Below are 72,089 nucleotides of genomic sequence, written 5' to 3'. Positions count from 1 at the left end.
CACATTATGTTTCTGATATTAACACGCATGTCAAATTTGAAATAAAATGAAAAATCTGGGCGCTGGTGCCTCGAGCCTATAATCCTTGCTACTCCAGAGGCTGAGATCTGAGGTTCGTGGTTCAAAGCCAGCTTAGGCTGGAAAGTCTATGAGAATCTTATTCCCAATAAAAACCATTAGAAAACCGGAAGTGGCTCTGAGACTCAAGTGATAAAGCACTCGCCTTGAGCTGAAGAGTAGGGACAGCACCCAAGCCCAGAGTTCAAGCCCCACGACCAACAAAAAAATATTAAAAACAGGCATTCACAATCTTTTTATAACATCACAATGACAATGTGATCTCATAATGCTATCTTGTCATTGTAGTTTTGTCATGTCAAAAGTAGTTGATGCTGTCATAATGAAAATGTTATGTCACTCTGGTGATGTCACAAAGGGTTCATGATGTTAAATTGGCATGTCTGATATCAATTGTCAGTTCATAATGAGGGTATAGTTCCACAAAGGGACTGTGTTGTCACAAAGGGCATGTGTTTTTTCAAAGGTGATAAGAGGTCCTAATAGGTTTGCAGTGTCACAATGTGATAGTGATGTCAAATGGCAATGAAAGCCCACAATGGTTTTGTGATGACACATTGGTGATGATATCAAATAGTTTTGTGAAGTCACAACGCATAATCACATGTCCAGTTTCACATGGCCAATGAGGATATGAGTTCACAGAAGAAGACACGTATAAATGGCCATGAATTTTCTAAAATGCTATGAAGACATACTAGGTTTTTGAAAACACAATGGGATAGTGATATCACGATGGCAATGTGATGTTGCAATATGATGACTTAATAATGTTTTGATATCATAATTTGTGATGCTACACTGATGAGTTCACAAGAAGTGTGTGATGTCACAATGGGTTGGTGATATCAAAATGACACATGTGATTTCAATTTTCATTAACTCAATAAGTACATGAGCTCACAAAGGGACTCTGATGTCTCCTAAGGCATGTATTTTCACAAAAGTGATGAAGTCCTAACAGGTGTGTGTTGTCAGAATGTGACAAAATGCTCATAACATCTATCAGTGTGATGTCACCATGATCTAGATGTCACACTGGATTCGAGTATCACATTTCATACCTGGATTGGGCTTGAGAGGATTGGAATTTCACAGTGGGTTAGTATTATCACTATGGAAATGTGGGGTCACAAAGGGATTGTGCTGTCACAATGGCTATTAGATCACAATGTGTTTCTAGTATAATAGGTTTGTGCTGTCACAATTGGTTGGAAATGTCACAATGGCATGCCAGATCTCAAATGTCATTAATTCACAATGAAGATATGAGTTCACAAAGAGACTGTGTTGTCTCTAAAGTCATGTGTTTCACAAATATGATGAAGTCCTAACAGATTTGTGAGTTCATAATGTGCCACTATGATCTTGATGTCTATCAATGTGATGTCACAATGTTCATGATGTCACAATGTTCATGATGTCAGAGTCAATTTCTGATATCATATGTCATACCTGAATTATTATGTTTCAAAACAGATTATAAGCTTACTAAAAGCCAAAATATCCTAATGGCAGCATTTCACACAAGTTATGACTAAGTTATGACCTCCTCATCAGTATGGCATCACGAATTGTGACATCAGAACATTATTATAACGTGATGTTGAGACATCACATTGTCATTGTGAAATCACTGTCCCGTTGGGTTTTCACATATTGTGACCTCACACTATGAAGCTTCTTCTATCAAATGGTATCCTCATATTGAATTATGAGTAATTGAAATTGGATCATTCTGATATTACAAACAAACTGTGACATCACAAAGCCATTCTGACCTCATCACCACGGTGACATCAATACCCAAAGGGACATCTCATTCCATTGTGACATTATGGATCACATTGTGCCATTCCAAAACTATTATGACTTATAACCACCTTTGAAAACACACATGGCCTCTGTGACATCACAGAACCTTTTTTGTATCCATAACTTCATGGGGAACTAATGACAACTGACATCAGACATACCAAGGAAACATAACAAATCCTTTCTGACATCATAATTGTGACATCATGTTGCCATTATGACACCAGCAGCTCATTTTGACATGTAAAACTACAATGACATCATAGCATTGCCACATCACATTGTTATTCTGATGTCATAGACACGTTGTGTTTGCCTATTATGTTATTGATTCTATTTTTAATGTGGCATGTTGGTTATCAGAAACCAATTGTGTGTTCATGACCATTTTGATATCATGATGTCTTAGTTCCATCACATTGCTATTGTGATGTCACGTTGCCAAATTAATGTCACAAAGGGATTTTGATCTGACAATGGTTGTGAAATCAGAATGAGTTTCTGATATCAACTCACATGCCACATTTCAAATAAAATGAAATCACAGATTAGGCATTCATAATGTGACTATGATATCACAATGACATAATGGCAAATGTTATAATGTCATTGCCATTTTGTGATGTCACCATAAGCTAAAGATGTCATAACAACAATGTGATGTTACACCATTATGACATCACACAGGGTTTAAAATGTTACAATGGTTATGAGATCACAATGTGTTACTGATATCAACTGACATGCCACATTTTAAATAGAATGAAATCACAGGATATACATTCACAATGTGTCTAAGAAAGCAAAATGGCAATGCGATGTCATAATGCTATGAGGTCACTGTAGCTTGTTGATGTCACAATGTGCTGATGGTGTCATAATGATTGATATCACACTGGTGATGATGGCACAAATGGTTTGTGATGTCACAGTGGTATGTCAGATCTTAATTGCTATTAGTTTACAGTGAGGACATGAGAATGAAGTCACCATGACATATACAAATGAACTGTGATGACACAAACGCCATGTTTTTTGTCAAAAGTGCTAAAGTTCCTAAAAGGCTTTGGTTGTGAAAATGTTAATGATATAAAAATGGGTTAATGATGTCAAAATTAGTTTGTAATATCACATATTATTTCAAATTTCAATTGCTACAAGTTCCCAATGATACAAGTTCACAGAAGGAGCTTGATGTCCCAAAGGCCATTCAGTGTGATGTCACTATGCTCATGATGTCAAAGTATATTTCTAATATTTCATGTCATTCCTGAAATAATTTGAGGTCGAAAATAGATTGAGCTATCAATGGGCCTAACATAACACAGTGGCAACATGTCACAAAACTTTTGAGGACAGGACATGTTTAAGTTGTCACAGTTGTTTAGAGATATCACAATTTCAATGTTACATCACAAAGGGATTGTGATGTCACAATGGTTATGAAGTCAAAATGTGTTTTTGATATGAATCCACATGCCACATTTGAAATGTAATGAAATCACATAATAGGCATTCATAATGTATATATGATGTCACAATGACAATGTGATGTCATAGTGGTATGATGTCATTACAGATTTGTGATGTCACTATGAGCTGATTTTGTCACAATGACAATGTGATGTCACACCTATGATTATATTGTAAATGCTTTGTGATATTTCTTTGGCATATCTGATCTCAATTGACATTTCACAATGAGGATATGGGTACACAAAGGGACTGTCATGTCACAAAGGCCGTGTGTTTTTTCAAAGGTGCTAAAGATGTCATAATGGGTTTGGGAGGTCTCAAGGTGATTGTAATGTCACAACAGCAATGTGATATCATAACGGCTTTGTGATGTCACCTTGGTGATGAGGTCACAATGGACAGGACCAGTTTGTGATGTCACAACAGGTTACTATCACAATGGCTTTGAGGTCACAATGGATTTCTGAAATCCACCAATATTGCTCACTTGAAATAGAATGAAATCACAGAATAGGCATTCACAATATGTCTATAATGTCACTATGACATATGATGTCATAATACTATGATATGTAAGTTTAGTGATGTTAAAATGGCATGTCTCATCTTACTAGTCATTAGATTACCATGAGGATCCCAAAGGTTGCTATTGTGCTGAGTCCATTACACAGGATTCTTTGTGCTATTTTTTAAAATCGTTCTGAGTCCTTGCAAGGTTGGTATCCCCAAAAATCACACACACACACACACACACACACACACACAAACATACAGAGACACCGTGCACCAGCTTGGTGTGTGGGGTGGATGGAGAAGAGTCCTCCGTTGGGCTGAGCGGAGATTCGATTCCCCCCCCCCCCCGGGCAGCTGCTGGGGTTGGGGGGAAGCCCTGACCTGAGGTGAGGCTGCTTCTGCCATGGCCTGGTAGACTTAGGGCAGAGTCAGGACAGCACAAAGCCAGGGATGGGGGCGTGGCTGAGGGAGGGAGGAGGCGTGACCCAGGGGAGGACAGGGCGTGGCTGAGGGGGCACATATCTGCTGCAGCCAGGGGCACACATGGACTGCAGCACTTGTGCAACAGGGGCCGGGCAGCCCTGGAGAAAAGTGGGGGCAGAGAGAGAGCAGAGAGAAGAGCAGGCACATGCATCAGGGATGGCGGCCTCAAAACCTCTGCTGCTGTGGGAGCATTGGTCTGGGCCAGGAGTACAGAGCACAGAAAGCCAGCACATCAGGCACATCCCTCACACCATTGCTGCACGCTGCACACAGAACCACAGCCTTACAGATTCTCCCAGCAGCACAAGTGAGTGGCCGATCGCAGGTCAGCACCTTGCGACCTCCCCTTATCACTCTCACTCCCCCCCCCTGCAAATCCCGCCTTCCCTCTTGTGTCCCAACGACGCCTCCCCAGCACCAGGCAGGCCAGCCCTGACTCTGCCACAAATGCGCCCGAGGAGTGGGGAGTTGGGGAGTGGGTGTTGACTCTGGGAACTCACCCCCATCCCTAGTGGCCAGTATCCCTGGAAATGGGGAGATGCAGGAATGGGTGAGAAGGGGTCACCACTGAGCCCCTGGCTGGAGCAGTGGGAGCCACACAGTCCCACATCTGCACCCTTCCTCTCCCTGGTGGGAACCTGGTGGCTTTAGTCAGAGGTGGGGAACATCACCTCTGCACCTGCCTTATTGGGTCTTTTCCTTTTTTTCTGGGAGTGGGGGATGTTGGACCCAGAAGATAGGCCTCCCTTGCTATGTGAGCCCTTGTCCTCTGTGCTCAGTCACCCTTTCATCTGAGGAGGGTCCCAGAAAAGCCCACTAGGGAGGTGAGGGCACTGGGGGTCAGATAGTAGGTGAATATATGGGAGGAACACACGCCCTCAGACACACATATACCCGGCCTATCCCCCACCCCAGGTGTCAACATTACTCACAGGGTGATCACATTTCCCAGCTCTGCCAGCATCTGCCGGTGTTCCCTGTCCATCTGGTCTCCTTGTCCTCCCCAAGAATCTGCCCAGTTGCCCAGAAGTATCTAGGCTGGAAGTAGGAGTCTGTGCATGTATGTAGCCTTTAGGACCCCATCCATCTCCTCAACACCGCCCCCACCCTGGGACAGACACCCCCCTTGGAACCCCATGACCCACTACTTGTTTCAGTCCTGCTCTGAGGACCCACCTGTCTGGGGATTACTTCACCCAGCATCCTGGCATAGGGTTTTGGTGAATGGGGAGTTAAGGCTGGTTGTTCCCAAGGGGAAGGGTCTGGCCCTGGAGAAGGGGAGAGGCAGGGTCGTGCTGTGTCATTAGAGTGGTGCTCCCCTTGTGTGGGAGTCCTTGGTTCTGACAAGGGAACGGAGAATGGGAACCCGCGTGCTCCGATGAGGAATCAACAAACTTAGGAGAGGTACTACTCTGAGTCTGTGTGTGTGTGTGTGTGTGTGTGTGTGTGTGTGTGTGTGAGAGAGAGAGAGAGAGAGAGAGAGACAGAGAGAGACAGAGAGAGACAGAGAGAGAAAGAGAGAGAGAGAGAGAGAGAATCTTTCTCCTTGTACAGCCTGACTGTCCTCAGGTGAGTGATCAGTTGGCAAATTGCAGGTGCTGCATGGAAGTGTCATCTGTCACCATTCTGGAGGTGTGTGTGTGTGTGTGTGTGTGTGTGTGTGTGTGTTGGGAGAGCAGGGAGATGAGAACAATGAAAATATATTTAAGTCACCATGTCTAAAAACAGCAAAAACATTTTATTTCTCTGTGTGTGTGTGTATTTGTTGTTGTTGTTCTTCATCAATACCAAGTACAAGCCCAACCACACTTTTTGTTTTCTCCTTCACAGTTTCATTGCTCCCTTATGGAAGATTTCAGTAGACATTACTTTCCTCCCCTTTCCACCTCTCTCTTCCTCCTTTCCTGTAGCCCACAGTAGCTGCTGGGCCAGAGTGGGCCTCCTCTAGAAGAACTGTGTGAACCCTGGACTGGAGTGGACACCTGTCCTTCTATCCCCAGCCAGAAGTTTCATGAGACGAATGAGATCACAGCCACATTCTTCAAGCCAGACACTCTGCTCTTGTGTGTTTAGTTGGAGGTAATTCAAGGGTTTGGAATGTGTTTGCCCAACATAATTAGGGAACGAGATGAGGGAAATGGTAAGGCAGGGGTTGTGAAGCTATGAGGTTTTGGGGACTGGCGTATGATGTGGCATGACAGATGGTTCACCATGACAGTGGATGAGAGGGGAACCATATCTAGGGCATTAACGTCTCTGTGGGCATTCTGGCACAGGGTTGTGGGCCCCCACTGGTGGTGAGGACACCCTGCTGGGGCAGTGCTCAGTGTCAATCCTCCCTGGAGTCTTGCAGAATCCAGTCTGTGTCCCGCCTGGGCTGTTTCCAGCTGGGCAGTGGTAGGCAAGTCCATTTCCCCTGCTGGAGCCTGCTCAGTATCAGGAGGTGGCAGTTAGCTAGGGCTGGCTGAATGCCAGTTTCTGTAACCTGTTATAGGCAGTCTGGAAGGAAAAGGGGACCACTGATTTTGGAACCCTTTAAGTTTGATTGGGACAAATTAAATACCACATTTTCCAGGGTTTTTTTTAATTTAAGCTGGCAATTTCCACTAATACCTGGGATTATGGATCAAATTAGATGGATGATTTCAGCCATCAAACAATGATGTTCAAAGCGGCACAGGCAGAGTTCCCAAGCCAGATTGTCATCTGCTTTGAACGTTGTGCCTTGACTGCCTTTCTCTGGCAGCTGTTGCATCTCTCTAGGGTGATGACCCCAATCGAGGACATTATGGGGAACAGACATTGTGACCTCACCATCCCCAGCCTGCCAGCAATGAGCAGAGATGATTCCCAGCACCTGTACTGGACTCTGGGAGATTCAGAGAACCCAGGCTACCTCAAGAATCCTTCATCTGCAACATGAAATTTAGGGGCCACATGTGGTGGACAATCCTGGCTGGCCCCAGGGGGAGGACAGGAGTCCCCTTGAGCCAGCCATTCAGCTCACAACAAACTCATTCACACCTCCATGGTGAATTGAGTGTCACAGAGCTGGTCAGCTGCTGGACAGAGATCGTTGAGAAGACAGGCATCCCAGAGGCCCTGGAATGTAGCGAGTACATAGTGGCTCACACCCTCAGAGCCAAAACAGTTAAGTGTTGTGGCACCAGGAGTGGGTAAGAGGGAGGAGGGAGAACTGTGGGAGAGCTACATCAGGCTTTCTCCCCACTCCCCCACAGAGGATTCTTACCTGAATCAGATGGGATTTTCTGTAGTATTGTCATAGACAGATGCTCATTTATTTAACCAACAAACCATTACAGTGTGCACGAGGCTCTGGGGGGTCATAGACAACAAAAAGTTCCAGGACTGGTTCCACAGCCCATGAAGAAACCTTGGATTGATCTGGATGCCAGTGCTTCAAGCCTGTCATCCTAGTTACTTAGGAGGCTGAGATCAGAGGATTGAGGCTTTTGGCCGGGCAGGAAAGCCTGTAAGACTCTTGTCTTCAATTAACTACCAAAAACAAAACACCAGAAATGGATGTGTGGCTCAAGCCATAGACTGCTAGCCTTGAGTAAAAAGGCTTAGGGACAGCACCTAGGCTCCGAGTACAAGGCCCAGAACTGACACAAAGAAAGTAAAGAGAGAAAGGAGGGAAGGACAGAGGGAGATAAAAAGGAAAGGAAGGAAGAAGGGAGAACATGCAAGCCATGGTTTGGAGTCTCTGGATCAAGGGAGCCAATTATTCACAATCTATGTGGGGACAGTTTCAGAGCCTAAAGCCAGTATGGAGGACCAAGCCACTGACCCCTCAGAAACTTCATGCTATCCAGGAGCTATGTGGTCACTGACAATATAGGGAACCAGCCTCGGGTAGAACCTAGGGCTCAGAGTGGGTCACCAGGTTTCAATTATGCCCAGCCTCATTGAGTTTATTTTCTGGTCAGATAAAACGAAAGTTTCCAAGGGCTAGGGAGGTATTGGAGTGAGAGAGTTTCAAGGGGGGGATCAAAGTATAAGTAGGAATTTGAAGAGGGAGAATGATCCTGGGTCATGTGTGTCAGGCCTTTGGAGCCATGACCTCACCTGACAACATAGACTACCAGCCTTTGATCCAGCCACACTGCTTTTAAAAGCCCTGGCACCTTGGGTTCATCATTGACAACCTGGCTGCCGTCCACTGCAGGATGCCTGTGCAGTACACCCTTAGGGACTAGGACTTTCCAGGGCTCAATCTGACGATATCACTCCCGGTGTTCATTCCTTCACCAAAGACTGAGGTAAGCATGCCACTGACACAGGACAGCCTGGGAATGAGGGCAGGAAGTGCGTCTCTTGGCTGGCTCACTCTTTAGTATAGATGGCAGATCTTGGATTCCGAGAAGGCAGGCTGAAGGTGGGGCAGAGCTGGGTAGAGGCTGGTGGAAAAATCAGAGGCACTGTGGTCTGAGCAGGGTTGTTTCTTTGATAATACTCACAACATAGGAAAATTTCTGGGATATAGCAGCCCTTTTCACCTCCCAAAGAGGGAACTAGATCCCCCCAGTCTCTATCCCTTGACCAGGAATCCCTTTGGTTCCCATATCATGTGGTGGATAACTAGATCTTACCTCACTGCCTAGTTTTCAGGCAGGACAGCGAGAGATCCTGAGTGATAAGGTCAGGGGATCTTCAGTATGAGATTGTACTTGAATGTCCCAACTTGGTGCATGGTCAGTCCCATCTAAGACTGCCATGGTGTAGGACATAGAATCTAGAGAATCAGAGCTGGATGGGGTCTGTTCTGGGAGTCCTGAGTATTATGGGTTAGCTTTGAGCTCCCATGTGCACACTTGCTTCCCTATCTTGGGTGGGTCTTTGCTAGAAAAAGCTTGAAACTAGTGCATGGATCTTATCTTCTTTGCTCCAAGATAGCACTCTACCATTTGAATCACAGCTCCACTTCCAGCTTTTTGGGATGTTTAATTGGAGATAAAGAGTTCTCACGGGCCTTGCTGCTAAGTGGCATCCAACTGCAGTCCTCAGATTTCAGTCTCCTGGGGGGAGAGGATGACAGGAATGGAAGTTTGTTTGGCTGGGTGCCAGTAGCTCATGGCTGTTATCCTAGGTACTCAGGACGTGAGATCTGAGGATCACGGGTCAAAGCTAGCCTGATCAGGAAAGACCCTCAGACTCTTACCTAAAAGGAATTGCCAGAAAACCAGAAGTTGTGCTGTGGCTCAAGCAATTGAGTGCTTGCCTTAAGCTGAAATGCTCAGGGACAGCACCCAGGCCCAGAGTTCAAGCCCCACAACATAAAAAAGAAAGTAAGTAAGACATCTTTGCCTGCAAATGATGGTGGAGGTGTGGGGGTGTGGGGAGGGTGCTGTGTTTGGGAGACCAAGTGCTGGCCTCACTGTAAAGATATTTGTAAGAACTCCCCAAGTTTGCCCCAGTTTGAAGCCACAGCTTCAAGAGGACGTGTCCTGTGACAGGCAGGGAGTGGGAGAAGGGGTGCAGGTGTGATTGTTTTGTCTTTATTTTCTCCATTGAAGGATAGATTTGGATGCTGGGTATCAAAATCTGAAGTGAAGGGTTGCAAAAAGTTTGCGGACTGACGAGATGGGTTTCCTCTGTGTATATGAAGGTGGCTGAAACCAGAAGCCACCCGTGGCTCACAACTCTCATCCTAGCTACTCAGAAGGCTGAGATGTGAGGACCGTGGTTACAAGTCAACTTGGGCAGAATAGTCTGTGAGACTTGATGATAGACCACTAGAGAACAGGAAGTGTTGCTTTGGCTCAAGTGGGAGAGTACTCACCTTCAGCTGAATTGCTGAGGGACAGCACCTTGGCCCAGAGTTCAAACACCTTGACCAACAACAAAAAAAGAGGTGACTAAGTTTTCCACATAGCAATGTGCATGATAAGAAGTGCCATACTGGTCTATGAGACATTCCAGATATATGTGCGGCTCAATGTTTTGTCTACAGTGGGTCTGATGTTGGTACTGCCACCTTCTAGTGGGTGGGATCTGATCCTAATTGAGGGAGTTCATGTTTCTGTTCTCAGGGACTGCGGAATCCTTGGGCTATCATGTGTGTGTGTGTGTGTGTGTGTGTGTGTGTGTGTGTGTGTGTGTGTGTGTCTGTCTGTCTGTCTGTCTGTCTGTCTGTCTGACTGTCTGTGTCTGTGATTGTGTGTGTTTGGAGGTAGAAGAACTGGGCCTTGAACTCAAGGCCTAGGTGCTGTCCCTGAGATATCTTGCTCAAAGCTAGAGCTCTGACACTTGAGCCACAGCTCCACCTGTGGCTATTTGGTGGTTCAGTGTAGATAGGAGCTTCACAAACTATCCTGAGTGGCTGGCTTTGAACAGTGATCCTCAGATCTCAGCCTCCTGAATAGCTAGGATGACAGACAGGAGCCACCCGTGATGGCTCTGTGTGTGTGTGTGTGTGTGTGTAGAAGTTGGTTGTTACAAGGAGTGCTGGACCCTTTGGTAACTTCTAACCGCCGTCATTGGGGGGGGTGCATGGACTTTGTGGCTGAGGTCTGGGGGCTTGGAAGGGTGAGACGTTTGAAGGGGACTCAGCACCTTTAAATTATAAGAACAAGGGATCTTTGTGATCTGGAATTGTCTACTCTCTTGGGCCTGGTTGGTGGCAGAGGGAGCACGGGAGGACCTGGGGGTGGGGCCCTTAGGGGTTGGCTCCCCAGGGGGACAGAGAGCGTGGTTAGCACTTATTAAGGCTGTGAGCCCTGTTAGTATGGACCTTATTGGCATGGGTCAGACTCTGGGTCATCTCATCATGACGTCTGATGGGCAAGGCCAACCCTACTTTAAATCTTGACCTGTGATCTTCAGATCTCAGCATCCTGAGTAGGTAGCAGTATAGACATGAGCCTCTGGCACCAGGCCTCAGATTCTTTTTGGTATATTAAGGTTTGAACTCAAGAGCTTAGGATTTCCAATCAGGTCTTGTTCCATGGGAGCCAAGCCTTTCTGTCTTGGGCATTTCTGAGATAGAGACTCCATATATGTTCAGGCTTGGCTGGATCATGGTACTCCTGTGACAGGCAGGTGTCACCATGCCTGGTCCTCTGTAGTTGGGCTGGTAGATATGTAGCACCATGCTCAGTCATCGGTTTAGATTACTGTCCCAAACTCTTAGTCCACAGCAGCGGATTTTTGACCACAGTTGAAGCTCTGGGTTCAGCCTGGAACCATTGGTCCTCAGTCTCCTCACAGGACAGTTGTGAGGAAACAAGGGATCAATACAAGGGGAAATCTGGGGCAGGGCCAGGCATAGAGGCAACGGTCATCAAATAAGTTTCTTGGCAATTCTGTGAGCATATAACAAGAAGATACCTGGAAAGGACTCAGAAGGGCCCTGTTATTTATCATGCTACAGGTATGGGATTATGAAACAAAACATGGCTCTCTTTCATCCTTACCCTATCCTCATGAGGAAGGGGGTCCTTCACTGTTCAGCTTTGCAGCTGGGGCAAATGAGGCACGGAAAAGCTGGGTGACCTACTCATGACCCCCAGGAGACAGGAAGCTTGGCCTGACTTCTCGGCCATGCTCCCTAGGACAATGGGTGCTATTCAGTCCATTTCTTGTGGTGGGAAGTCCACTTATTGTCAGTCGTGGGGCTTGAACTCTGGGCCTGGGTACTGTCCACAAGCTGCTCAGATCAAGTTTAGGGCTCTACCACTTGAGCAATAACATCACTTCTGGTTTTCTGGTGGTTCTTTGGAGATAAGCATCTTACAGACATTCCTGCCTCAGCTGGCTATGAACCATGATCCTCATATCTCAATGTGTAGTTACCATTGTAGGCCTGTGCCACCGGCAGCCTGCTTGAGTATAATTCTCTCCCTCTCTCTCTCTCTCTCTCTCTCTCTCTCTCTCTCTCTCTTTCTCTCTCTGTCTCTGTCTCTCTCTCAGTAACTTGTTGAATTTGTCTTTTAGGAGTTGGCTCAGCGTTCCCATGTGGCTGGGACACAAGGTGACCCTCTCATTCTGGAGGTAGGCTGGGTGTCAGGATCATTCCCACTTGGACTGTGGAACTAGCTCCCTTAGGTAAGCCCCTCTGTGCCCGGGGTAGACCGTGATGGTTACTCATTGTCAGTCTGTCTGGTGAGTCTTTCCCCACTACCCTCTGCTAAGACAGTTAAAGGAAAGTAGATGAGGAGGCATCGCATTGTCCAAATGCACAGCACTATCCTGAGCCTCTGATCCTCACTGCCACCTATCTGGCTAGACCCTGATTATAAGAAACTGAATTCACTCTATGTCTACTTCACATTGCTGCAGTGTGTCATTTCAGGGAGTAGAGTCAGTGTGCAGAGGAAAGACCCCAGGTTCGACACCTCCTGGGGGACATTTGTTCTGTGACAGCGCGAAGTCATTGCTGTGGATAAGGAGGAAGCCGGCATCAGATTGAGCCAGAACAATGCTCGAAGGTAGGTAGGCGGTTGAAGAATCAAACCCACACAGGTCTGCTTCCAACTCACAAAAAGGAGGATGCAGTGCAGGTAGTCCAGTCCTGGATCTAGGGGACCATGAATGGATGGTGGCAGTCAGGTACTGTGGAGCACATGGGCAGCAAAGATGGCGCTGGGAGAGAGTAGTGTGGGCAGAGCCCAATTGACCTGCCAATCAGTGCCTAACCAGCCTGTGAAGGCTCAGGTGAATGATAGGGTGTGACCTTGACAGTAATTGGTTCCTCTTCCTCCCTTACCATGCCACCCGCCCTTTTTGTCTTTAAAAGGGGCTGCTCTTTGTTAATAAACGAGTTTTTTACCTGCTGGATTTGGCTCCCCGCTGTGTCTGATTGTCTCCCGAGCTGAGGGAGGCTGGGGAACAGGCGAGCACCTCACTTACCTTTCCTTTCCTCGGACCCCGTCCATCTTTTGTGCTGAGGAAGACCCAACAAGGTGCCAGTGGTTGTCGCCTGTCATCTGGCCTATTCGGGAGGCTGAGTTCTGATGGTCGTGACTCAGAGCCAGCCCAGGCAGGAAGGTCTGTGAGATTCTTATCTCCCATAAACGACCTCCTTCACCCCACCCTGAAAAAAAAGCCAGTTTTGGTGCTGTGGATCAAGTTATAGAGCCTCAGCCTTGAGTAAAAGAAGCACAGGGATGAAACTGAGTCCCTGAATCCAAGACCTGGGACTCACAAAAAAAAAAAAAAAATGAATAGTGGACACTTGTTATCTTACTACCAAAAAGGATGGATACCTTCTTTTCTCTGGTACTTGTAGCCAAAGGTAAGGGGTTTCCCTTGATGTTCCTCTAAATCTCTCCTTCTCTCTATTATCTCTCCTGGCTTCAGTTGCAGGATAGAATTCAGATCATCCCACTTGATGTGACCTTAAGTACCCTCCACTACCCGCCTATCTTGGGGTGGGGATCCTGGATGTACTCACCTCTGGGTGAAAGAAGCACCGAGAGATGGGGGTAGGTATCCCTGAAACTCATACACACACACACACACACACACACACACACACACACACACACACACACACACACACACACACACTCACCTAGGCCAACTCTGACTAGCCTTTTCCAAAGATACTTTATCTCCTTGGGTTAACTGACCTAGGTGAGGAACATGATCCTCTATAAATGACTATTTTAACAAGGGCTTGCTAGTTGACACGAGATAAACAGAAGCTCAAAGGAAAGGTTCTGGAGCCTGTCTGGCTCAGGCTCACACTTGACATCCTGGCTCCTCAGTAGGCAGAGATCTGAAGATCAAAGATCAAAGCCAGCCATAAGCTGGCAAGGTGATAAGACACTTCTATGCATGGAACCACCAAAAATCCAGACGTGGAGCTGTGGTTCAAGTGATAGAGTAGCACCCTTGAGCATGAAAACTCAGAGAGACAGCTCCCAGATCTTCAGTTCAAACCCACACAAGAAATGGCCCCATTTGTTGTCCACGTGATCACACCAGACTGTGAGCCACTAAGGAGCTGGGCCATTCTCAGGAACTGAGATCGAGCCCCAGGGAGGCCAAAATAGTCCTCAATGATCATTGAAACATGGGATGTATATTCACATCCGTGTGTGGACTGCAAGAAAGAAAGACACCCCTTGCTTGCCAGAGATGGTGAAGGAGTGGGTTTGCTATTGTTGGGACACCAAGTTCTGGCCTCAGTTTACAGCCATTTCTAAGAATTCCCCACGTTTGCCCAAGTGTAAAGTTACAGCAGGCTGGGCGTTGTCTTACCAAGAACTCCAGAGGTTGTGGCCTATCTTAGGCAGGGAGTGGGAGAATGGGAGTAGGGTTGGAGGGTAGTGTCGATTATATTCTCTCCAACCAAGGAAGAATGGCTTTGGATACTAGTTTCAAAGTCTGAAAGAGAAGGGTTGCATGTGCTTTATGGCCTGACAATTTGGATTTCCCCTGGTTGTAAGAAGGTGGCTGAAACCGGGCACTGCCAGTGTCTCACAACTGTCATCCTAGCTACTCAGGAGGCTGAGATCTGAGGATCACAGTTCAAAGCCAGCTTGGATAGGAAAGTCTGTGAGACGTTAACTCAAGGGAAGCACCAGAAAACTGGAATTGGTGCTGTGGCTCTAGTGGTAGAGCGCATACCTTCAACTGAAGAGCTGAGGGATAGCACGCAGGCACACAGTTCAAACCCCATGACTGACATCCAAAATGCTGTGGCTGAGTTTTCTTCATAGTGGGGTGTACAGTAGGAAATGCCATGCTGTTTTATGAGCCATTCCAGATGTGTGAGAGGCTCTGAGTTTTGTCAACATTTGGTCTGAGGATGGTAGTGCCATCTTCTTGGAGTTTGGGATGTTCAGTTGCTCAGGGACTGCTGAGTCCTTGGGCTACCCGTGTGTGTGTGTGTGTGTGTGTGTGTGTGTGTGTGTGTGTGAGTGTGTGTGTGTGTATGTGTGTGTGTTTCTATGTGTGTGTATTTTTCCCTGATCATTCTCTACCCACTTCCTGGGTGCTTGTCTACCTCTGCCTGACCTTGGATGGCCTTGTCTTTAGTCCCCTATCATGGTCTACAATGAGTCCCAAATTGCCAGAGACCTGCATATTCCAACTTTTCCTTGGGACACTAGTCTGGCTGTCCATATCTTTGTCCTTATCCAGGGGATTCTAGGTCCTCAGGGCCGGCTGGCATATGTTCTCTCCTGCCTCTGGGAGCCAGGGTGACTCATGCTGTGTCCTGTCTTTTTCTCAGCTGGGACCCTGGCTGCATTTCCCACTCCCAGCAGGCTGGCGGTGGTGTGGGGGAAGGGTGGTTGCCAGTGGCTCTGGCCAACTCGACCTTGATAGCTGACTGAAGGCTCCCCAAACAAGGATAATCTGGGGCTACATGAGAGGTGAGGCCAAGGTGGCTTGGATGTATTGTTCGATGCCTAGGAAATGTCAACATACCTTATTGTAGGCAAATCTATCTTCTGGCAACAGCTGGCCCTCTCAGGTCCTTCTAGACAATTCTAGATTCCCAGAATACAGAGGCATATACTTTAGATTCCAGGCCCAGGGGACTTGGGGATGAGAGACTGGGATAGCCAGTACCTCAATGTTCTGGGGCATTAGTTTTGCCCTGGATGAGCTGAGCTACAATTGGGGGGCAGTCCTGAGTCATAGTCACAGTAAACTCTCAAGCCAGATCAAGTGGTTTCTCCCTAAGTACTTCTTGGGCTGAGGGGTTTGGGACATGGCAGTAAGTTCTATGGAACCTGCCCCTCGATCTCAACATGGGGCTACAGGATCAAGTGAAGGACACTAGGGTTGCTCTTTGGTAGTCGGCCCATGATTCCAGACCTTCATCTGCCCCCCTTCCCCAAGCACTGATGAGGAAAGCAGGGCACTGAGCCCTCGGACTCCTGGGATAGTGACTGCTACAAGCAGCAGCCAGTTGGCTGTGGACTCCTGAGCCTACAAAACTTTCATGAGCCCAACTCAACACCTGCCCAAGGTCTGAATGACAAATTTGCACTCTTGTGATACTCATGTGATGGGCTCAGCTCATCCAGGGCAAAACTAATGCCCCAGAACATTGAGGTACTGGCTATCCCAGTCTCTCATTATCTGGTGTGACATCTTACAGCTCTTGCCCCTCCTGGCCCAGAACTGTGGTCTGAGATAGTGATTTACTGCTCTGATCCACATTGCACTCATGACAGATGCCATTCTGATGATCTTCATGCCCCACGGCTGGATACTTCTCTGCTACTGTGTCCTGCTCTGTAGGCAATGGCCTCCAAACAGGCTGCTATCAAGACTTGTAGGACACCTAGACATTAGGAGACCCTCAGGGACCCACTGGAAAGAACTCTGCCTAGAGCTAGAGAGTAAGGTCTAAGCAAGCCAGGTGTTGGTCATGGGGCTTGAACTTTGGGCCTGGGCACTGTCCCCCAGCTCTTCACCTTACCACTTGAGCCACAGAGCAACTTCTGGTTTTCTGTAGGTTCCTTGGAGATCTGAGTCTCTCAGACTTTACTGCCTGGGCTGGCTTTGAAACGTGATCCTCACATCTCAGCCTCCTGAGGAGCTAGGAGGACAGGCTGAACCACCTGTGCCTGGTGATCTGGCACTAGGAGCTCCTGAAAGCTTTTCTTTAATTTTCCTGTGCTAGTATTGGGGTTTGAACTCAGGGTCTTGGCTCTGGTCTCTTTTTTCCTTCAAGGTGACCACTTTACCATTTGTGCCACAGCTCCATTTCTGGATTTTGGTAGTTAATCGGCAAGAAGACTCTCATTAACTTTCCTCTCCAGAGCTGGCATGACCCTCGATCTCTATCTCAGTCTCCTGAATAGCTAGGATTTACAGGGGTTGAGCCACTGATGGCATTGGGCTAGAAGCTTTTCTAAAGCAAGAGTTCTTCCCTGCGTTTGCCCTGACTCCTCCATGCAAAGGAGGCCTGAGGGTCAGGAGCTGGGAAAACAGGTTTCCAACCACAGGAAATGGCTTTGGGTCCCTGGCGAAAAGCCAAGCTAAGCTTCCCCCTGGCCACCATTCTAGGACCCCACCCTCTTCCCTATGACTCAAGTCATCATTGACCCAGCCTTAAATTTCCTGCCAGAATTTTCTGAAGCCAAAAAACCTTCATACCACTCACAACACCTGATCTAAAGCACATCTCAGGACCTTTGTCCATGCTATACCTTCTGCCTGAGGCTCTCTGTCTTGTACCCACATATTAGAACTACTGTGGAATTTTGGCACTGGCTATATCACTTCCTGGAGCAAATCTTTCCTTCCCTTCTCCATCTTTTTTTTCATATTGAGTTGCTAGAGATGGAACTTGTGCAGGCTGACTGGCAAATGCTCTATATTGGTTTGTGTGTGTTTGTGTGTGTGTGTGTTTGTGTGTGTGTGTGTGTGTTTCTGTGTTTGTGTGTGTGTGTGTGTGTGTGTGTGTGTGTGTGTGTGTGTGTGTGTGTGTGTGTGCCAGTCCTGGGGTTTGAATTCAGGGCCTGGATGCTATCCTATCCCTGAGGTTTTGTGCTCCGTGCTAGCAATCTTCTACTTGAACCACAGCTCTACTTCTGGCTTATGGGGTGTTTAACTGGAGAAAAGTGTCTCATATTGACTTTCCTGCTTGCAGTTGGAATCTTTAGATCTCATCCTCCTGAGTAGATTACAGGGGTGAGCCTCCAGCACCTCCTCTCTATCCTACCTCTTACTATAACTTCGGCCCTCCTCTGAGTTCCAGAATAATATATCTCACCAGGCTCAAATTTTTTTGCCAGACTTGGGCTTGAACTCAAAGCTCATACTTAGGAGGGACTCTAAATATGTGAAGACTGGGACAAATGCTTCCATTCAATTATGTATCATGTTTCAACAGTTAATAAAATGTTAATTAAAATGGGTCAATGCTCTAAATTATTCTGTATAATTTTATAATAGATGTGCAAAATATAATATTATGTGTATAATAATACTAAATACCGTAATGAATAAATGAATCAAAGAAAAATACAATACAAAATCAATAATAAAATTCATAATATGAAATTAACATGCATATATATGTATATATCATATATTACACATGTATAGAAATATTTCTTCCATTGCAGGGCCTTCATTCAGGCCCTGGGAACACTATCCTGAATTTCTTTTCCTCAAGGACAATGAGCTTCGCATTCACCCATGTTGCAAAAGAGTTACCTGGACGGTAAGTTCAAAAACTAGCAATGGCAGAAATACTAGCCCCAGTTCCAAGAGAGTAACTTAATTTTTTTTATGGAAGCAGTTATGTTTATTCAGTCCCATACTGGACATTAAAAAAAGCAGCTTAGAGTTTTGTACATCTATTCAAACGTCCTTCCCTTACCTCCAAAGTGCTTCTCTGAGAACTACATTGTTTCTCTTTTTTTGTATGTTTTTTATTGTAAAAATGTTCTACAGAGGGGTTACAGTTCCAGGAGCAAGGTAATGAGTACATTTCTTATTGAGCATTGTTTAGTACTCCTGTGTTTTTCCCCTACCATCCCTTCCCTCCCATCTCCACAACTACCTCCCCCTGCCGAGGTCAGTGACTCAGTTTTTCATTTTTGGTTGGCACGGGGTTTGAACTCAAGTAATGGCAACTCTTCGCTCACATTGCTACAGATTTACCAAGACCCTGAGTTCAAATCCCAGGCTAGAAAAGAAAACTGGCAGAAATTCCAAACCAGAGAGCTTTATTTTTCTAATTTAGTTAAATAATTATTTTCTATATATATTGGTTTTTTTTTTTTTTGACCAAGCATGGGGTTTGAACACAGGTCATGGAAATTCTACTTCAGCTTGGATCTCCCTTTGCTGGTGTGCAGTCTCTGGTCCCATAGCCCATCCTCGGATCCTGGGCCCAGAGGGCTTTCAGGAAGAAAAAATCATTGGAAAGCACAAAAAGTGGTGACCTGCAGAGAGCTGGGTTTTACGATTTTTTTCTTTGGACAGTGACCATCCTGTGTCTGAATGACAAAGCTGCAATATGGACTTGAGCTGCCATTGCTGGTGGCTGGTGGGCTATCAGTGAAGCCATAGTCCAACCTGTCAACATAGGCCCTGGGTTCAAATCGCATTCCTGACATCAATCGCAGGAGAATACAAGAGACTCATTCCTAAGCATAGGAATACTGATTGAAAGAGTATTTTATACATCGGTCTACGCTAAAATTGGATGCAATAATCCTAGAATGCTGATTGAGCTTAATTAATAGTTTATTAAGCATGAAAAGAATAATATTTCTTCAATTGGGTTATAATAAATGCCTAAGAGTTGGTAGGAACATAGTAGGTGTCATTCTATCATAGACGACTATGGAACTCTTTACCTATATATATATATATATATATGTATATATATATATATATATATGTATATATATACATATATATATGTATATATATACATATATATATATATATATATACATATATATATATTTGTATACCTCTGTCTGCCTATCCATGTATCACTGTTTTGGCCAAACCTGGGGGTCGATCTCAGAGTCTGGGGACCACCTGACATCTTCATTGGCTAGAGGCTGCCATGCTCAAACTCACCCAATCATGAATTGGGCCTGCTAGGCACTAACTTCAGATCCTGGCACTGCCAGGCATGATGGAGAACACATTTTACATCTGGGATGTTATGTGACAGGATGTAAACAATGTAATAAATGGTATAGATGTCATCAGAGTCAATAAAATAAATTCTAAATAAATGAATGAAACCAGAAATAAAATAAATAACCACACCAAACACAATATAGACTGAACATGTGTATGGAAGTATAAATCCTATCTTTAAAATATATATAAGGGGGGCTCGGAAGGTGGCTCAATGGTAAAGCGCCTGCCTTGCATGCATGAGACCCTGGGCTCGATTCCTCAGCACCACATAAGTAGAAAAAAAGCCGGCAGTGGAGCCGTGGCTCAAGTGGTACAGCGCTAGCCTTGAGGTGAAGAGCTGAGGGACAGCGCCCAGGCCCAGAGTTCAGGCCCAAGAGTGGACCAATATATATATATATATATATATATATATATATATATATATATATATGGAGTATCTTTTTCAGGCCTGAGGCTTGAATTCAGCTCCTCTATGCAGAAGAAATGGCAGCAGATCCTGAGATACTCATTTCTGGACCTGGGATGAGTCATGGAATGTGGTTGATCTCATCCTTGAATGAGTAGTTTGTGCATGATGCAAGTAGGAAATGATAGGCACGACTCATGGGGTATCGATTGTTTGTAAAGAACAGTTGATGAAACATGACAATAATCATCACAGTATGAAATGGAGGCATCAGGAAAGATCCAAGAATCGGTAGTCACACAGATTGGATTCCACCACAGGTTACCATCTCTCCTACTCTATATTAATGTGTACTTATTTCCATATTACTTTCACCTTATGAATGGATGACTGTTGTGCTCCCCGCTGCCCCTCGGGGGCGGAGGCTCAATCGCAGGTCCTTGGAACGGCCTAGCTCCTTCGTGGCTCAAAGGCTGGTGTGCTCATATGACCCCATTCACCACTTGGTCCTGCTAGGTCCAGAGTTCAGATTCCCCACCCTGCCAAAAAATTCATCTTGATGTCAGAAGTGAATCGTTGCACCTGTTTTCTGTCCTGTGCAAGTCCTGGATCTCAGCTAGGTCGGAGAATGCATGGGCCACCCTGTGGCCATAGGAATAAGTTGTTATCCATGTCAGCCCAGTTATTCCTGTCATCATATACTCAGGAAAATACACAATACACCCATGAATGACATACAAAATAAAGAGCATAACTACACTCAATGCAGTCCACACACGGATGTGAATATACATCCCATGTTTCAATGATCATTGGGGACTGTTTTGGCCTCCCTGGGGCTCGATCTCAGTTCCTGGGAATGGTCCAGCTCCTTAGTGCCTCACAGTCTGGTGTGATCACATGGACCCATTAGGCAGTTGGGCGTCCTAGGCCCAAAGTTCGAATCCCAGCACTGCCAAAAATTCACCTGATGTGAGAAGCCAGTTGTTGCACCTGTTTTCCTGTACTGTGCAAGTTCTGGGGCTCAGCTAGGAAGGAGAATGTATATGCAACTCTATTGTCATGGGAATAGGTTGTCATCCAGTTCACCATAGTTATATTTGTCATCCTATACTCAAGGAAATACACAATACATCAATGAATAAGACACAAAACAAAGAGAATGACTGCACCAAATGCAAGATGCCACCCACCTATGTTTGGAAATATATATCCTCTATTTAATTATGAATTTATGACTATATTGGCCTCCACCAGGGCTCCATCTCAGGTCCCAGGAATGGCCTAGTTCCTTAGTGGCTCAAAGCCTGGTGTGCTCACCATGACACATTCACCAATTGGGCCTACTAGGCTTTGAGTTCAAATTCCTGCACTACCAAAAGATTCATTCTGATGTGAGAAGCCTATGGTGGCACAGGTTTTCCTGTCCTGTGAATGTCCTGGGTCTCATTGAGGATGGAGCATGCTATATAGGCAACTCTTAGCCATGGGAATAGGTTGCCATCCATGTCAGCGCAATTATATCTGTCACCCCATACGCAATAAAATACACAATACAACCTTGAAAAAGACACAAAATAAAAAGAATAACTACACTGAATGCAAGATGCATACCACACCTGCAGTTAAAGAGAAATCCTATGTTTTAAAAAGGTGAGCTTGCTATTTTGTCCAGTGCTGGGGCTTCAAATCAGGCCTTGCACCAGACCTGACATTCTACTCTTCAAAGATGGTGAGCTTCCCCTTCTCCCACAGTGCAACAGAGTTACCCAGACCTGAGCTAAAATCCCAGCACTGACAAAAGATTCATCCTGATGTCAGAAGCCAGTCGTTGTGCCTTTTATCCTCTCCTTTGAAAGTCCTGTGTCTCAAATACGATGGAGAATACGATAGACAACCCTGTAACTATCAGAACAGGTTATCATCCATGTCAGCACAGTTATACCTGTCACCATATTTATTATAATACACAATACCTCCATGAATTAGAGACAAAATAAGGAGAATAATTGCACTGAACACAAGATGCTGTCCAAACATGTATGTCAATATAGATCCTATGTTTAAATTATGGACTTATTACTATAGTGGCCCACCCTGGGGATCAATGTCAGATTCTGGGAATGGCCATACTCCTTAGTTGCTCACAGGTTCGTATGATCACCTTGACTGATTGGCCAATTTGTTTTGCTCTGCCCTGAATTCAGATCCCAGCACTACCAACGAGTGGATTATGTAGTAAGAAGGAGAGTGTGAAACTTGTTTTCCTTTTCTCTGAGAATTCTGGGGGTCAGGCATAATGGAGAACATTTCTCCAAATCTAGATGTTCTGTGATAGTTTTTCATCAGTTTTTCATCAACGTATTAAACAGAATGTGTTTCATCATAGTAAAATCAATGGTAAATAAATGAATAAAACAAAAGATACAAGGAACAACCACAGAAAACATGTATGGACTGAACATCTATAGGTAAGTATAAATCCTATCTTTACAATACATATAAATAGTATGTTTTCCAGGGCTGGGTCTTGAATTCAGGACTAGTGAATAGGCCTGACTTGTTTATCTTCATGTAAGGTGATCTTCCCCTTTATCCACATTGCTGCAGATTTACCCAGATCCTGAGTTCAAATTCAAAGCCTGTAAGTATAAACTGTATGAATTGCAAGCCAGGGAGCTAATTTTTTTCTCAGCATGGGGCCTGAACTCAGGTCGTAGCAAGTCCGCCTTAGCTTCGATAACCCTAGGATGGGGTGCAGCTACTGGACACACAGGTGCTGCTGGGGTCCTAGAGCCCCAGGTGTTGTAGGGAAAACAATGCACAGAAAAATGTGGCCTTTTATGTTTTTTTCCTTTGCACAGTGACCCTTCTGGGTCTGAATGACACTGTTGCAAAGGTTACTTCATGTTGCATTGCTGAAGGCTGGCAGACTATCAGGGAAGCCATAAGCCCACGTGGCAACATAGGCCCTCATTTCGAATCCCCGTCCTGACACCAACCAATGGCAGGAGGTAATGAGAAACTGGTTCCCATCCAAAGGAATAACACTAGAATTTTGTCAATGTCACAGTTGAATGAGTTGATCGTGAATCATGATCCTATAAAATTAAACAGCATCATTTCAGAAGGCTGGTTGATTTTATTTAATATTTATGAAGCATTAAAAGAATATTATTACTTACAGGAACACAATAATTTCAGGACACTGAGTGCTTTCATTAATATTTTAAAGATGAAAACAATAACATTAATAACATGGACGCATAATAAATACCCAGGAATTGGTAGGAATATATTCTATGTAACCGAATAATATATAGACATCTCTGGCACTCTATAAAGATATAAATTTATTAGCATACTGCCATTTGCATGTCAATCTGTTCTTATTGGGTTAACCCCTGGGGCCCGTTCTCAGGTCCTGGGAACAACCTGTCAGCTCAATTTGCCCCAGGATAGCGTGTTTACACTCACCCATTCATGAATTTGGCCTTGTAGGCCATGAGTTCAGATGCCAGCACTTCCAAACAATGAATCGTGGATTAAGAAGCTGATGGTGACACATGTTTTCCTTTACTGTGAATCTTCTGTGTGTCAGGTATGAGGTGGAATACATATGTAGACCTATATCCTATGTAGTCAATGTTCTATTTGCTATAATAGTCAATATAATAAATGGTCAATACATGAATAAAACAAAAAATAAAATAACTACACTGAACACAATATGGAGTCAACATATGTATATAACTATAAAACATATATGTAAATTGTACATGAATAGGGTGTTTTCTATTGCTGGGGATCGATTTCAGGCCTAAGGAACAGACTTGAATTTCTTGACTTCAAGGAAGCAAGTTTCCCCTTCCCACACAGTGCAACAGGGTTACCCAGACTATGAGTTCCAATCCCAGTCCTGGTAGAAAAAATGTCACCTTTATAGTATGTGAGGCCCAATTCTTAGGTATTTCATTATGCCTCCATTTAATGAATGTGATTGTTTAAATACTTAATAAAATATTAACTAAAATCAATCAATGTCGTGTAATATAATTATGTTTAATTTTATCCTAGAATTATTCAAGAACTGTTCAATCATGACTTACATCACATTCCATTGTTAATCATATGGATAGGAACAAGTTTCTTAGGATCTCCTACCATTTAGAGGTGGCAGGACCAGGATTCGAATAGTGGGCTCCAGCTCCCACCACTTCAACCTGAGGATAGGGAACTCACCAGTCTGTCCAAGAACATAAACAAGACCAGTGATTAGGCAGGCACCAGTGGCTCTCAGCAGACCTCCTTGATACTTATAAGGCTGTGATAGTAGAATCATGGTCAAAGTCACCCTAAGCAGGAAAATTCTTGAGACCCCTGTCCAACTTCAATGCCAACAAAGCCAGAAGCTTTGTGGCTCTAGTGTAGAGGACCAGCCTTGAGCAAAAGCAGCTCATGGACTGTGCCCAGACCCTGAGTTCAAGGTCTGGGACTGGCAACAAACAGAACTACACAACAATCTGTGTAGCCATCCAGCTAAAGCAGGTCACCCTCTTGTCCCCAACTGAATTGGACAGAATTCCCTGGGAAAAAGGCTGGGAGAACCGCTGTGTTCTTGACTCCACCCATGCTGCATGCTTCACAGGATTCTGGCCACACCCCCATTCTTTCATGCTTCTTTCTGACCAATGGGACACAAGAATGGTGGCCACGCCCACATTCCATGTTGCCAGGTAGCACTGGGATTCCCTCTGTTAGTTTACACCACTACCAGCAGTTCAGGAAGGTAGAAGGGGCTGAGTGGTGAGAAAGAGACTCGAGGTGACTTTGGAGTATAGTAGAAAATTGATGCTCCCACCCCCACCTGACTCCTCCCCTCCCTTCACGCAGTGCCAGGTTTCAAACCTCAATCAATGTCTAGCTGCCAGCCGGCTTAAATCCCCGACCTGGTCCCTGCCCCTAGTCTTCTGCTCTGGGTCCATGTGTCCGTGATGCTGCCACCATCACTGCTGCAGCAATTGTTGCAGCTGCCAAGAGCTTCTCCCAGCAGCACAGGTGAGTGGCCGCCTCAACACCAACCTACCCTGGGTCAAACACCCCTCTGGAGGCACCATGACCCCCTTGCGTGTTTCCTCTCCCTGGCTCTGATGAACCACCTTTCTGTCTTGAGCATTTCTGAGATAGAAACTAAATATATGATCAGGCTGGGCTGGATCACAGTCCTCCTGTGAAAGATATGCTCCACCAGGCCTGGTCCTCTGTAATTGGGATGGTAGACATGTGGTGTCATGCTCAGTCATAGGTGTAGATGGATTATCCCAAACTCAGTCCACAGCAACAGATTCTTGACCACACATGAAGCTCTTTGTAGGGCCTCAACCATTGGACCTCAGTCTCCTCACAGGACAGTTGTGAGGAAACAAGGGATTTATACAGAGAGATCTCTGAAGAATGGCTAGGCAGAGAGGGAGCGACCTTCAGATAAGGTTTTGGCAATTCTGTGAGCATATGACAGGAAGATACCAGAAAGGGCTTAGGTGGGGCTTGTTATTAATAGTGCAACAGGTGTGGGATTATGAACGAAACATGCCTCTTTCATTATTACCCTATCCCCATGAGGAAGGGGATCCTTCACTTTGTTCAATTTTGCAGCTGGAGAAACCGAGGCACAGAGAAGCCAGGTGACCTACTTATGACCTCAAGTTCACAGGAAACTCGGCCTGACTTCTCTACCATGCTCCCTAGGACAATGGGTGCTATTCAGTCCACTTCTTGTGGTGGGAAGTACACTTGTTTTCAGTCGTTTGTAATCTAGGATTGAGCACTGTTCCTGAGCTCCTCAGCTCAACACTAGCGCTCTATCACTTGAGATCACAGTACCACTTCCAGTTTTCTGGTGGTTCTTTGGAGATAAGATTCTCACAGACGTTCCTGCCTGGGCTGTCTATGAACCATGATCCTCATATCTCAGCCTCCTGTGTAGTTAGGATTAGAGTTTTATGCCACTGGCACCCGATTTAAGTGTAATTCTGATTTTTTTCTCTCTCTTTCTGTCAGGAACTGGTTGAATGTGTGCTGTAGGAGGTGGCACAACGTCGCCAGGTGGCTGGAACCCAAGATGGCCCACTCATTCTGGAGGTGGGCTGTGGGTCAGAAGCTGTCTCATTCAGCGTGTTGATAGATCTCCATGAGGTAAACCCTCTGTGCCATTGAGAGACTGTGAGTGTTATTCATTGTCCATCTAGCCTTACTGGATTTATTTAATTGTATTCTTTTCTACATTATTTTCTAGCACCTGGACAATACTATGGTATATAGATACTGAATGAAAATGTAATGTCAACTTAAGAAAGTCATTTAGGGCTCTGGGAATGTGGCTTCATGATACGGTGATTGCTTAGCATGCATGAAACCCTGAGTTCAATTCCTCAGTACCACATAAACAGAAAAACATTGGAAGTGTTGCTGTGCCTCAAGTGGTACAGTGATAGCCTTGAGCAAAAAAAACAAAAAAAAATCCCAAACCAAAACCAAACCAAAAAACATTTAATTAGTAAATGCAAAATAAAGAACCCATACTTGGAATATATAATTGCTCCTGCCTACTGACACCTTACAATAGTCCCTAATTCATGAACTTTACTTATATTAGGATATTGTGTTGAAAAAAAAGTTTTGTTCATTGGGTCACAGCAATTAATGTCTTGAATGTGCTTAGATGTCAGGTGAAGATTAATTCTGGAAATTCAAAGATTCCAGGTTTTTGAATGGTCACTGCTAATCACAATGAGAAGGGTAGTCTAAGTGAGATTTGGAAATATTTTTGGTCATTCATGGCACCAAAGCAGCAGAGGCAAAGTAACAGTTGTGACAGAAGAGAAGGAATAATTCCAGAGTTAAGTAATAAATGGTAATAACTAAGGTATACCAGAAACTGTTTTAGTGAACCATTTTTGGTTATTGAACAAATAGTTATCAACTAGTCTTATTCCTCATTACCTTTAACATTCTAAATCTCTTATGCTACCTCTTAATAAATGTATCACCTTCTGTGCTATTTTTTCTTACTTTATCTTCTTTGCTTTCTAAAAATCTCAGTCTTTGTATATTTCTCTATAAACATTTCCTGATACTAAATACCTACACAGATGGCGGAGAATGATCATTTAAGGGTCCCACAACTGATGAGTTATTAATGAAACCACATGGACAAGGAGGACATATTTATTGTTACCTCAAATTTTCTGAAAAGCTGCAATGCCATCATTTGATTCAAATTTTCATTATTTGTTTACATAGTGTCATTCAGTGCACATAAACACAAATATGAGCTGGTCGTTGGTGGTTCAGGCCAGTAATCCTAGCTATTCAGGAAACCAGAGGATTGTGTTTCAAAGACAGCCTGGTCAGGAATGTCCATGAGACACTTATCTTCAATTAACCACCGGAAACCCGGAAGTGGTGCTGTAGCTTAAGCGGTAGAGTGCTCAACTTGAGCTGAAGAGGTGAGGGAGTGTGCACAGGATCAGAGTTCAAGCCCCACAACCAACAAAAAATGCAAAAATTACCTTAAGTTTCCCCAAAAGGAAGAACAAGATCAATAATCTTCTCAAGCAGAAAAAAGTAATTTCAAAATGATTCAGTGCACCTACTTTTGCTGAATTATTTAAGTTATGGCTTCTTTGCTAGACATATTCTCTTCCTTTAAAAATTGTCAAATATTAGCTTTACAATAAACTTCATCTAATATTTCTTGTTTCAAAAGAGAAGTCTGTACAGTTAATGTCACTTAGCTTTCTTACTATCTTAATTCAAAGCCAAACCAGGCAGGAGAGTCTGTCAAACTCTTATCGCAAATTGAACACCAAAAAACCAGAAGTGGGGTTATGGCTCAAGCAGTAGTGTACTAGCTTTGGGGGCAGGTGGGCAGGAAAGACAACTGTTCAGGAACAGGATCCAGCCTCTGGGTTCAAGACCCAGAACCAGCACAAACTAACAAACAAGCAAACAAAAATCCCAGATATTTCTTTGGGACCCTCCTTAAAGGAGTACTGGTCAGAGAATATGCTCCTTTTGCTGATCAAACTCACTGGATCCTGCTCTTTTGGAATCCTTATTGCTCTGGAGAACTCAGGACCAGACCAAAGGAACTGATAACTGACTCCTGCATCAAGAGAATCATCTCAGGATTGAAATATCCATCCATAAGACACTTTAAAACCTCCATGTCTTTGTTCCTTTGCTGGAGAACACTTTTAAAACAACGTTTTTTTTTCCTTTTGTTCTATGCTGGCCTTCAAATGGTACATTATTTCTTTTTGTAACACTATGAACTAGAAGTTTACATAAAAAATTTATATGAGTAAAGAACACACTCAAAAAGCCAGGGGCAGAGTTTCCTTCAAGCCTTGGGATACTTTTCTTGTACAGTAAAAAGGAAAGTACAAGGTAACTTGAACTTTGTTATTCCTCTATGTTCCATTCCTCTCCTGGGGTCAGTTTCCACATCCAGTAACAGTTACTTCCAGTAACAATTGATGGTGCTGCTTGAGGTATAATGAATGTTTTTTGGCTTCACTGAAATAACACTAGAACACCTATGGACCTGAGAGGTAACACGTGTTTCAGAGACAACTTAGTAAAAGGAAAATATGAAATTTATATTGCTTATAAATACATTATACATGAGTACATTGAGTTCAAACTTTGTAAGTTCTCTGTAAATTAAGGTGAATTTTAAATGGGAAGACGGTTTTCAGAACATTCTTTTTGTGAGTGTATGTGCTGTTCATTATTTCCCAAGTGTACATGAGCTAACAGTAAGGAAACAATAGCAATAATAGGAGAAAGAGAAGTGCTGTGTTTAAGTATAAGGGTTCAATACAATATAGAAGACTACAAATAAGGCAACATTGAAACAATAAAGCCAAGTCCAGTATGTAGATTTATGGGAGTGATATACAGAAAGCAAGACTCCTACATGGAACATGAAGTATGAGGCCAATCCCATTGTAAATCATGCTTGGTAATCATGCAACTTTGTAGAAAGTAGAATGGAAGAATAATTATGTTTTCAATGCAAGTCAAATATAACAACATGGAATTAACTGGAAAAAATGTCCATCTTGTGAGAGCAGGGATTATGCTAGCAATGAACTGGTGGCTAAGATCACATTTCTTTTTTTCTTTACACACACACACACACACACACACACACACATATTTGTTGGCGGTGGTCTTGGCACTTGAACTGTGGGTCTGCGAGCTGTCTCTCTTCTATTCAGCTCAAGGCCAATGCTCTACAACTTGATCCACAGTGCCATTTCCACTTTTCTTTTAGTTAATTTGAGAAAAGAGTCTCTGGGACTTTCCTACCTGGGCTGGCTTTGAACCTCAATTCTCATATCTCAACATGACCCAGCTTATGATCACATTCCTAACAGTGTACACTCAGGATATGTAATGTGTGTGTTCATCCATCTTTATAAGAATTCTTTAGTTAGGGGCTGGGAAGGTGGCTCAGTGGTAGAGCTCTTGGCTTGCATACATGAGTCCCTGGGTTCAATTCCTCAGCAGCACTTAAGCAAAAAAGAAAAAAGTCGAAATTGGTGCTGTGACTCAAGTGGTAGAGGGCTAGCCGTGAGCTGAAGAGCTGAGGAACAGAGCCCAGGCCCAGAGTTCAGGCCCCATGACCGGACCCCCCACCAAAACAAACAAACAAAAAATAATTCTTGAGTTAAAAATCTGGGCTACAGCTTAGACATTACCCTCAAAAATGTTTGTAGTTTAAAATTTGATAGTCCTGGAGAAATAAAACCTAAGAATGTAAAGGAGTCTTGGAAGTTCAGTTTGCATCCAGCCTGGGCAGAACACTCTTTACAACTGTATATAAAATTAAGCAGTCAAAATCTGGATTGGAAGAATGGCTCAGTTGATGGAATACCAGTCATGAGTTGAATAAGAGCTTGAGGCTTTTGCATACATACATGCAAGCATACACATACACAAAGAAGCACTTATATATGCACACACAAATACACAAATGAAACTACTCTCAGAATGTGTAGAAAAGTTAGAAAACAATAAATATATGTCCTGAAAAAGACTAGAATCAAATGATAATTTTTAATATTAGAAGTCCTCAAATGAACTTCCTTCAAATAAGTTTGAGAATATTTCATTGGTAGGGATCAGAGATAGTAAGAATCAATAATCATTATTAAAGGGATCAGATCCATGGAGGAATGAATCAGAGATCCCGCAGGTGCATCTGAAAATATTCATATCCTGTGTCAAATATTAGAACATCCTTGAAAATAGAAAACAGTCTAAGCAGTCACTCTGGTGTATAATATCACTGGAGAAGTTCAGAATTGGTAGTCTGTATCTAGATTAAATAAACCAAAAAACTGTGGCAGGGCAATGTGATACAAGCTTAGAATTCTAGCACTGAGATTAAGACAGGAGATTAGAGAATGGAATTACATAGTGATATATTCCCTGGACCAGGTAATTTTGTCTTAATAAAACAAAACAAACAAGAAAGGAATACATAGTTGGGCGTTTGGGCTAATTTTGTCATTATGTTGAAATGCAACATACTTAATCCTCACTTGTATTTTAAATTCTCTCTTCATTACAGAACATTCCTAGATGTAAAATGACTTATGATTCCCATCCAAAATTTGAAAAATAAGTTATCATCATTCTGTTGTATCCCAAAGAAATGATGAAGGATTACAAAAGATTAAGCCTGGAAAAATAGCAATGTTCGTCTAATATAGGATTTTGAAGATCTTGCTAAATTAGAATTTAGATTTAAAATAATTTGTTTTTGCTTGAAATTTTATATTCTATAGGATTCTACGAAATTCTTTTTAAGTAGAGAGTTAATTGACAAATTCACAAATGATTTTGCATTCTATTTCACTAGAATATTCTTTCAAGAGAGTTATAATTAGAACTTAGTTAATAGATAATTCCAACAGTTCATGTATAAAATGATAATGTGAATGTTGTAGACAGAGTTGCCAAAAAATTGATGATATTAATTTATAAATTTAGAATAAGAGCAATTTTTGGAGTCTTTGGTATAACATGGTATGAAGAGAATAATCGTGTGACATCTTTCTTCTACCTGTATGTAACACAGGAAGCAATTTCCTTAATTATTTGCTACTGTATACACTGAGAAAAATGTTAGGTTTGGATTTGTTTTTATTTTTGTTTTTGTTTTATTGGTTTGTCCTAGCGCTTTTACTCTGGGCCTGGACACTGTCTCTGAGCTTGTTTATGCTCAAGGCTCGTGCCCTACCACTTCAACCTCAGTGCCACTTGCGACTGGCTTTTGCTGAAAAGTTTATTGGAGATAAGAATCTAGGGATTCTTTCTGCCTGGGTGGGCTTTGAACTGTAATCTTCCGATCTTAGCATCCAGAATTTAAAAGATAGTTTAAAAGTATAAATATAAATAATATTTGCAAGTGTTCTGATCTCAAGAATACCAGTGGCGGGGGGGGGGGGGGAATGATGCAACCCAGTTTATTATGGTATTCTTTCCAGAACATGTATGGCATCACATTAGTAGAGTTCTATTTTTTTTCACAATAGAGATAAGCTATTCATTATATGAATGAAGGGAAGTTTGAGGTGCACCCTAAAAGTTGGAAACTATTGAGCTAGGATGACTCTATATCATAAATATTGGTATTGATGGTCATAAAAAACTAGCTTACTGTGATAAACAATTGCTTACTCTTGAAGAATTAATTATTACCAATGCTACATAGTTTTATCCTCTACCAGAATGTGGTTTTTTTTCTGTTGACCCTCAATCTGTAACATCCCTTTGGAAAATGCATCTATTGCAGAATTACATAACATGCAAGCCGGTACTTTTTTGAATCTCTCAGGTATGGAATCTTCCGAATTTGAAAATGAGTAGTTACTAGTCATTGGAATGTTGAAGAACACATACATTCTGTCTTCTTAACAACTTATTTACTTTTAAAAGTTATAAATTTCCATAGAATTAAACTCTTTTCCCTTTTAGTATGAGAATGGACTACATTTATTCTTTTTTCAAAATATTGGTAAGTATATTGTGAAAATATTGTCTAGTCAGATAGCATTCAAGTTGATGGTCCTCTGATTAAAAATGGATAATTAATTCAAATTAGACGCCAAACAGTATTGATTTTTTTGACTAATCTGTAGTCAACAAGAAAATTTAAAAATGGCTTAGAATGTATAAATGACTTTGTACAGTGGTTTGTGATTACTTTATTTTACATGGGATAATATTTTCTACTACTATAAGTTTTGGCAAAAGAAGAAAACTAAAAATTTACTACTGTAGAGGAATATGATAGAAATAGAAGACAGTTTTATGTTTGTCAAATCTCTGATGAGTACCCATATTCAAGACTTAAAGTCATATTTCTTACTATGTTAGACAGATAGGAAAAACATAAAACACCATATGATCAGGCAACTATTCATGACTTTTAAAAATGTACTTATTATGTGATGAAATTTACTTTATTAGCTAATGTTTTGGTTTGAAATATGGGAGACTGATCTAGTTAACAAATTTTCGAAGGCACCTACTGAAAAGCACAAATGGAGGGGGTACTATTTCTACACTTTAATGAATGGTTGAACCTGTTTGGCATTAGTGCAGAGTAAATCAATCAACTCTATTGTAACTTGCTCCCTGCACTTGAAAAACCTGTAACGTCACTAAATATCATCTACTTGTAAAGTGTTATTTTGGCAAATGTGATTTTAAAAAGTTTATTTGAAAAGGAATATACTTTCAGGAGATTCAATGTAGGTTATCATTTGTTTGAGAATGACAACATTTTTATACTACAGAACCAAGTTTTACTGAAGTACCAGTGTTTTGAAGCACTAAGGATCTTCTCAATTAATGTTTTTCTGAATTATATTTGACCTCTATGTCAAGTATTCCTAGCATTGGTAGACAATTATGAATCTATCGTTCCAGGAACTATTTTTTGGCCTGATGATGTTGGACTGAAATCATTTATTAATCATTAGGAGAGGGGTATTACAAATAATCTTGTGACATTTGTGGTCTTGTTCACTCATATGGGATGGTCATCTGAAAATTGAAAGTTTGAATTACTGTACTTTCACATTTTGTGATTTCATCTTGCACTTTAGGTTGCCTTGCATTTCCCAATTGCTTACTGCTAATTGCTGAATTTCAAGGAATTGGGGCCCTGAAATATAGGAAATGAGAAATTGAGATGGGTCTTCAATTACTTTCTGCTGGCATGTTGCATGGGCCTAGGTGAGAACTCTTGCCCTAGTTATCTGATGATGCGGATAACTGGGACCTGGGATCCTAGGACCCGTGGATCGTGTAGAAGAATAATAGCTTTTATACATCATATCAATAAAATTTGAGTATAATCAGTAGGAATGCTTCAGAAATATGGAGAAAAACAGTTTGGGACAAGCGAGTTAAAACAATAAACATCAGCAGAGTAAAATCCCTTACAGATTAGAGAAAAACAACATTGGTTTTTTTTTTTTACCATGTGAATTCAGAAACCAAGAACACTTAGAAGGTATCACAAGTTTATACCGAAAACATTGCATTGATACTTTTTATATTCTAATATATATTCTAATCCTGATTATTTATATTCCAATCTATTTATTGGAATAAATATCAATTAATTTGTCAAATTATCAATTAATTCTAGTAAAATTCACTGTGTGAAATATAAAATCAGCACATGTAAATATAAAATATATAATTATATATAATATATGAAAATGATTTGCATTGTTCTGTTGTGGTTATGGTATCAAAGGCAACTGTTTGAAAGTATTATTCCATTACCTCTACCTCAGTGTTTGGTAGAATTAGAACTAAAGCATTACCATTCAGAGATGTACAGCCTAGAGACAAGAGGAAACACTGTGATTAAAACATTACCAAATTAAGGCCTAATAACGAGGAGAAACATATGGACTTCTCCTGGCGCTATGGAATATATTTGGTGATAGAAAATCAGTGGTGTAAGTTCCTGCCTGGTTGGATGGTAGACAGGCCAAGGCATTAGGGAATCCTGCATATGAACAATTTTTTCACCTTCTTGGCTTTAGCTACTTTTGAAATAGTAGGGTGTAATAAACAATTATATTTTGAAAAAATATCTTCTAGTCTGAACATTTCTGTCTGAACTGTTCGTCTCTCTATGATCCCTTGTAACTAAGACTAGTTTTGCTCCAGTAAGACAATCTATGCTATCAGGGTAAGATATTCTGGTTGGTCTGTTCCTACATGGAGCAAGGGTATAGGGTCAGGGAGACATTTGTGCCAGTAAGCCCTCATTTGGGAAATTTTATGCTGCCAAAGTTTAGAAGTAGCTCTTAAGTAAGGCTTACTTTGAATCCATTAGCTCCACAAAGCTAAATCAGAAATAAGTATTTGAAAATCCATCACCTTTGGACTTAGCTATAAAGGCTGCAAAGTATGATCAAATTTCAAATGAAAAAGACTTAAAATAATCATTGACAAAAATTGCAAATGTGAGCAATCGAATAAACAATATTTTTTTTCCCACCAAACACAGGATTTTACAGAAATAAGATGAATAGAAATTTTGGGAACAATAAGATTTCCTTGTTACAAATAGACAACCAAGGATATATGCCTGTCTTAAGATTGCTTCATTAACTACTTAAATTTACAGGATACTACATGCTTCAGCAGCACGTCTACCCGAATTACAATACAGAGTTTTACATGGTTCGTGTACAAAGATGATATGAAAATTTGTGAAGTATTCCATATTTTTCATTCTTCAGATGCAAGAAATTAAGCAGTAATTAAAAAATTGATTACAAATATACAAGTGTAATAATACATGTAATTAATAGAAATAAAAGTTAGTTTGACATCAGTGTATTCAATCTTCACCTTTTTAGAAAGGCCTTTACATAGCATAACTTTTATAAAACTTTTAAAATAGGATAACATTGTCATTTTATCCCAAAGAAATAAAATTCTATAAAGACCTAGGAATTAAAGGAATCTTAAACTGTTTCTATATGGAATGCAATCTGAAAGGCCACATTTATCAATGAACCTATATATTGTAAAACAATGTCGAATTCAAAGTATTATATCTAGGAGAGAATGAAATAGATTATGGACATTATACAAACAGAATACTAAATATTTTAAAATATACTGTTTCAGACAAGCACCAGAATTATCTTTAGTTTCTGTAGTACTCATTTCAACAGATAACTTAAAATTATTTCTGATTAAAAAAATCACAAAAATCATTATAGGTGTATAAAAACAACTCAAATATATTTTGATATCAAAGTCAGGCAGTTCACTTGGAAGAAAACCATGGAATCCATGAATTTTTAAAGTAAGATATTGCTGTTGTATTGTAAAAATATTTTGTATGGACACATAGGATGGACTGGCAATTTTGACATTTAAGAAACTTACCCTAACCATTAGGATTTAAGAGAACAATTTGTACAGCCTTCCACTACTTCAAAGAGGTAGTGATACATAATTATTTTTTTGGCAATATCAAATGCAGTTTCTTCCAAGTTGTGCTTCAGACCTGGATATAATGGTTCAACAGAAGGAGATCTAGCATAACTTTGCTATTTCTATTCTCAGCAGAAAGATGCAAGGGGCTCAAGAAGCCTTTAGTTTGGCCATTTGTATCTGCATCATGATGAAATAAAGAAGGCACTCTGGTTATTCCATGTATAAGTATTGTGCAGGGTTGTCCAGACATTCACGATTATTGCATGAATATCTACCTTCACCAACTCATGGACAATATCTAAGTGTCCACTGTAGGCTTCTCAATGAAGAGGGGTATATTCATCGTTATCCCTAGCATTCACATGAGTGGCCTTTTTGGAAAGTAGTCTCTACACTGTAGTAAGGCGATTATTTTCGGCAGACCAAAGAAGAAATTTACTTGAATCCTTCTCCATTTTTCTTTTGCAATTGATACCATTTCTTACTTTCTCATCTTGTTCCTCATCTTCATCACAATTGCCTAGCCAGAGATTTTGAGTGCCAGTGAGAATGAGGTGTCCATGTATTTCTCCAATAGTTCACATTGGATGAACTGGTCAGAAAAATCCAGTAAATTTTCTGCATCTGTTTTTTTTCACTATTATTTATTTTCTCCTTTTTAATTTTTACTATTCTAAATTATTCTAACTGGAGAGTAGGGAATTGGTAGAGAGCAGAGGAAAGATTTTCCTCCGTATTCAAAAGTACAGACTGAAAATGAGGACCAGTGGTGTCTTCATGTGCAGCTTATTCTAGGAATGAGAAAATAGGAAATAATGCCTTCTATGTAAATGAATTGGGAAATGGCAGAGCAGAAAGTGAAATGATGCAACCAAAAATATAAAAGCAAAATAAATTAGGATAGTTATGGAGCAATCATATTACCTATGAGAACCATGAAAGGGAGAGAGGAAGAGAGAGACAGATGTGAAATGATCTAGCTAGCCACAAAATCCATCCCTCTGATCAATTTATAGAGCAAATAATTTAATTTTTTAAAAGAGGTGAAAATAGAATTTAAGATCAGATGTCTCCATTGTTTTTAATTATATTTTTATTATCTTAAATACTTGGACAATGGAATTTCCATTCAACAAATCAGTATTTTTTTTAAGTATAATGGATCTTTATATAACTTTTCCACACCCTTCCAAACCTCACCCCACTTTAATTTTTTCTAGTTTCATACTATCTGCATTGAATATTATACCTTCACTCTCTTCCTCCATAACTCTCTTTATTCCTTCCTTTTGACTTCCCCTCACATCTTCCAAGTGATAATTTCCTGATATATATTTTGTTGGATTAAAACTTCAATTTTATAAGAAATTACACCTTTGAAATACTCCTCTGCAAATAGCACGCTTTGGTTAATATATTTATGTAAACCTGTATAAAGTTCTAGCTTCCAAATATGAGACAAAACATGGGTCCTTTGTGTGTCTGGCTTAGTTCACTTAGTGACTTAGTTCACTTAATATATTTTTAGATCTATCCATTTCGTTGCAAATAATGTAACAGTCTTCAGAATGGATGGGTGCAATCAAATTGTGTATATGTGCCACACTTTCTCCAACCATCACTCCGCCAAACGGTATCTGGGTTGTTTCCGTAACTTGGCTACGGTGAATAGTGCAGCAGTGAACATGGTTGTGAAAGTGATTTTATTGTAACCTTTTGGTAGAATTCATCACTATCTTTATGGTAGCAATCCTCTAGCCAGTTTTCCAGAATAAGAACATCCCTCCCTTCATCTTCATCACAATGTATTGCAAGTCCTCAAAAACACACTTCCCCCTACAGGTCTAAATAAGCTAAAACCACATTGTTCCCATATTTTTTCAATACATTATTTCATAATTGTACATATAATTTAGTGAGAACCTTCTATGTACTTTCCTAATGTGGGAACGAGGGACATCACAGAGTAAAAGTAAGAAGTATGCAATTGAATTAGTTATTATCACATTTAATATAATTTTCAGCTCCAATTCATAGCCTCCCATAATATTATTTTAATCTTTATTTGATTACTTCATCTAACCTGTAAATTATAACAGGTGAGTTAAAAGCAAAGGCAAAAATTTGACACTCATGTGTGAGGTTGCACAACATGGGCAAATAGATGGATTGGAATTAATAGCTCTTATCCATTTTGTTAACGTACAGATGATTTTCCCAAACTGATTTTTGCAATTCGTATTCCATTCAACAACAAGAAACATGTGATAAAATCCTTTCTTTTGCTCCTTATTAACTTTTGTCTCCATTTTATTTTATAATGGATGATTTCATAAACCTACTGTAGATACAAAAATATGTTAAAATATTTCTATCCGTATGCATTGTTATATACATACACACATATATTACACAGGTTATAATAATAATGAATAACTTCAGTAACTGTACAATTTACTAAATTATTAAAACTATCGACGGCTCATGCCTGGCATCCTGGTTACTCGGAAGGCTGAGATCTGACGATCATGGTTTGAAGTCATCCTGGGCAGGAATGTCCAAGAGCCTCTTATCACCAAACAATCAACAGAAAATCAGAATTGGAACTGTGGCTCAAAGTAGTAGAGTGGTAGCCTTGAGAGAAAATTTTCAGGGACATCATCAAGGCTCTTAGTTCAAGAAGTACAAACTACCCAAATAAAAACTATTTAATTTACACCTGTGTAAGTAAAGTATGTCCATCACCCAAATATACAACCATGCTCATTTGCAAGGTAACTCTGTTTTGTCTGAAGTACCAGAAAATATTTTCACTTAAGTTGAAAGCATTGCACCATGGGTTCATTCTATCTCTCTCATGCATTTTCCACTCAAATATTCAAATCTTAAAATTATTCCAATTATTTAAAATCATAGCTTTTTACTTTAATACCCATAATATTAGAGTTTGAATTGAGTGTCTTGTGCCTCATAAATGGGTGTTCTTACCACTTTGTCATGTCTCCAGCCCTAAATTATCTTGATTATTTTTCAGATACTTGTATATGATCTTGGGCTCAGTCCACATTATGTTATTCTTCCTGGAATTTAGAATATCAGGTGCATGGCATTGTGTACACATCTTTGTCCAGTCTGGGCTTTAACCTCTATCCTCACAAGAGTAGACTCCCATGTAGTCAGGATTTTCATAAGCTTGCCATAGCTGATTTTTTTAAGTCTTTGCATTTCCTGCAGGTTCTTCAGTACTTAATTAATTTGTTTTCTTGGGATGTTTTGTTTCATTAGAATGTATGTGTTGAGTTGTTCCTCACTTTTCCTTTTGTTTCTTTCAATCAAGTTCTTACCTAAAGTTCTGAGAAACCAATTCTTCTTTTTCACGATAGTCAAGGTGAACATGATTCATTCCAAAGCAATTTCAGTAATATTTAAACACCTTCATATCTATGAATGGTATATAAATGATAAGTGCTGCGAAGGGTCTTTTTATTTTCACAGCAGTCTTTGTCATACACAGACAGATCATGAAATATAAGAAGATAATAAAACTACAGATGCTAGCAAGGAGAAGAAAACCTATAATTAATTGTTTGACAGAGGCTTCCCGTCTAGTGAAAGAAATACGTTGCTTGATGCAGGATTTCACAAAATTATATTGCTTGGAGGAAGCTAAAAAATCATCTAATTCTACAGAATTGAGGGAGATAAATCGAACTTCTGAATAATTTACATTTGGTTCAAATAAAAGCATGCTTCCAAAAACAGAGTTGACTTTAGAGAAACATGATGAGTTGTATGTAAGTAGGTACTTAGCTGATTTTTGTAATTTGTAAACTAATACACGGAAATAGATTACAACACCGTAAAAAAAGAACTTCGCATTGAAATGCTCATTTGTGTGTGTGTGAGTGTGTGTGTGTGTTAGAGAGAGTGTGTGTGTGTACACATGCACGCGTATACACGCACGTGCATATGCAAGTGCTCATTCATTCATTCATCATTCCTGAGGCTTGACAGTGCCTGGGCACTCTCCCTAATCTTCTGTGACCAAGGACAGTAGTTTGCCACTTGAGCCATTATTCCACTTCTGTTTTTTTTTTTTTTGGAGATAATCACATTTATTTTCATGATTGGACTGGCTTTGAATAGTGGTCTTCATATCTCAGCCTCCTGAGTAGCTAGTTAAGCTTATTCAGCCTCTAAGTAGCTAGTTAAAATTGGGCCTGTCCTTTATGCTTCACTGATCTTTTTTTCTTGTCCTGAGGTTTTCACATGACTAAGTCATATATATATATGTGTAGTTGCTTTAAAAAAATAGTCTTACTGCGTGGCACCAGGGGCTCCCATCTGAACTCTTAATTATTGAGGAGGCTTGAGAACAGAACCCAGGCCAAAAGTTTAGTGGACTTCCTTCTCTATTTATTGCTGGGTGCATTGGATTATTTCCACCATCCTGCACTATCTACAGGATAAAATTGGAAGGACTACAGAATCCAGGCCAACCAAGGTAGGAATCTAGACAAGTTGGTGTGCAACTCTTATGCCATTGATAATGGGAAGGCTAAAAAGAAAGAGCAGGTGCATGTTCTTGTGGAAAGGGAACCCCTATCCTAAAATTAATCACTGATATGACACCAGTTTAACAAAAATATTACCCCAAGTTGAACACAATTTCCCACAACCAAAATAAGTATAAACATTAGCATCCAAACTTAGTACAATCTGCTCTTTGTTCTAATATCAGCTTCATCTCAGTATCATATGATGTGACAGAATAGTTTCTTCATTAAACTTACTATATATTTAAAAAGACCTAGAAAATTCCATCTCACTTATTAAGTGCAAACGAATGGCAAATTGCCTCATTTCTTACATATTGGACTACCACTATAAATTCATCTTTTGATTATTATTAATAGTAATATATTCTGATTTATTACTTTACTTTGTAACATTTTTAAACTTTTGGCTTCTCTGCTGAAGTTGAAGTATTTAAATAGTATCATCAAATTATATTACTTGAGTTATTAGGGCAGTTTTCTAAAAAGTTTTTAACCAATGGCTTCTAGTAATTCTGGTGGGTTTTTTTTGTTTTTGGTTTTGGTTTTTTTTGGGGGGGGTCCAGTCGTGGAACCTGAACTCTGGACTTGGCACTGTCCCTCAAGGCTAGCTCAAGTCTAGCACTCTACCACTTGAGCCAGAGTGGCACTTCCAGCTTTTTTTTTTCTGTTTATGTGATGCTGAGGAATCGAACCCAGGGCCTCAAGCATGCAAGGCAAGCGCACTACCACTGAACCAACTTCCTAGCTCCCTACGAATTCTTAATTGGTATGTTAATTAGTTTATTTTTAATTTCAATTTAATTCTACTGTAAAGGTAATGTACAGAGGGGATAGAATTACATAAGTAAGATAATGAGTACATTTATTATGGAAAGAACATTGTTATCTCTTCCATTGAATTTTTGCACACTCAAAAAAAACTACTGATGTTTTTCCTGTCGCTATTGACCAATGGGTACATTTCTTTCTTTGTTTATACATTTTTTATTATAAAATTGATATACAGAGGGTTTACAGTTACTTAAGTCAACTAAAGAGAACAATTCATTTTATTTTCTAAATTTCAAATTTTGAACTTATTTTGTTTTGTTTCTTTAGGGTAATTCTTTTTTCAGAGTTGTAGGATTTGTTAATTTAGTTTTGCATAATTTTAACACATGTAAATTATTCAGATATATATTTTGCTTTCAAAATAGTTAACATGTGAATATGTAAAAATTATTATCTTAAATTTTATATGGTTTGTGAATTTAAATAAATTTATTTACTTATAGTTCTAAACATATTTGTCCATGTAACAAATACTGTATTTTCAAGAAGCACATACTTTATTTAAAAAGGCTTTATTACTTTATTTAAAAAGGAAATATTTGTACTTGAATTAAAAAAATGTTTGAGCTAGGCATAGTGATTTGTGGTTTCCATTTTCTAACTATTGTGGGAAGTGAAAATAGGGTTTGTAATTCGGAGAGACTGAGAAACTATGAGACCTTATCATAAAATTTCCAGAGTGAAATGATTAGAGACATAGCCATCCCTAGCAAGATATAGAGCACCTGGTTATCATATTCTAAATCTTGAGTTAAAACAATAGTAACATCAATCTTTTGTCAAAATAAAAGGACACATATTTCAAAATGTTTATTACTTCAAACATTTTTTACAAATTTCTCATGTCTTTTATTTCTTAATTTTCAATTTACTTAATATATAAGAATCCACTCCCAAATTACTCAAGCTGATTCAAAACTTTGGCAAATTACCAGGGTATAAATTTACCCCCCAAAATCAATGGCTTTTCTGTATCCCAACAATGAGAAAAGTGTGGCTGAAATTAGGAAATCAACTCCATTTGTGATATCCCCACAAAAACTAAAATACCTAGGAATTAGCTTAACCAAAGAAGTGAAGGACCTCTATGATGAAAACTTTAAAAACTTGAAAAAGGAAATCAAAACAGAACTTAGAATTTGGCAAAAACTCCCAAGCTCCTGTATTGGAAATATTAACATCGTGAAAATGGCAATAATTCCCAAGGCTATCTACAAATTCAATGCGATAACTATCAAAATTCCAACCTCATTCTTCAAGGAAATAGAAGAAGCAATCCAAAAATTCATATGGAACAATAAAAGACCCCAAATAGCAAAAACACTCCGCAACGGAAAGAACACCGCTGGAAGAATATCAATACCAAATTTCAAACTCTACTATAAAGCCATAGAAATAAAAACAGCTCTTTACTGGCACAAGAACAGACCTCAGGACCAATGGAATAGAATTGAAAACCCAGTAATGAACCTACAGACCTATAGCCATCTAATCTTTGATAAGGGAGCTAAAAAAATAGAATGGAAGAAAGACAGCCTCTTCAGTAAATGGTGCTGGAAAAATAGGTTAAGTACTTGTAGAAAACTAAAGCTAGATCCATATATATCACCTTGCAGCAGAATCAACTCCAAATGGATCAAAGACTTTGGAGTCAAAGCAGACACTCTGAAAACATTACAGGTTGGAATAGGAGAAACTCTAGGTCTCCTTGGCGCAGGCCAAAATTTTCTTAATAGAAACCCGGAAACACAACAAATCAAAGGAAGGTTGGACAAATGGGATTGCATAAAGTTGCAGAGCTTCTGCATGGCAAAGGACGTAGCTAGCAAGATCAATAGAAAACCCACGGATTGGGAGAAGATCTTCAATAGCCATACAACGGACAAGGGTCTCATATCTAAAATATACTTGGAACTCAAAAAATTAAATCCCCCAACAACAAATCCTCAAAGAAATAACTGCCCAATAAAGAAGTGGGCTAAAGACTTAAAGAGAAACTTCTCTGAAGAAGAAAGAATGATGGCCAATAGACACATGAAGAAATGCTCAACATCCCTAGCCATAAAAGAAATGCAAATTAAAACAACACTGAGATACCACCTCACCCCAGTTAGAATGGCAAACATCAAGAACTCTAATAACAACAGATGCTGGAGGGGATGTGGACAGAAGGGAACCTTACTTCATTGGTGGTGGGAGTGTAAACTTGTTCAACCACTTTGGAAAGTAATATGGATGTTCCTCAAAAGACTTCACATAGAACTCCCATATGACCCAGCAATTCCACTTTTGGGCATTTACCCAAATGTTTACAAACAAGACCACACTAAAGCTACCAGCACAACTATTTTACTGCAGCATTATTTACCATTGGTAAGATATGAAACCAACCCAGATGCCCCTCAGTAGATGAATGATCAAGAAAATGTGGTACATATACACAATGGAATTCTATGCCTCCATCAGAAAGAATGACATTGCCCCATTTGTTAGGAAATGGAAAGACTTGGAAAAAATTATATTACATGAAGTAAGCCAAGCCCAAAGAAACATAGGTCCCATGGTTTCCCTTATTTGCAATATCTCATATATGTATGAGTCAATCAGAAAAGATCAGGTAAGGTGATGTTAGGAAAATCAACCCTTAGATAGGTATTTAATTGCTTTTGCTCTCATGCATTGCTTTCTAATGCATTTATAAGATTATTTCTTTGTTTCTTTTTATGTCCCTCCCCCTCAGTGTAACCCCTGCTTTCACTGTATTTGATGTTGGTATAATTTGTGGGGGGTGTGGGGGGGGAAATAAGGATACAGGTGGACCCATTGCAACAATGAGAAGTACAATTTGTCATGTCGAAAACGAACTTTACAACTTTGGTGCAGCGGTGCTGGGGGAGGCTGGGAAGGGATGTGAAGGTAAACAAAGGAGGAAGCTACAATGCTTGATAAGAAATGTACTCATTATCTTGCCCATGAAATTGTAACCCCTCTTTACAATATGTTCACAATAAAAAGTAAAAATTAAAAAAAAGAATCCAAGAATCTTGTGACTATTTTATTTCTACTAAACTTTTAAATAGTATGAGCAATATTATGATTTCATATTTTAAAATACTTTTACTATTTGTGGTAATTTCCTCTGTTTAATATGATAATAACAAATGTGTGTATGTGGTGTTTGTGTGTGTTTATGTGTTTTTTTGTGTGTGTGCTTTGTGTGTACTTTGTAATGCTTGGGAGATCACACAATTGCTTCACATGTGTTAGGCCAATGTTTTACCACTGAGCTATACTATCTAGTTATAATACAAATTGTATTTTAAATTATGACTTTGAAATTTTCATTCCTAGTATGTTTTTTCAAAATTATGTATGATAAAATGTGATCCATCTTCTATCCACGTTAGCAATTGTTATTGTTATTCTATCTCTTATTTACTTGGAAATTAATTATATTCCTAGTACAGCTTCTTTACATTGTAACAGCTCTATACATTGCTTTATTTTCTATTTTATTTTTCCCATGTTATCTGACTTTCAGTCCAATCTATCAGGTGGATTAAAAAGAAACTATATTCAGGACACTTTATTTTTCTCCTTCTCTTCTCTGAAGTCTTTCTGCTTTTTGAAACAATACCAATGAAATACAGCTCCTCTGTGGTCCACCATTCTTCTCCCTCTCCCTCTCTTCTGCAGTGCAGCTCAAGTAGTTATCATTCAGCTTTATTATGCTGTACTGCTATCTAAATCTTAACTCATTCCTAAATTAATTTTAGTTGCATTGAGCAGTCTCTAAGACATTTTCTATATATAATATCAGGGGTTTGTATTTTCACAAGGAGTGAAATATGAGTGACTATCAAATATTTAGATATCTCTGTAGAATATTGTTCCACCTGCTCAATAATCTCATATGTAAATTCAAGGAATACAGGTCAGTCAGAGAAATCTTGTAAAATGGTGTAGCTTGAGCCTTCATACTAGCTTTGAATAGTATTACCATGTTTAGTAGTGAAGACAACATAGTTCTACTATAAGAACAGACACATAGAAGAAGGTAACAGATTTGTCAAAAATTAATTCTTAGTTTTATGATCCACAGATTTTGAAAAGGATGCTATGACTTTATGAAATAAAAACAGAAACTTAAATGGTTGTATTGGCATTATTGCCTCTCTAGATTTAAAGAATGATCTTAGACTAGTACCTCAATCCTTTGTTTGTTTGTTTTTCTGCTGGTCATGGGGTTTGAACTCTGGGCTTGGGCGCTGTCCATGTGCTCTTCAGCTCAAGGTGAGCACTTTACCGCTTGAGCAACAGCAAAAACTTCAAGTTTTCTATTGGTTTATTGGAGATAACAGTCTCATGGACTTTCTTGCCCAGGCTGGCTTTAAACCACGATCCTCAGATCTCAGCCTCCTGAGTAACTAGGATTACAGGCATGAGCCACCGGCACATGGCCTACCTCAAACCTTATAAAGAATGATTATCAAACTAAATGTGAATTGTAAAAACCTATAAAAATTAAATGTAAAAATCCATGACATTGATCAGTAAAGGTTTCTAAAAATTTGACATGGAAAACATTAGGGGCTAAAGAAAAGCAAGAAGTGGATTATATCAAGTGATAAGGTTTCATAACTCAAGGGACAGTATAACAGAAATGAAAACATATCCAACAGAGGGCACAGATTTGTTAATGCTACAATGTTAATGCTACAGTGATTCTGAAACTTAAGTATTTTTCTATATTCTAATTCTATATAAATTTTTTCCTGAATAAGATATTTCTTTATATAACATATGTAAGTTAATAGTCAATAGGAGGGACATATGAAATAAGCTCCTCTTTAGTGTCTAAGAAATAATAAAAAGAAAACTCACTAGTATGACCATAATATAAAAAGAGGACCCAAAATATAGTAATGCATTTGTGGATAAACTGATATTCTTCTCATAGTGATCGATTTGTATAATACTGCAATCATTTTAGCAAACAAGGTTTCAAGTCTTCAAAAGGTGAAAGAATTGTACAGGATCCAGGTATTATACTTCTATGAATGTATTAAACAGAAGTAAAAAACTTTTTTGGACAGAGAATGTAGTTAATTGACTGTGGACTTGAATAGTATGTGTGAGACCCTGGAAATGATCCACAAAAACAAATTTTGAAAAGACACACTATACAGGATGTATGCTGGGCAAATTCCTGTAACTGAATTTTATATCTATTTTAATGTCTGTTCTAAAATTTACAGCATTTCTATTTGAAGAAATGAAAGTTTGTGAAAATTAGGCTTTGAAAACCTATGAAGGTACAATTCACTTCCAAAGCACTAAAATGTATACAATAAAAGGAGATATTATATTGTAAGTGAATTGCATGTCAGGAAAAAAAACTATTGTTAACATTTCTTCACACAAACTACTGAATTGTTAAAAAGATATTTTTGGTGCTAGCTAAATACTCTTTGTAAACTGCTACATTTAAAACAAAGATATGATTTCTGTTTATTTTGAGGGTATTTTGTCCGTTTGAGTTTATACAGAGATAACTCAATCCAAAAGTATATGTGATAAGTAATTTTTATTTTTTTTTATTGTGAAAAAACTGTACAGAGGGGTTACAATTACATGGGCAAAATAATGAGTACATTTCTTATCAAGCATTGTAGCATCCTCCTTTGTTTGCCCTTCCCATCCCTTCCCATCCTCCCCGCCGCCCCACCCAATCCTCCCCACTACCCCCCCCCCCCCACTGTTGTAAAGTTCATTTTTCGACTTGTACATCTCACTGCTGCAATGGGTTCACCTCTATCCCTATTTTTCCCCCATGGTTTCCCTTATTTGCAATATCTAGTATATGTCTGAGTCAAGCAGAAAAGGTCAGATAAGGTGATGTTAGGGAAATGAACCCTAAGATATGTATTCAAATATTTTTTTTCTTCTTTCATGGGATTGTTTCTAACACATTTATAAGATTATTTCTTTGTTGCTTTGTATGTCCCTCCCCCACATTATAACCCGTGCTTTCACTGTATTTGATGTCGGTATAATTTGTGGAGGGGAAGGGAAAAAATTTCTAAGTAATTGAGAAACTTTTCTGGAAGAAACTTTTAGCAAATGACAGAAGACACAAATCAATGCATTTGCATTTTATGAAAGTCATATGTTACTTATTCAATCCAATTGCTTATCTCTACTTTGCTAGGAAAAACGTATTCTCAAGATAAGAGCCAAAAGCAATGAAAAGAACAAAATACACAATCATCATGATTTATTGGTGAAAGTAACAAATGAAATAAAGCAATTCTACTTAAGGTAATCCAGTATTAGTGTATGTGAAGATGTTCCTGAATGCCAATATCCATTAAATTTTTGGAATTTTAATTTCTACAAACATATGAAAACTAGAACAAGAAAACAAATATAGACTTAGAGTGAACCAACCTTGAAATCATTTTCTTAATTGTTTTGAAATCACAAAAGAACTGATACTCCTTTGCTTTGGAAATCATTTAAAAATATTTATCACTTATGATAATTCAAATACCAAGCAAGAGTAATTTTATATAATCATTATAAATATCATTTTATTACTATTGTAAAATAGAATAAAAAATAGAATAAAAAAACGACTCCCAGTATATGACCTACCTATCATTATTCTTAACTTCTAATCATTACCTAAATATCTTAAACAGTATAAATAGTCATGTCTTTAATACAGACGTAAATGTTCTATACTTTTTTACTTAACATTTTCCAGGGGTATGTATTCATGTTTCTAAGAAATGTTCACAGCAGTTAAAAGATGCCTTTGTGAAATTAATGTGATACAATTTGTTGTTAGTGGTGTTGTTTCCAAGGCCTGGGCATTGTCCCTAAGCATTTTTATGCTCAAAGACAGCACTCCAGAAATTGAGGAAAAGAGCTTATTCCTGTTTTCAGTGGTTAATTGGAGATAAGAATTTAATAAGTACTTTTCTGTCTGGGCTGGTTTTGGAAACAATTCTAAGATCTCAGCACCCAGAATAGCTCATATTATAAGGGTGAGTTACCGGCACTTGGTTTCATGAAGTATTTTTTTTTAATTTTAATTATGTTTTAAGATGTTTGTTTCACTATGATGTATATCATTCTGCAAATAAATTTAGATATATGTATATATTTCTGATGACAAATAATCTTTAAAAATGTACTACTTTACACATAACATTTATATATATATATATATATATATGACAGACACCCTCTAAAATTTTCATGTTACTATTCTTGACCTTTTTCATTTCAAAGATATACACTCTATTTTTCTAAAAGTTTCCTAGAATAAAATAACTAATATTTCAATAGAAAGTAGAGTTTATTACTTTCATTTTAGATATACATATGATATTGTAGTAACATTTACAGTATAATACTTGAAAAGGTTCTGCCCAAACTCTTAAATATTTGTTTGTAGTTAAGGAGAGGGAGGAAGTTAATTCATACTGATTAGGAATTTTCAATGCTTAAAAAAATCTATTCCATAATTTGTTATAAGCACATAGTGAAGCAACCTGATATGGTTTAGGTTTTTTTGTTTATTTGTTCAAAATTTCAATATGGATGCATGCAGAGTGGTAACATTAAAATTATTAATCAAAAGACAAATAATAATAAAATCATAGACACATATCCAACGTTCAATAATTAGCACTTATGATACTAATAATAATTTTGATGGAGAGGATGATGACCACAGTGTAGCCTGATAATGACGATGTTGTGATTGAAAAGGAAAAAAAAAATCTTTAGATATCTTTGAAGCTAAATTTCCCACATTGAATGCATAGTTATAAACAGAGTTGGATTACATATAATAACAATAACAAGAGGAAGGCTGGGAAGGTGGCTCAGAGGCAGAGTGCTGGCCTTGCCTACATGAGGCTCTGGGTTTGCTTCCTCAGCACCACATAAGCAGAAAAAGCGGGAAGTGGCACTGTGGCTCAAGTGGTAGAGTGCATTGAGCTGAAGAGCTGAGGGACAGTGCCAGGCCCAGAGTCCAGGCCTCATGACGAACCAAAAAGAAAAAAAAAAAAGAACCAGAATAACAAGAGGAGAGTTTGAATATCAAGAAATACAATCACATAAACAGGTAGAGACAGTAAAAACCGTAATGTTATTCCAGCGGTCTTTCTAATGTATACTCACTGTTCTTGGTGGTATTATTTTCTTATAAATAAAATAATTTATTTCCATATTTTGATGGACTAAGATGTAGGTTTCAACTTAGTGTGATTAGTTCAAATAACATTCTCATATATATACTATTCAATAACCAATGTTTACCAATGATATATTAAGAACATGTTCTTCATTACAGCTGTAAATAAATGATACAATTTACATAATACCACTTACATAACTGCAGTTACCATAAAAGGACACAAGCTACAGAGCCAGGAGTTAAAATTTATTTTTATTTCTGCATGAAACTATTTCTGACTTTATACCAACAAACTGAATTGGACTCTTTCCTTATTTGTAAGCTAAGGTAGAAAATGTAAGGACTGTTTACTTTCTTTTTCCTTGCTCTAGAATTCAACAAATATAGTCTTCAATATTTCTAGTAGATTACATCCATTTACAGATGAGAAATATAAGACCAACAGTCAATGTTGTGAGTAATGGTACTAGAATTTTTCTCTGAGTTCTTTACTCTGTGTGCTGACAAGGAGAGTCATTTGGTGAAGGAGAGGACCAATATGAAAAGACTATGGGGAAAAATGCTTACTTTGTAAACAGTTGTTTTAGGACTGAGTGACTGGTGATGAGTATTTGTAATAGGCTGGTGTCAGGGACATAAAAAGGAGTACATAGAAATTACATTATGACAGAAACTGAAAAAATCTTGATCATTCATCTTATCTATGGATGGAGGTAGGGTAAGAAGAAATATAAAGTGTTTTCACATCTCTGTCTCCTAACTGTGTTAGTTACATTCTTGGTGATAAGGACTACAGGAGGAAAAGATGGATTTAGAGGAAAATAAACTCTCTGATAGTTCTAAGGTTTATGTTAAACAGATGCCAAGATAGGTCTGTTTAAACAACATCAAAATATCCACGAACATGAATATGAAATGTAATGATAAAATCAGGGACATTATTAAAGGGAAGAGGAAAAGGAAAGTTCTGACGAAAGTGTGAACAATGTGAGTACCAGTGTGGACAAGATTGGAGGAAAGAGATAAACAAGGAAACAAAAAGGTAATAAACACAGATTAACAGAAGAAAAGGAAGGAAAGAAATTTCAGTAAGGAAATCGACCATTTGGATTTGAAAAGTAAAAGGACATAGACAAGATCAATAAGAACAGTGTTTTGGTGAAAGTCATATTGATAAAATGTTGAGCTATGAATGTGGAGACATAAAATTCTGGACCAATAAATTCAACAGGTCCTGTTGATTCTAAATGTTGGGAACAAATGCTTTAATCCTGACCTTAGAAATATTATACAGATATAACTGTCATGAACTTTCCTTAGAGGTATTCTGTGAACATTTTTGAAAACTTTAGCCAGGAGATTATAGATTGAACTAAAGCACAGACAAGCCTAATTTGTCCTACAGTTCCAATTAGTGACTCATCTATCCATATCAGTTTGGGATTTTATTGAAATATATTTAGATATGTTTGGATATCTTATCAGCCTACTCATTATAAATGTAGGACAAGTAACACCAAGTATTAAGTTGAACATACAGCTTTACTGATGTGACTGAAGACTCCTCAAATTGATTCTTCTTTAAAATAGAAAATGCTTAAATAGCTATTGACACATCATAACTGCCAAATACTCTATTGAAATGTAATTCTTGTTAAGTATATCTCCATGCTGAAATATTCCTGTCTATCAACCTGACACAAATTCATATATGTAGGAAAGTGTTCTTATAAATTTCAAGCTTTTATTGAATGGAAGAGTTCAGACATTACCCTCACCACTAGGATTAAATGCCTAAAAAGATAAGACATTTTGCTTTAATGCCTTTCTTTCATTTTCTCATACACATTGCCAAGTTGTGAAGGTTTCTGTTGTAACAATAATACAATCATGACTTGTATTAACACAACATCTAGGATCTAATGTTAATTCGGATACTTAGTAATTAGCTCCAAATTTTGTGGATATTTTTATTTCTTTAGGGTAAACTAATGAGCTCCAGGGAAATTTCCCTAAGGAGCCTTTCAATTCTAATATCACTGTCTCAAAATGCTTTAAATTCTACATCCTCTAATGTGGGCATAGGATTATATTGTGGAACTTTTCTCCTCAGAGAGTAAGTATTACTCTATCGCTTAACATGGACAAAGTACTTTCATACATAGACTGGGCGTGTGCAAACAAGAAGTGGTAGTTGAACAATGTTCTTAGCAGTTTGTAAAGATGAAATGGAAATAGAGCAACTATGAACTCAAAAGGAATGTGCAAAAAAGACAAAGGCAAAAAGTAGAATGTGCCAAGAAAAACTGAAGTATAATTTCAAATAATGTGCTCAGGTGTGAGGGTGTGTTCAATGTACAGTTTCAGACAATGTAGTTGGATGTCCTGGGGAAAAACGGCTTTAAACTATTCTGGGATAATTGTAAAAATAGAAGCCCCTAACTCTGACTCTAATCAGCCACAACATCATCAACTTAGGGACTATTTTCCAAGTGCAAAAATGAAAAAAAGAGGGCTTATCACAGTTAGTGTTCAAGTTGAAGCAATGGCAATCACATAACTTTTCTTATAAGTATTCATTTATTTTGGAGCATTAGAGTAGGAAAAAGCCAAGTAAAAATTCTGCATGTACCTAAATTAAGTGGGACGTATTATATTGGGATCTCTTCAATTTGGTAGTTATAGATTATATTTTTTTGTACTGTAACTTGGGAAAATTGTCTGCTGTCAGTTATTTTCTTCTCTTACCCTTATTTTGCCCTTCCACTTACATGATTATTATGTAAAGAGACATAATTGAGCTTGCATTTCTAAATTCTTCAAATTATCTGAACTAATTCATACTTCTGGCAACCTCCTATATCTTTCTCAAGGGAAATATTTTGTCACTACCATTTTTATCCTATATGATATTGGATATCTTCCTGCCTAATTCAGTGCAAGATATACATTAGACTCATTCAGATATCTCAACACTTGTACCACCATGAACTACTATCTTATTTGGAAATAATGACATTAGTATATCTGCTGAGTTGCCATCTGTCATTTTGAATGGCCTTAAGTGATACTTACATGCAATCATGTTTTAAACCGATATACCACTCAGTAGATGAAGGAATTGAAAAAATGTGTTTTATATATGTATGGAGGAATTCTATGCTTCCAATTTATAAGGAAATGGAAAGAGCTGGAAAAATCCTACTAAGAAAAATAAGCAAGACACAAAGAAACAGATACCATGGTTTCCCTCATTTGTAATAACTAGGAAATATCTAGGATAGTCCTAGCAGATGAGTAGAATGACTCAATAGCTATGTATAAATGACCACATAAAATGATGCTGAGCAAAATAAACTCCTAGATATGGAAAGAGATGTTTTACTTTGTGGTTGTTGTTTTTAATATACTATGTGATTTCTTTTGTGTTTTCCTCTATGGTTTGTCCACTGTTGTATTTGATTTCAGTATCCTGTGTATTGTATATACATTTATCTTCATTTGGCAAGGGAAACGGAATAATAAAATGGCCCAACAAAGGACAAAAGGAAAACCAATGCAATAGCAACACTCACAAGACAACATGTTAGAAATTTACTTTACAACTTGTGAGGAGTATTGGGGTGAAGGAAAAGTGTGAGAAAAATAAGGGAGGGGGTAAAAATTTTGAGATCTTATATATCCACTACCTTACAATTACTGCAACCCCTTCTATATATCACCTTGACAATAAAATTAACTTAAAAATGAGCTGCATAATATATAATTTCACTGTATTGGTATAGTAAATATTATTCTATGTGTATTATCTTTTATAAAAATGAACATTTTGCCTGCTAATTTGAATTACCTCTTTATTTATCGGAGGGACATCAACATGAATGTTATCAAACTACACAATATTGTCAGAATACACTTGCCATTATTTTTTAAAAAACATTATTTTAGTATTGTCTCATACTAAAACAGAAAATAGTTCAATTCTATGGAAACTCCTAACTTTGAAAACTCACTAATTGTTAAGAGGACAGAATATATCTGTTCCTCAACATTCTTATGACTACTAACTACTCATTTTCAAATTCTGAACATGCCATACCAGAGACATTCAAAACAGTAACTGTTTGCATTTTAATTAATTCAGCAATAGATGCAGTTTCTAATGAGGCATTACATATTTAAAAGTCAACAGGAAAAATAGACACATTCTGGTAGAGGATAACACTATGAAGTATCTATAATAATTAATTCCTTAAGAGTAAACATTTCTTCATCAGAGTAAGCTATTATTTCTATGACAATCAATCCCAAGTTTTTATGCCATAAAGTCATTCTAGCCCAACAATTTCCAACTTGTAAGGTGCACCTTAAAATTCCCTAAATTCACATCATGATTACTTTATCACTATTGTGAAAAAATACTACACTTATCCTAATGTGATGCCCTTCCTATTGTGGCAAGAATACTACACTAAACTTTGCTACATCATTTTCACCGCAGTGGTATTCCTGAGATCAGAACACTTGCAAATATTATTTATTTTTATTTTATTTTATATTTATCTTATTATATATATATATATTATCTATCATAGATATTCAGGAGATCTGTATATATTAATATAAGATTTGAAGATTATGGTCGAAAGCCCACCCAGGCAGGAAGGTTCTTTAGATTCTTACCTCCAATAAACTCATAAGGAAAAGCCAGACCCAAGAGGCACTGAGGTTCAAGTGGTAGAGCAGTAGCCTGGAGCAAAAACAGGTCAGGGACAGTGCCCAAGGCCTGAGGTTAAGCCCTAGGACAAACAAAGCAACAAAAACAAAATAAAAACAAACCTCAAACCTAGCATTTTTCTCATTGTATACAGAGGTACATAATTAAGAAAATTTCTTCCTGTGTTATGTATAGGTAGAAAAAAAAGATGTCACACAATTACTCTCTTCATACCACATTACACCAAAGTCTCAAAAGATTGCTCCTTTTCTATATAAATTAATATAATCAATTTCTGGACAGTTTGTCTAGATTATTCACATTATCTTCTTACACATGAACTGTTGGAATTATCTATTAACTAAGTTCTTATTATACCTCCCTTGAAAGAATATTATATATTTTTTGTGAGGGTCCGGTTGTGGGGCCTGAATTCTGGGCCTGGGCACTGTCCCTCAGCTCTTCAGCTCATGGCTAGTGCTCCACCACTTGAACCACAGCGCCACTTCTGGCTTTTTTCTTTTTGCTTATGTGGTTCTGAGGAATCAAACCCAGGGCCTCAGGCATGCAAGGCAAGCGCTCAACCACTGAGCCACCTTCCCAGCTGAAAGAATATTCTAGTCAATTAGAATGCCAGACTAATTAGTGAATTTGTAAATTAAATCTTTTACTGGAAAAGAATTTTGTAGTATCCTATAGAATATTAAATCACAAACAAAAAATATCTATTTTAACTGTAAATTCTAATTTAGCCAGGTCTACAAAGTCCTACATTAAATGAACTTTCCTATTTCATCAGGCTTAAACTTTTGTAATCTTTCATCATTTCTTGGGACTCTAACAGAATGATACTTATTTTTTCAAATTTTTGGTTGGGATCATGAGCTCTCTTGCATCTAGAAATGGTCTGTAATTAAGACAACATTTAATCCGCTGACCTATAGCCACCTAATCTTTGACAGGGGAGCTAAAAAAATTGAATAGAAGAAAGACAGCCTTTTCAGTAAATGGTGCTGGCAAAATTGGTTGAACACCTGTAGAAAACTAAAGATATATCCATATATCCATATATATATATAACACTCTGCATGATAATCAAATCAAAATGGATCAAAGACCTCAAAAGAAAAGCAGACACTGTGAAAACATTACATGAAGGATAAGAGAAACTCTAGGGCTCTTTAGCACAGGCCAAAAATTTCTTAATAGAGAACCAGAAACAAAACAAATCAAAGAAAGGTTGGAGAAATGGGATTGCATGAAAGAGCAGAGCTTCTGCATGGTAAAGTTCATAGATAGCAAGATCGATTAAAAGCCCACTTACTGGGAGAAGTTCTTCATGAGTCATAAAACAGACAATGTCTTATATCTAAAATATACTTAGGAATCAAAATTATAAATCCCACAACAACAAATCCTCAAAGGAACAACTGCCCAATAACTAAGTGGGCTGAAGACTTAAAGAGAGACTTCTTTGAAGAGGAAATAAAAAATGTCCATTAGACACATGAAGAAATACTCAATTTTTCTAGTCATAAATGAAATGCAAATCAAAACATTGAGATTACACCTCACTCCAGTTAGAAAGGCTGTAATCATGAAATGTAATAATGACAGATGCTGGTGGGGATGTATCTAAAAGGGAACCCTACTGCATTACTTGTAGCTGTTTAAACTTGTTTAACCACTTTGGAAAACAGTATGAAATTTCTTCAAAAGACTCCACCTAGAGCTCCCCAATGACCCAGCAACCCCACTTTTGCGCACTTACCCAAATGATCACAAAACTACCAGCACAACCATGTTTATTGGAGTATTAGTCACAATAGCTATGATATGGAACCAACCCCAATGCTGCTCAGTAGACGAATGGTTCAAGAAAATGTGGTACACACACACACACACACACACACACACACACACACACACACTGGAATTCTATGCTTCCATCAGAAAGAATGGGGTGCCGCATTTGTTAGGAAATGGAAAGACTTGGTAAAAATTATATTAAGTGAAGTAAGCCAGACCCAAAGAAACATAAGACCCATGGTTTACCTTGTTTTACCTTTGTTTGCAAGGATTAGTACATGTCTAGGACAAGTAGAGAAGATCAAAGCTAGGTACATATGACCATACAAGATGATGTTAAGCAAAATGTACTCCAAGTCAGAGACACAACTGGTTTTTCCTTTCTTTCTTTTGTACGTTATTCCCCCACGGTAAACCCCTATTTTCACTTTATTTGATTCCACTGTTCTGCACCATATATATATATATATATATATATATATATATATATATATATATATATATATATATATATATATTTGTAATTTGGGGAGTGGAAGAAATATAGCAGAACGCTTAAATGGGAATGCAGGTTGACCATTGTGACAATGAGATGTACAGGACACTGTGTCGCAAATGAGTTTACAATGTCAGGCAGGGGTTGAGGAGGGAGGAGTTGGAGATGTGGGGAGGGAAAAGATGGCAGGGAAAAACAAAGGAGGAGGTAACAATGCTGTATAGGAAATGTACTCATTACCTAGTTCTGTAACTCTGAGCCCTCTGTACAGTATTTTTACAATAAAAATATATTAAAAAATCTCTACCCAATGTAAATTTCCAGTGCTGCCCTCAGAATTGCATTTTCTGCTTATTCTGGCTCTGGTTAGGTCCAGCTGCCCAATGGATCAGTAGTCTTCAAGGCATCTTGGTCCTGCAGTGTGACTTGGATTATCCAGTGCTGGTTGGAACCAGGCCAAGGACAGGACAAAACCACTTCCAGGACATGGCTTCGTCATTGCCCAGGCAACTAGGATTGCAAGCAGAATTTCTCTGAATTTGACTACAGAAAACAATCAGTGAAACAAGAGGCAAGTCCACCAAACACCTCCCCCCTCCCCCCACCATTTCCTCCTTTCTCCCTCCCTGGGAAAGTAGAAAATAATTTTGCAGGTTTTGACACACACACAAAATGCCCACTATCTCCCCTGGTAAACTTGGTTTCAAGTCACTAAGTCATGTCAACGGATAATGCTGCATTCATTATTCTGGACAACATCTTCAGGTTGTTTGATGCTTTAATTTGTTGTTGTTATTGTTGATGTTGTTGGTAGGGGTGCCTGAACTTTGGGTCTGGGTGCTGTCCCTAAGCTGATCAGCTCAAGGCTAGCGCACTACCACTTTAGCCACAGTGCCACTTCCAGTTTTTTCTGCTTATGTGGTGCTGAGGAATTGAACCAGGACCTCATGCATGCAAGACAAGCACTCTACCACAAGGCTTTTTCCAACCCTAATGATTTAATTCTTTAAAATTTCTTTTTGTCATTCATGGGCCTTGAACTCAGGGCTTGGGTATTAACATATCCCAGAGTGCTTCAGCTCAAGGGGAGCCCTCTCCCAATTGAGCCACAGTGCCACTTCCTGTTTGGAGATAAGTGACTCACAGACTTTCATGCCAGGATTTTCTATGAACAGGTAAATTTTTAAATTATATTTCTTCTAGGTGTTTATTGGTCCATTACAGTTTTTCTGGAATTTAAAGTTTTCTGTAAACCTTTGTCTTCAAGTAATGCAACAGCATTAAATATTACATTTCAAAGCTATCCTTTAGCACATCCATTTTAAAATTATTATCTTAAGATGAAATTCTAATTCTTTGTAGTAACAACCCATTAAAGTCCAAATGGGAACTATGCTAATTTCAGCAGCCTTGACTCTCCTTCCTCTTTTTTTTCTCGCCAGTATCTTTTCTTGTTTTGGAGCAAGTGTCATGGACTGTCCAACCATTCAAAAGGAAGATTATTCCATTAATTTAATAGAAAAGGAATCCAGCCTGCCTGCATCTCAAGGCAACTTTGAGTATAATATTAATCTAATAATTCATGTCAGTGGATTTTCAGTCATTTCAAAAATTTTTTGTTTAACCACTCATTAAAGAGGTCCCAAAAAGCAAGAATCAAAAATCATGTTCTGCTTTCTAAGAATGTTTAAAAAGCTAGTGATTCAACCAAACACATTCTATTCTTCCAAGATTCCTATGTGAAGAATTTCTGTTTTATCTTAGCCCTTACCACTGACTCCTTCCCTTCAAACTTGTAGCTTTGTTCAGTTTTCTTGTTTCAGCTTTCATTTTGGTATTAGCCTCAGTAATATCCTTGTAGTATTTGACAATGAAATCCCATTTATTGTTACAGAGCTCAATTCATATTGCCAAAGGCAGACTCATGAGCATTTCATAAAACATAAACTATTGAGTATCATTAACATGATCATATGCAAATATTCCATAAATTAATATAAGTACCACATAAATGTGCAAATTCATAAACTTTTAAAACTGCAAAGTAGTTACATATCTATGTCATAAAGTAATTCAGATCACTGGAAGAGGAGATTAAGCTAAAACTTTTGTTTATATCATTCCCAATATTTTTGTCAAATTTTCTTTTCCCATTAACTTTCACCTTAGGGCCTGCTTTTCCTAGCAACAAGTTATAAGTTGATATCCTTGAATTTTAGTCCCCTCTGAGTAACCTCTTTTCTTTCCACCACTAGTTAGTTCCTCATGTTAAATACCTGAGGAATAACGTCCCATTGTGTCTGCAAGAGGAGTACCCAATTCGACTGTCTGTGCCTACTCTGGCCTTGCTTTGTTTGGGAATGTGGTACCATAGACAGGGGTATCAGGGATCAGGTGGCTGGAACCATGGTGTTAAGAATTATGGGTAGCAAAATGAGTAGCATAGAATAGGATAACATGGAAAGGGTAATTGTGACTGTAATTGCTGAGTTGCATTGGCAGGAAATTGGGTAGCAGCAATAGCTTTGCAGGGGTTTGGGTAGCTAATACAGGCATCCAGAACAATTTAGCATTGACAAGGAAGCATAGACAAAGTGAAAGATAAAAGTTGTGAGGCATTGTGGGAATTCTTTTCTACCCATGCTAAAAACATGGAGGAGGGTTATTTTAAACTAAAACTACAAAAGATAATTTAAGGTCTTGGTGCTAACGAATCTGTCTAGGTGTTATTACTTTAAACAGAGAATTCAAAGTGGTTTTTCTTCATGAATACAGAGATCAAAGGTATTATAATTCTTATTTCAAAATGCAAATTAAAGGGAAAATTAGTCAGGAGGTAAAATTCATATTGAATGTTAATACTTAAGAGGAAAAGAAGATCCTAGATGGCAGACTAAAGACAAAGCAATATTAGAGCATTATATGTTCAATAATAATTAAGAAACTTTAATTGAAAAATTGAGCTAGAATGTTCACATCAGGCAAAGGCAAGCAATCAGCCTAACACCAACAAAGAAACACCATAATGTATATCTCAGAAAAAGGAACCAAGTTCCTTATCCTTGATTTCAATGATACACACACGGGCACACACACACACACACACACACAAATGTATGCAACAGCTCAATCTACTCACATCCATTCAACATGAATCAAAGATCTTCAAACTTCAAAAGTTTGAAGTCTTACTCTGAAAACATTACAGGATGGAATAGGCGAAACCCTAGGTCTCCTTGGCACAGGCCGAAATTTTCTTAATAGAGACACAGAAATACAAAAAAAAAAAATTCAAGACAAATGGGACAAATGGTATTGCATGCAATTGCAGATATTCTGCATGGCAAAGGACATTGCTAGCCAGATCACTAGAAAGCCCATGGATTGGGAGAAGATCTGCACTACCCATACAACATGCAAGGGTCTCATATCTAAAATATACCTGGAACTCAAAAAATTAAATCCCTCAACAACAAATCTTCAAAGGAACAACTGCCCAATAAATAAGTGGGCTAAAGACTTAAAGAGAAACTTCCCTGAAGAGGAAAGAAGGATGGGCAATAAACACATGAAGAAATGCTCAACCTCTCTAGCCATAAAAGAATTGCAAATAAAAGCAACATTGAGGTACCACCTCACCACAGTTAGACTGGCAAAATCAAGAACTCTGATAACAACAGATGCTGGAGGGGATTTGGACAGATGGGAACCTTACTACATTTTTGGTGGGAGTGTAAACTTGTTAAACCACTGTGGAAAGCAGTACGGAGGTTCCTCAAAAGACTCCACATAGAGCTCTCCTATGACCCAGCAATCCAAATTTTTGAGCTACCGACACACCTATTTTTTATTGTAGAATTATTTACCATAGCTATGATATGGAACCAACAGAGATGACCCTCAGTAGATGAATGGATCAAGAAAATGTGGTGTATATACACAATGCAATTCTATGCATCCATCAGGAAGAATAACATTGCTCCATTTGTTAGGAAATGGAAAGACTTGGAAAAAATTATATTAAGTGGAGTAAGCCAGACCCAAAGCAACATAGGTACCATGGCTTCCCTTATTTGAAATAACTAGTATATTCTGAGTCAAGCAGAAAAGGTCAGATAAATTGATGCTAGGGGAATGAACCCCAAGATAAGTATTCAATTTTTTTCTTTCATGCAGTTGTTTCTAACATATTTATAAGATGATTTCTATACTGTTTTTCATGTCTCTCCCCCTGCTTTCACAGTATTTGATGTTGGTACAATTTGTGAAGGGGAAGGGCAAAAACAAATCGTTTAACTAGGGATACAGGTGGACGCATTGCAACAATGAGATATACAAGTCATTATGTCGAAAAATTAACTTTACAACTTTGGTGGGGGGAAGAGGGTTTTGGCCATCTACTTTCCAGTTGAATTATAGGTGTAGAAGCAAAACATAATACAAAGCAATACAAAACAGTTCTTACTATAAATCATTTCTCTCTGAACATCTTAAAAATAAATTAAGACAACATGAAATAAAAAATCCCTTGATACCTATCAAAATTCCAACCTCATTCTTCAAGGAAATAGAAGAGGCAATCCAAAAATTCCTATGGAACAGTAAAAAACCCCGAATAACAAAAACGCTCCTCAATGGAAAGAACAGTGCTGGTGGAATATCAATACCAAATTTCTAACACTACCACAAAGCCATAGTAATCAAAACAGCTTGCTACTGTCATAAGAACATACCTCAGGACCAATGGAATAGAATTGAAAACCCAGAAATTAACCTACAGACCTATAGCCAACTAATCTTCGGTAAGGGAGCTAAAATAATAGAATGGAAGAAAGACAGCCTCTTCAGTAAATGGTGCTGGCAAAATTGGTTAACTGCTTGTAGAAAACTAAAACTAGATCCTTATATATCACCCTGCACCAGAAAACTCCAAATTGATCAAAGACCTTGGAAACAAAGCCGACACTCTGAAAATATTACAGATGGAATAGGAGAAACTCTAGGTCTCCTTGGCACAGGCCGAAATTTTCTGAATAGAGACCCGGAAACACAAGAAATCAAAGAAAGGTTGGACAAATGGGATTGCATGAAGTTGCAGAGCTTCTGCATGGCAAAGGACATAGCTTGGAAGACCAATAGAAAGCCCACAGATTGGGAGAAGATCTTCAACACCATACAATGGACAAAGGTCTCCTATCTAAAATATACTTGGAACTCAAAAAATTAAATCCCCCAACAACAAATCCTCAACGAAACAACTGCCCAATAAATAAGTGGGCTAAAGACTTACACAGAAATTTCTCTGAAGAAGAAAGAAGGATGGCCAATAGACACATGAAGAAATGCTCAACCTCCCTAGCCATAAAAGAAATGCAAATCAAAACAACACTGAGATACCACCTCACCCCAGTTAGAATGGCTGTAATCAAGAACTGTAACAATAACAGATGCAGGAGAGGATGTGGACAGAAGGGAACCTTACTTCATTGTTGGTGGGAATGTAAACTTGTTCAACCACTTTGGAAACTAGTATGGAGGTTCCACAAAATACTTCACTTAGAGCTATCCTATGACCCAGCAATCCCACTTTTGGGCATCTACCCAAATGTTTACAAACAAGACCACACTTAAGCTACCAGCACAACTATGTTTATTGCAACATTGTTTACCACAGCTAAGATATGGAACCAACCCAGATGCCCCTCAGTAGATGAATGGATCAAGAAAATGTGGTATATATACACAATGGAATTCTATGCCTCCATCAGAAAGAATGTCATTGCCCCATTTGTTAGGAAATGGAAAGGCTTGGAAAAAATTATATTAAGTGAAGTAAGCCAAGCCCAAATAAACATAGGTCCCATGGTTTCCCTTGTTTGCAATATCTCGTATATGTATGAGTCAAGCAGAAAAGGTCAGATAATATGATGTTAGGAAAATGAACCCTTATATATATATATAAATTTTTTTTTCTTTCATGCATTTGTTTCTAACTCATTTATAAGATTATTTCTTTGTTGCTTTATATGTCCCTCCCCCACAGTATAACCCCTGATTTCACTATATTTGATGTTGGTATAATTTGTGGAGGAAATGAGAAAAACAAGTCATTTAAGGATACAGATGGACCAGTGGCAACTATGAGAAGTACGAGTTGTCATTTCGAAAACGAACTTTACAACTTTGGTGCGGGGAGGGAGGAGATTGCGTGGGGGAGAGCAGGGAGGCTGGGAAGGGATGTGAAGGGTAAACAAAGGAGGAGGCTGCAATGCTTGATAAGAAATGTACTCATTATATTGCTTATGTAATTGTAACCCCTCTGTACAATATGTTCACAAAAAAATCAAAATTAAAATTAAAAAAAGAAAAAAAAAACCCTAATTTTAAAACATCCTTCTAGACAAGTTAAAGAAAAAATGAGAACAAGTATTTTAAGAATAATTTCAGAGAGCTTGAACTCAGGGCCTGGGTTCTGTCTCTGAGATTTATTACTCAAGACTAGTGCTGTCACTTTGAGCCACAGTGCCACAGTAAAGTCTCACCAATTTTCCTCTCCAGACTGGCTTTGAACTAGGATCTAGAGGTTTCAGCTCTCTGAGTAGCTAGGATTATAGGCATGAGCACCTTGCACCTGGCTAGAATAATTGCTTGCCTGAGACAGAGACCAGTTAGTATTAAATGTCAATCATGTTTAACTTTGTAATATATAAAGTTAACTGAAATGTCTTCCACTAGAAATAAGGAATTAAATGTGCAGATGGGTTACAAAGTTCTTACCAAAAGCTACATATTTTCCTTTTTTTTTTCTTCCAAAAGTGTTTGCTTTCCAGAATCATACCTTATCTTTCCTTGCTGGTTTCTTTAGTTGATTTCATACATGCCCACAGCTCCTTCAACTATTAATTCTTATGTGAAGAACTTGCTAATATCTATTTTCAGTCCAAACGACTTGTATGCACCTCTCATCCATATATTCAACTGACATAAAAACTTGTGAAACAGTAATCATTTCTTATCATTACTGGACATTAAAGTGTAAGTAAAATTTAAGAAAATAAAGAATAACATAAACAAAACATGATTTTAATAGTAATGCTAAACATAAATACAACGCTGATTATTTTCCGGATCAATTTAATAAAAACCTCAAGGAAAAGAAATCAACTTTTTTGAGGGCTGATATGGTTTAAAATTAGGACCTCACCTTGTCACTTAGGATTTTTCCCTTAATAGTGGTGCTCTGTATTTGAACGACACCTCCCATTCCAGTTTTATTTGGGGGATCATAGAGAGAAAAGAATCTCATGGAATACAAATTATTTGTGTCCCTATCTTGGGGTTCATTTCACATAACCTCCTCTTATATGGTTATATGGTACCATGTACTAGTTACTCCAAGTAAGATTAACCATGGGACCTATGGTTATTTGAGCCTGGCTTATTTCACTTAATATAATTGTTTCTGCGTCTTTCCATTTCCTAGCAAATGGGGCGATGTCATTCTCTCTGATGGAGGCATAGAATTCCAGTGTGTGGAGGAGTTCCGGGAAGATGGCGGAGGAGAAGCTGGAATCTGAACAAGCTCTTGCATAGAAAACAGTTTCAGAGTTCCAGTGAACAGTCCCAAGCCAGAGAATCACACCAAGTGTGCCATCACAGGACAGAAAGTTAGTCAAGAGAGGGGAAGCCAAGCAGACACATCTGAGTGCCTGCCAGCAGCTGCTGCTGCGGCGGCAAGGTCGCAGTGGCGACCGCAGCCGCGGCCATACCTGAGCGCTCACACAGAGAGTCCGGGACGAAGGAGCCAGACGCAGTGGGCGAGAGGATTCTACTCAACACCAGCAAGAACCGACAAGGAGCGGACATCTTCAGCCTGCAGTTTGCAGACCAGAGACGACCCAGGATCCAAGACTCGGCGTGAGTAGAAGCCCCACTTCCTCACTCCTTCCCAGGGAGCAGAGGAGGGAAGGCCACCCCTCCCCCACCCAGCACCAGTGATCTCCATCTTGGATACCGACAAAGCTCGGAGGAGTGGCTAGCTCCAGCTCAGGCCTTGGAATAAAACGAGTCATTTAGCAAGTCACAAGAACTTAACGGCGAAGTGACCTCACAGACTCAGTTCCATCCAGGGAAAAGTCACCCAGCTCAGGCGCCAGCCATTGGAGTGGCTCTCCTCACCGGGTAACCAGAGCCAGAGGCTGCCCCTCCCTCTAGCAGCCACCACAATCAATTGAAAAACAGAAACCCTGAGAATGGCTCCAGGCTGGGTGATGTGAGTTTTTTTCACAAAATAGCCCCAGGGAAAAGCTACTGTTTGTTGAAAGGCCTCAACTCTACCCAGAACCTAGCCTCATCACTGCATCCCCCTCTTTTGTGATTCTCAAAGCAGATCACCCTCCCAGTAAACTAACCTGGGAGGGGGATCTCAAAATCTTGGGTAAAGCAGAGCATTTTTCTGCCTGTTCCAACAAACTGACTTAAGAAACCAATCAAGCCACAGGACCTCAAGCTGACCAGAGACTCCAACCAGACTCTGGTTACAGACAAAAGGGAGATACAGGACTCTTCCCACCCCCCCCCCAAAAAAAAAATCAAAGAACTTTTTTTTTTTCTTCTTCTTCTTTTCTTTTTTCTTTTTTTTTGTTTTGTTTTTTTTGTCCTTTGTTACCTTATATATATAAAAAAATTTTTTTTTGCTTTTCTAAAACTTTTATTAATCTTTAATTTTTGCCTCTTCTGAAAAAATAATTGTTTTCCATTAACTTTTTTTTTTTCTTTCTCCTCTTATAATTTTTATTTTAGGAATACGTGAATGTGTGTTTTCCTTTCTTTTCTTGTCTTCTTTCTCTTTTTCTTTCATTCTTAATTATCTTTTTGTTTTTTGTCTAGCTCTACTGAATTTCTGATCTTTTCTTCTCACTTTCCTATCCTTTCCATCTTTTCCTCTTTGTTCTTCTTTATATGACTTAACTCTTGTCCTGCACATCCTCAGATAAACCCGTAGTTAACCAGTAGACCCTATCCCCCATTGTGTACACACTTAATCCACAAACTTATTACTCAATTCAAAACCTCTGAGACTTAAATTCATTAATAGCAGTACTACCTCTTTATACCTATATAATATTTTAAGCATTTTTTTAAAGTTTTTCACATCTCCTCTATGTCCCTCCCTTTCTCTCAACATATTCATATTCCTCTATAAATAGATGGTCTTTTAATCTCTAAAATAACATTAATTTTTACGTTTCTTTTTTTTTCTGGTCTCTTTTCATTCCCCTTTCCCTTTCTTCTTTTTCTCTCTCTCTCTACTTGCATCCTACCCAACCTATTTCCTGCATTGTGATTAGGACATAGTTAACTCTCCCAGTGCCTCCCCACACCAATCTATTCCTATTTTTTACCCACATCTCTCCCTAACCCTAATAATTTCTGGTTTTCCAAATTCTTCTCTGCGGTTCGAAGCCCTTTAACATATAGTTGTTTGATGTTGAATAGATGTATCTGTTGAACTATATTGTATCTGTAGACTATTGACTGTACAAATGCAAACTTTGGTTGATGGTTGCCTTAAGATAGTGTTCTAGCACAAAACTGGTGCTATCTTCATCTCAAATGGGCAGAGTAAGTCGGAAAAACACAAGAAAAATGGCAAATTCGGGTATCTCAATTCCCAAACTTGATAATCAGGGGTTAGAAGAGATAATGAATAATCCAGAGGAGAGTTCTCAAACAGCTCTACAAACACTGGTGGCAAACATGATAAATGAAAAGTTTGACAACGTACAAAGGACTCTGTATGAGCGTGATAGGGAGAGAGAGGAGGCATCCCAGAAGTTCATACAGGAATATCATAAGCGTGAGGAAGCTACTCAAAAACTGATACAAGATTTGCGTGAACAACTTGAGAATACTCAAAGAGAAAGGGAGGAATGGCGTGAGCAGGCTGAGAACACTTAAAGAGATCTGCAGGAATCCCACGAACGGGAGGAAGCTAATCAAAGAGTAATACAGGAATTGAGAGACCAGATAGAGAACACACAAAGATCACTAAAGGCATTCATGGAATCCATTAACAAAGAGCTGAAGGAAGTCAGGGAGACCACAAAGGGAATGCTGAATGGAACCCAACAGAAGGAATGGGAGCCCAAAGAAACCATAACCAATCAACTAAGCGATTTGAGGACAAACACTGAACACCAAATTAAGGAAGTAAAGAAATTCATACAAGACCTAAAACAGAGCTTCAACAAAGAACTTGAAGCCATCAAAGCTGACCAACTAGAAGGAAAAGAGATAAAAAACAAACTAGAGAGTCTTGACAGCAGGTTAGACCACGCAGAAGATCGAATCTCAGGGATTGAAGACAGCCTAGATAGTATAGAGAAAGAACATACAACCATCCAAGACAAGTGCAAGAAATATGATAGATGTATCCAACACCTGGAAGACACCATCAGAAGGCCTAATCTAAGGATAATGGGTGTAGAGGAGCACCTAGAAACAGAAGTTAATGGTCTAGGAAATTTGTTTAACAGGATCCTAGCAGAGAACTTCCCCAACATGCAAAAAGATAGGCCTGTCCAGATACAAGAAGCCTTTAGAACCCCAAATAGACCAGACCAGAATAGGACATCCCACCGCCACATTATAATCCACACAGGATCAACTCAGAACAAGGAAAAGACCCTTAAAGCTGTCAGAGAGAAAAGGGTAATCACTTATAAAGGGAAACCAATTAGAATCACCTCAGATTTCTCAGCAGAGACAATCAAAGCAAGAAGAGCCTGGAATGATGTATGCCATGCCCTAAAAACAAACAACTATCAACCAAGAATACTGTACCCAGCTAAACTCTCCTTCATAACTGAAGGCCAAATAAAAAACTTCCATAGCAAAGAAAAATTGAAACAATACATCTCCACCAAACCAGCCCTACAAAAGATTCTTAAAGATGTCCTACACATAGAAAACCAACAAGACCGCAATAAAGGCCAAGAAATTGCACCCGAACTGAGAATCCAAGAACCATAGGAAGAACCCAGTTTTCGCAGCCCCCAAGAAGGTGGATAACATGGCAGGAACTCCCAAATACCTCTCAGTCCTATCTCTTAACGTTAACGGACTGAACTCTCCAATTAAGCGACATAGACTGTCTAGTTGGATTAAAAAACAAGACCCTTCTATCTGCTGCCTGCAGGAGACACATCTTGCCCGTAAAAACAAACACATTTTCAATGTTAAAGGCTGGAGCAAAATCTACCAAGCAAATGGACCGCATAAACAGGCTGGAGTTGCAATTCTAATATCAGATAAAATAGACTTCAAATTAAAATTCGTGAAAAGAGATAAAGAAGGTCGTTACATACTAATTAAATGATCTCTCCTTCAGGAGGATATTACAATTCTAAATATCTATTCGCCAAACAATGGAGCACCCAAATTTATCAAAGAAACACTACTTTCCCTCAAATCCCATATAGATACAAAGACATTAATTGTTGGAGATTTTAACACACCACTCTCCCCACTAGATAGATCAACTCGGCAAAAACTCAACAGAGAAACTGCAGATCTAAACAGCTGCATAGATCAACTAGACTTAACAGACATTTACCGAACATTTCACCCAGCAGCATCAGAATACACGTTTTTCTCAGCAGCACATGGAACGTTTTCTAAAATAGACCACATTTTAGGCCACAAAGCAAACTTGTCTAAATTCAGAAACATTGAAGTTATACCTTGCATTCTCTCTGACCACAAGGGAATAAAATTAGAACTCAACACCAAAAGCCACCAAAGAAAGTCTGGTATCACATGGAGGCTGAACAACACACTGCTGAATCATGAGTGGGTCATGGAAGAGATTAGAAAGGAAATTCAAATGTTCATCCTATTCAACAAAAATGAACACACAAAATACCAGCTCCTCTGGGACACAGCAAAGGCAGTACTCAGAGGCAAGTTTATAGCTCTGAGCTCCTACATCAACAAATTGGAGAGATCTGAAACTAACAATTTAATGACACATCTAAACCTCCTTGAAAAAGAGCAGCAAGATAAACCCCAATCCAGTAGACGGAAAGAAATAATCAAAATTAAATCAGAATTAAATGAATTAGAATCCAAAAAAACTATAGAAAGAATCAACAAAACAAAGAGTTGGTTCTTCGAAAAACTTAACAAAATTGACAGACCCTTAGCAAATCTTATCAGAAAAAGAAGAGAACACACCCAAATTAATAAACTCAGAGATGAGAATGGAAACATCACCACGGAAACAACCAAGATTCAGACCATTATAAGGGAATACTTCTCAAAACTTTATGCTAATAAGTTTGAGAACTTGACAGAAATGGACCTCTTCCTAGCAAATATCGACATGCCAAAACTAAACCAAGATGAGTTAAACTATCTTAACAGGCCCATATCAAGCATTGAAATAGAAACAGCAATAAGAGACCTCCCAGCTAAGAAAAGTCCAGGACCAGATGGTTTTACAGCGGAATTTTACAAGGCCTTCAAAGCAGAGCTCACACCAATTCTCCTCCAACTCTTCAATGAAATTGGAAGAGAAAGCTCACTACCGAACACATTCTATGAAGCCATCATAACCCTCATCCCAAAACCAGGCAGGGACTCATCAAAGAAAGAGAACTATAGACCCATTTCTTTGATGAACATTGAGGCAAAACTTCTCAACAAAATTTTGGCCAACCGACTTCAACAATTCATCCAAAAAATCATACACCACGATCAAACAGGATTCATTTCAGGGATGCAAAGCTGGTTCAATATACGCAAATCAATTAATATTATTCATCACATCAACAGGAGCAAGAATAAGAACCACATGGTTATCTCAATAGACGCAGAAAAAGCATTCGACAAGATCCAACACCCCTTTATGATGAAGGTTTTGGAAAAATTAGGAATCCATGGAACATTCCTCAATACAATAAAGGCTGTATATGACAAACCTACAGCCAGCATTATACTCAATGGTGAAAAACTAAAGCTATTTCTTCTTAACTCAGGAACAAGACAAGGTTGCCCACTCTCTCCACTTCTCTTCAATCTAGTATTAGAATGCCTAGCTACAGCAATAAGACAAGATGCAGACATAAACGGGATCCAAATAGGGAAAGAAGAAATAAAACTCTCCCTCTTTGCAGATGACATGATCTTGTATTTAAAGAATCCCATAGACTCCACTCCCAAATTACTCAAGCTGATTCAAAACTTTGGCAAAGTAGCAGGTTATAAAATTAACCCCCAAAAATCAACGGCTTTTCTGTATGCCAACAATGAGAAAAGTGTGGCTGAAATTAGGAAAGCAACTCCATTTGTAATAGCCCCCCAAAAAATAAAATACCTAGGAATTAACTTAACTAAAGAAGTGAAGGACCTCTATGATGAAAACTTTAAAATCTTGAAAAAGGAAATCAACACAGAACTTAAAAAATGGCAAAACCTCCCATGCTCATGGATTGGAAAGATTAACATCGTGAAAATGGCAATACTTCCCAAGGCTATCTACAAATTCAACGCAATACCTATCAAAATTCCACCCTCATTCTTCAAGGAAATAGAAGAGGCAATCCAAAAATTCATATGGAACAATAAAAGACCCCGAATAGCAAAAACGCTCCTCAACGGAAAGAACACTGCTGGAGGAATATCAATACCAAATTTCAAACTCTACTATAAGGCCATAGTAAGCAAAACAGCTTGGTATTGGCATAAGAACAAACCTCAGGACCAATGGAATAGAATTGAAAACCCAGAAATGAACCTACAGACCTATAGCCATCTAATCTTCGATAAGGGAGCTAAAACAATAGAATGGAAGACAGACAGCCTCTTCAGTAAATGGTGCTGGCAAAACTGGTTAACTACATGCAGAAAACTAAAGCTAGATCCTTATATATCACCCTGCACCAGAATCAACTCCAAATGGATCAAAGACCTTGAACTCAAAGCAGACACTCTGAAAACATTACAGGATGGAATAGGAGAAACCCTGGGTCTCCTTGGCTCAGGCCAAAATTTTCTGAATAGAGACCCGGAAACACAACAAATCAAAGAAAGGTTGGACAAATGGGATTGTATAAGGTTGCAGAGCTTCTGCAGGGCAAATGACATAGCTAGCAAGATCAATAGAAAGCCCACGGACTGGGAGAAGATCTTTACTAGCCATACAACGGACAAGGGTCTCATATCTACAATATACTTGGAACTCAAAAAATTAAACCAACCAACAACAAATCCTCAAAGAAGCAACTGCCCAATAAGTAAGTGGGCGGAAGACTTAAAGAGAAGCTTCTCTGAAGAAGAAAGAAGGATGGCCAATAGACACATGAAGAAATGTTCAACATCCCTAGCCATAAAAGAAATGCAAATCAAAACAACATTGAGATATCACCTCACTCCAGTTAGAACAGCAAAAATCAAGAACTCTAACAACAACAGATGCTGGAGGGGATGTGGACAGAAAGGAACCTTACTTCATTGTTGGTGGGAATGTAAACTTGTTCAACCACTTTGGAAAGCAGTATGGAGGTTCCTTAAAAGACTTCACATAGAACTCCCCTATGACCCAGCAATCCCACTTTTGGGCATTTGCCCTAATGTTTACAAACAAGACCACACTAAAGCTACCAGCACAACTATGTTTATTGCAGCATTATTTACCATAGCTAAGATATGGAACCAACCCAGATGCCCCTCAGTAGATGAATGGATCAAGAAAATGTGGTATATATACACAATGGAATTCTATGCCTCCGTCAGAAAGAATGACATTGCCCCATTTGTTAGGAAATGGAAAGGCTTGGAAAAAATTATATTAAGTGAAGTAAGCCAAACCCAAAGAAACATAGGTCCCATGGTTTCCCTTATTTGCAATATCTAGTATAGGTATGAGTCAAGCGGAAAAAGTCAGGTAATGTGATGTTAGGAAAACGAACCCTCAAATATGTATTTTAATGTTTTTGTTTCTTTCATGCATGTGTTTCTAACGCATTTATAAGATTATTTCTTGGTTGCTTTGTATGTCCCTCCCCCACAGTGTAACCCCTGCTTTCACTATATTTGATGTCAGTATAACATGTGGAGGAGATGGGGACAAACAAGTCGTTTAAGGATTCAGGTGGGCCTGTTGCAACAATGAGAAGTACAAAATGTCATGTCAAAACCAGCTTTACAATGTCGGAGGGGGGGGGAGGGGGGTATGATTGGGTGTGGGGAGGGGTGAGGCTGGGAAGGGAGGTGAAGGGTAAACAAAGGAGGAGGCTGCAATGCTTGGTAAGAAATGTATACATTATCCTGCCCATGTAATTGTAACCCCCCTGTACAGTATGTTCTCAAATAAAATAAAATTTAAAAAAAAAAAGAATTCCAGTGTGTGTGTGTGTGTGTGTGTGTGTGTGTGTGTGTGTGTATCACATTTTCTTGATCCATTTATCTACTCAGGGGCATATGGGTTGGTTCCATATCTTAGCTATGGTAAATAATGCTACAATAAACATAGT

Source organism: Dipodomys spectabilis, unplaced genomic scaffold, assembly GCF_019054845.1.
Source record: "Dipodomys spectabilis isolate Male_0828 unplaced genomic scaffold, ASM1905484v1 ptg000122l, whole genome shotgun sequence".
Taxonomy (NCBI): Eukaryota; Metazoa; Chordata; class Mammalia; order Rodentia; family Heteromyidae; genus Dipodomys; species Dipodomys spectabilis.
The sequence above is the reverse complement of the archived record's forward strand: the minus strand, read 5'-3'. Positions refer to the sequence as shown.